Genomic DNA, 72,089 nt, shown 5'->3' with positions numbered 1-72,089 from the left:
CAAAACTTTATTGTCGTACAAATGCCAGGGCTAATATTCATACAGTTTTATGTGTATACACGCGCATCTAAATACATGTATACCAGTAGTCAGAACATACAATCGATGTGTATATGGATAAGCATATAAAGGTATTTTATAATAATACAAAAGTATAACATGGTAGTATATAGGCGTTTCATGCCATGTTCAAATTATGCACATTATTTGTCATAACTACTTTAAATGGGCAGTAGTCTTCGTGCCGTGGTATCCCAGTTGCGTATGTCGATGTAGTCTGTCATACAGACCCTGAAGTACAAGTATCCAAGAAAGCCCACGCAAGTCTAGAAAATGTGGCAAGTCTAGATTTCCATAGCTTCTGAAAATGAAGAAAGGCTCAGGGCTCCATTTCATTATATTATTTTTTGTTCACTATGGACGTTTTTTCAGTAAAATATGTTCATTTCAGAGACTAGCTGTTAGTCTAATGTCCATGCTAATACTATTGATCATTGGATTGTCTGGTGCAGACTCGATTATTTTCAGACCGCCGCCATAGCTGGAGTGCGGCGTAACACAAAACGCACTCACTCATGTAAATTTGAAACAGTTTTTAATGCCCGAACATACCATAAACATTATTTACATGTAAATACCTACATAAATATTCATAAATACATGAATTATTCTTAACGTAGATATGATGTCATTTATTTCTTGAATTTATTACTAATTTCACTGACCGTTAAACCAGAGTGTACTTTTAGTATGTTGAAATACAACAATATATAAATGATATTGTTGAAATGTTTACTAATCTACTCTCACGTGTACAAATACCCGTAGCTTAAAGATAATTTTAGATGTTAAAGCCACGTGAAACAAAACTCACTATACACACGATTTCTAATATTTCTAATATGGCTTTAAGCCACGTGAAACAAAACTCACTTAACACACGATATCTAATATTGTTAAAGGTCACATGCAACGTAAAACACAACTTTGCAGATTCTGGTACCTTTAGGTATGCATTTACCGAAACAAATCATAAAAAATGCCAATTCAACCAATAAAGTTGAAAAAAACGCGATGAAAAAAAGTCCGCGAAATCGGAGTTTAAACGTTTCACTAAATCCCCCCCCCCCCCACCCCCCCCCCCCCCCCCCCGGCGCTGGTTCGCGGAGCTTGAAACAGTATGCATGCCCAGCGTCTGAGGTCGTGAGCAGTAGTCTAATCTTGGTTGTGTACACTAACAAGTAAATAATCTACTCGTTACGTAAAACAGCTTGTTGATTGTGGTAAGCAGTCTCTGTCACAGAGAAAGCTCAGTGTCTGGTTTATTCACACCTATATGTCTGCCTGTCTGCCTGTCTGCTAAAGACAACATGCAATACACAGCTTCAATCATTGACCACGTGCAATATTTGAACTTAACACCTATCAGACTATACGACATATAGAAAATAAGTTGATTTATGACTCGTGCACCCGAGTCCCGTGTCTGCCACATTATGTAATTAGGCACGTGTGATACACATGACATGTTTTTATGTCTGTGGGTTGCAAACAAACTACATTCGTTTTTTTCGGATGACTGGATGTGTCGGAAACTGGTGCAAACTCTTGTCAGTTTCAAGTCCTGCTTTGTACTTGGACGAATGACAGATTCCAGCCATGCAGTAGTTTACCATTTCTACTGACATGATTTTTTATTGGATCGAGCGCAAATTCAGAGAACATGTATTTTCAAAACCCAACATCTCTATATACATTCTTCATGGATAACGACTTCTTTTAGTGTATATGATTTTGTTTGATAACACTATATGAATCCATACTGAAACGACGCATCAAGTACACAAAAAGAAGTTGTTATCCATAAAGAATCTTACTTTCTTGTGACTCGCTCTACTTCTAAAATGCCCCTCAAACAGATCACCTTTCTGTACACACAATGAACCCTCCGCATATCAGCAAATGAAACAGCCAATCGGAAGCCGTCGTTACTCTTGAGTGCATATCCACCCGCTACGACTGGGTTCGGTCTCCCGAGGGCTTCGTTTCGGGGGAAGTAAGCCCAAGTACAAAATACTGCACTTTTGAATCGCGATTGTACGCTTATAATTTTGTTTATTTGTTTTTTTAAAGCATCAATGTATATTATATGTCATGAATAAGTGATAAATGTGGTTTAATTATGTTTGATTTTTTGGTTGCATGTGACCTTTAAAGTCATGCGAAACGGACGTCACTATCACAAGATATCGAATGAAGCGTTCGTACAATCATCATTAACTGTAGCAAAAGAATTTATCATAACAGCGTTAACAGTCCAAAGTTAAAAGTCCATTTTGGATTTGCAGCTGTGTACAACATGTGTTCACCAAGACTTAGAATTCACAGAAATGAATCCTTGCTCCTCTGCAGGTGCTTGATAAGGGCTTCAAGCGGCATTAGTGAAGACTTTACAGCTGTTGAAGGTGAAAGGAACAAGGTGGCATCTTCCTACGCTTCTTTTGCGTTTGTTTGTTCGTTGTTAATAACGTTGAAGGTTGAACATAGCAAAATTGCAATATTCCATTAGCGTAATCTTTCGAAACTGTGATACGAAAGTGTCAACCAAGCCAGCGAGTCCGACCACCCGATCTCTTACGACAAGCATGGGTCATTGAAGATCAGTTCTAACCGGGATATTCGAATTCATGGGTGAATGTGTATGAAGTAACGATTCTAGTGTTTTTATGGTTATTTACCAATTTAATCAATATCTATTTTTTTAATTCGTTACAACCGTTTTCCATGCGCTCATTTTTAGTGTTCACTTTACCTCAATAATCAATATTATATGGACATTCACGGTAGGGCTTGATATTGTCCTGATTTTCATACTGCGATATATTGCAATAATTTCAGAGACATGGCAATACATATTGAGATATACTGACTGCAAGGTTTCTGGCCAAGTGAGTATATCATAAATTCATAATAGCTGTCTGTGTGCAACAACTTTTTCTGTATGACCATTACGCCATACTTTCAGGCTCCTCGCCACCATTGTGTATATCTTAGGCTAGTGCTTAAGGGATAAATAAAGTGATATAGAGCTTTAACCTTGAATGTTTAATTGAAGTCCTGCAACAAAGTCTTGCGAACATAATGATAAGGATAATAGTGTAATGTGATTTTCATGGTCAGTGTATGCTTCAACAGAATAATGCACTTCTAAGCAGTGTGTAATGATAGTAACTGTATATCAGCGATTGTGTGAGATTCAACTCTAGTATAAACATGTAGTAACATCAACTATTGCTAAAGGAAACATATCATGATAACTGCATGAACTTAAAATATCATGTGACCTCCAATACATAAGATCCTCCACTAAGACATGTTTGTCCGAACTGAAAACCTTTCGATTTGATGACACTTAATTCCTATGGTCACAGATGAAACCATTCAAACCCAGATAACAAGAAAACTATGGAAAAAAAACCACAACAAATTATACATTCAGATGATGCGACGTTTCGATACAGGTTCTTGTTCAAACAAGTAAGGATACATGAATCTGTATCAGGGCGCCATATAACCTGAATAAAGAAGTTTCTCTTTATTGTATTGGAGTCACCATCTTCTAAAATGGCACTCAAAGAGGGCATTCGAACCCACAAAACTTCAAGCATTTAGTAGAAAATTTGGTACTTTTCGAGTCTCTTATAAAGATACGTCCACTTGAAAATCATACATGAAACCAGCATAGATAAAAGTGTATTTGGCACCCTTAGGTAACATATGTTGTTTGTATGGAAGTCGTGAATGGGAGTTGGGCTGACAATTCAAAGGGAGCTAACTGTGGATAACCTAGTATGGCGCAGAATCGGAACCCCGTTGCGATAGTATCGCAATGATTCGCAGTTTCTAATTGTCCAGGGAACGTTATTCCACATTTTATCTGTTGATGGAATAAAAGACGATGTTGACTACTTTAGTCTCGTACATGATTGGCTAGAATTATTGGAATTTCTAACGCATAGTTTGTCCGGTTGCCGTCTACCTGTGGGAATGTATTCTGAAGAAAAAACTTGTGTTGTTTTATTCAGTAGAACCTTTAATTTCTGAAATGGTCCAATCTGCCTGCATAGGGATTGGGCCCAAGTTATGAAACGTATTACCACCGTCTCCGTTCAGAGACAAGAATGACACGTCAGATAAGAAGGTTACACCCAAATGTTTTTGAAAACGAACATTTTTTTTTATTTTGCAGGAATGAAAATTCAAATTAATGTATTTTTGGCCATCTTCAAAGTAACGAATATAGTTCCATATCTCGTGTGTTATTTGGACTAGATCATTATACTGTGTAGACAACAGGTAGTAGCTAATCCCTTCACTGAATCGTAAACGTTGCTGTTTGAAGGCGTCTGCGAACTGCCTGTCTGCGTAATGGGAGGACACAGTTATATGCCAGCCGTGCAGAATGCGCAGGATGTGCTCTCCGGATCCGCAACTCCGACTTGCCTTTAACCAAAACCAACCCAGTAATAATACTCATTATAATTCTCGTTTGTAATCACCCCGGTCGGGGACCGTCCATAAGATATCTTAGTGAGCAAGTGACATTCGATATTTTTGCTATTATCTCTGAAACGGACCATTGCACGCCATGAGCTGCCCCGTACAATGGGAGCCCACAAGAGATTTGGCGTAAGTTATGGACCAGTCCAAACTATTCCGTTCTCTCGAACAGTGAGAGACGACCAACGTGCACGACCAGCCAACACAATACCGATGGTACACTAATGCTAAGTTTCTGAATGTATATAAACTTGATAGACACAAACAAACACATATGATTTGAAAAGGAGCCCAAGGGAAACCAGAGATTCAGACCCTGAGGAAATCTAGACTTTCTTAATTTAAGGTTTTAGCGTTGCAGAGAGGTCTTGGAAATAGGGAAAATAATGTGGTCAGGGTCTGTGAGACAGACTATACTGACAGAACTTAATAATCGATAGAGGCTAGAGCACATGTCACTTGTTTATAGGGCTAACCGAGTACAAATTATACAATCATTGCAGTAACTAAGATCTCAGTACTGATGACGACACATGCTTCATGAAAAGTTTATATATGGTGTATGTGAGGGGTATTAATATAAGAAATAAAGCTTCTTCACCAGTCCCACTTCATTCTTTATGAATAAACATAATGTGTTCAAACCAAACTGTTGAATTATCCGAGAGTACAAGCGCGGACAAGACCGGCGAAAGAATCCCGCGATCAGCTGCGTCAGTCCAGCGGGGACGAGTAACGTGTCTCATCTCATATTCGGTCAAGCTTGAAGGACCATGCCTAAAATATCCCCTTATTGTCGATGGCTGTTTTTTTCTTAGCTCATTAGTTTCTTTTACCCGCTGATAGCATAACTGTATTCGTATTAGCTTCAGTACCGGGCTCTTCGGGATCTTTTCGGACACTCGGGGCACTGGAATTGATTTTTATGCTTCCAGCCAGGGAGCCTATATGCAGAGGGACAGGAAACTCCTCGAAAAGCCCCTGAACTTTTGTCGCGGATCGTTACGTAACCAGTGACGCCAGTATAGCTTCAGTTTAGTATGCAAGACTGAGCCCGGTTTATTTTCAGCAGCTGATTAAATTCACTGAGTGTTGTCACAACTGAAAACCCACATGTAGAAGATAAGTTAACTATTTTGTCAGTTTAAGCAGGAATAATCTGCAACAGGAACAGGTCACTCCCTTGCTTTCTTTACCGTTTGTACTAATAAACGTGTGTCTCGTCATGCTCCAACGCACACGGTGACTTTGCTCGTTCCCAACGCAACTTCAGCCGTGTTTAACCGTACTGCAACTGTGTTTAACAGTACTGCAGCTGTGTTTAACCGTACTGCAACTGTGTTTAACCGTACTGCAGCTGTGTTTAACAGTACCGCAACTGTGTTTAACAGTACTGCAGCCGTGTTTAACCGTATTGCAACTGTGTTTAACAGTACTGCAGCTGTGTTTAACAGTACTGCACAACGTTTATTGTATCAGCTGGAATTTTACAATTAGTGAATGAATTAGAGTAAGAATTAAGAGCAAGAATTATAAGTGAATGAATGAAAGAAATGAAAAAAGTACATATGTGAATGAATGAAAGAACGCAAAAGTGATAGTTTATGTTTTTAGAAAATTGTTGGGGCGTGTGATTGTTGTGATGCTTTAGGGTTATAGTTCTGTAACGTCTTTCCTTCATGTTGATCTTAATACTTTTCGTTGATCTTATTATTTGACAAAACTGAAAAGGTGTTTACCATGCTTTGTGATAAGTTTAAACTTTCTGTTTTTGAACGGCGTGTGACAGTGTCAGTTAACATTTTGTAAATGTTAAAAAATATTTTTTTCTCCTAAGAGGATACATAAATTCCAAAACGTTCAAAGTAAATTTAAACTTACAACATTTTTAACGGCAGTATATATGTCATGTTAATTTGTGGCTAGATTGCTCCAAATAGCTAAATCTCAATGGATGGCGTTAAACCTAGCTAGGGTGCATTCTGGACAGTAAATCCCTATAGGCGCTAATATGGTGACCTACCTTCAGTTGTTGGCTATCTACCCTGTATTTATATTGTATTGTCATTTATAGTTAAATACTTTAGATTTAATTACTAGTATTATATTTATATCTGTCATGATCCAGGTGCTTTATCGTCCTTTGCAAGACGTAAATATATTCTCTAAATTCATATTCATTGTATTCATTATATATGTACAACAAATATTCTTACTCACGATTTGGCTCATATCCTGCCGATGTGACTTTGAATGTTAACACTTTCATGTTCTCCTAGACATCCACCGAGGCCGGCGAATTGAAAAAAAACCCACCTAAAACCATAATCCTAGCTTTTAAAAATGTAAGCAAGTATCTACGGACAAAACAAACTGAGTGATTGATTGTGTCGCTTTACTTGTTCCTTGAATCTGGACGGTAATGGTTGCGTTTTAGAAATGCAGTCTATTCATCTCGTCATGTATAACGTCTAAGGGCGGCTAGGTTAACATGGCTGGGTTAACATGACATGTATCGTAAACACAGTCGCTGAAGCATGGCGTCACACCTTCAGTTGCTTGCCATCTACAGCCGCAGTTTTATATTGGGTTGTTTTGAAATTATTTAGCATTCTACGTTGAACTCAAACCAGGTTTTAGTGACACGTGATGATCTGTTTGTTATTTCGGTCTCCGCTGACAGGTTAATAAAAACGTATATAACATCTATACCTTTTTTTGTTCGTCACGATATGCCTGAAATATTGCCAATGTGACGTAAAGGTTTTACTCACTCACTTGCACATTTTGTTTCCTGAAGTTTTTTCCTGGAGAGCATTTATTGCAAATTTTATGTTTTGGAGAGCACCAAGAAAGGCCCCCGTTGGTCCACCAGGGATGCCCCAAGTTAAAAGGAAGTGTGATGAAGACAACGATTTCTCTCCTGTGATAGCACCCCGTCCTCTGGTGGATTGTGATTTTTGTGGACAAGCGTTTAGCAATCACCACAAGCTACAGAACCGTTTTTGTGATAAACACCGTCCTGAGATGGACGACGATGAGTCAGTCGGTGATGACAATAAGATGGCTGATCTGGAAGAGCAAGGTATAAAACAAATGCATTAAGGTATCCGTGAGCTGAATAAAGACGTATTAAAGGAGAAACGGTAGCTCTGCATGAAACCAGGTTTACACCACGACATGATCCAAGCCAAATTGAGGAAATTCATCTGGAGCACGGTTAAAGAGACGTATGCACGATTTATTACTTGCCTGTACCATATGCAGTAGGGTCCAAAGGCAGGTGATTTACTCAAGCAAATACAATGCAAACACAAGGGTTGGATGGAGCACCTCATTGATGATGATGATGATGATGATGATGATGATGATGATGACAGTGAAGGACAGGACGACAATCTTGTACGGGAGACTATTGGGCGTGCCCGTATCCCGTAGTTCTACTCATTTGAAACGGAGCCAATAAAAAAATCAGGAAATCTCCTTGGTTTCTTATCGTACTAGTATTGAAACCACCTTTAGCTTCAATAAATTCTGTGTGCGCCTAGTGGGTGTTGTATGATCCCCAGGGAGTTGGCTGACCTCCTATGAGCGATGGAACATTTGAGCATGCATGCGGGATGGACTATAGTTGTAATAATAGACACCAATGCATTGTCATTCATACACTTTAACACTATACAATGACACCCCGTTCCCGATGGAAGTTTAGGAAGTTGATATAGTGCACGTGCAATGTCCATGACAAACCCGTCGTGAGACAACTGTATGACAGATCCAGGGGCTGGTTAGAATGAAAGTCAAGGAGCCTTTCATAGCTGCTCGCAACTATATTTTATGTACGTTCAGGACTTTTGCAGGTACTGTATTCCTGTTCCTTCTTAATAATGTAATTATTTCTTCACAATTTCTCGCAATGTTTCAGCTTCGGAAGGAACTTAAGGCTATATCTTCGTATATGCATGTTTAGTTATGGACAAATGTATTTAGATTTTTTATAACAGTACTTAAGTAGGCAAAAAAGAGCATTTTTCATTGTCCCTCAGCCAGGGTGTTGTTCGTTGTTGATCTCTGTTGCTGCAAGTTCATTAACTTTGTTAATTGTTTTTAGGGTTGATTGCACGTGTATTTACTATTTAGTTCACAAATATAATGATTGAAGCATGTCTGACATCATAATTCTGAAATAAAACATGTTTTGTAGTTGTCTCTCAGTAGTTGGTCTTTCCCGTAACTCAAACCTCACATTTGAAATATTGTATGATCCCTAGCGTTGGGATACCCTAACTTCCTGTCATGCTCATTGGCACTTCCTCTGTTCCATTGATGACACATGTTCCAGAATTTGCACAGAGTGAGAGCTGAAGGATCTCTCCTTAACACAACTTAAGCAGCAATTTGTGCAAAATTGCAAAACTTTTGTTGTCACCATTGCGTTTGAATATTGGAACATTTGAAATTGAAAAGTGTAAACTTTGTCAGGGAGCATCAATTTTGTCATAATGTAATTTGTGTTGATATTTTTCTTTCCTGTAACATACTTTACTGTAACGGTAAAACTGTTGCAGAAAAGAACGTTTTTGTTAAAGCAAAGACAACGCAGAACTTTAAAGAGGATATATGTATGAAATATGCTTATATATTAACATATGCTCAGGTTACGAACCTACGTTTAGTCATACTTTTGGTTCAATATGATGGTGGTTCTATAAAATGATAACAGATAGAAAAGTGACATATTTTCCTCAAACTGTTACAGTAAAGAATGATAATAATAATAATAATAATAAATGCTCGAAACAAAGTCAAAGCCACCAATGCTGTGCCAGTCCTCTCCTATTCCTTTGGAGTAGTTGATTGGACAAAACAAGACATCCAGAGTCTTGACCGCCTGACCATAAGGATCATGTCTGATAACAGAGCACACCACCCTCGCTCCTCTCTTAATCGTTTATATATGCCAATCAGTTCAGGAGGACGGGGTTTGATTAATGTGGAAGCTCTTCATGACAGAATTTTATTGTGTACTTTTGCACATATTTATTTGTCAGATGATCCTCTGGTGATGTACGTCAAGATTCATGATGAAAGCAAGGAATTCCACAGCTACTTTAAGCGTGCCAAGGTTGTTGGACACAATTTGAAATTTGACGTTGATTTTGTTGATGGCGATGTACTGCTGGACGGTACAGTGATGGGAGTAAACCAGGTGAAGTCTTTCACCAAGTCTGCCCAGAGTCGGTCCTTTGTGGAGAAGCTGTCTGAGAAGCCATTGCATCGTGTTTACATGCAGTGTGTGGAACAGAACAGCAATCCAACCGACTCCTTTGCCTGGATGAAGTCGGCTGGTCTCAAATGTGAAACTGAGGGCTTCCTTTTTGCTGCTCAGGACCAGTCACTTCCCACTCGCAATCGCCAGAATGTTATTCTTAAAGAAAATATCAATATGAAATGTCGTCTTTGCAATGAATTTACAGAGACTGTCCAACACCTTGTCAGTGGATGCCCTTCCTTGGCACAAACTGCATATCTCAAAAGACATGATGGCATGGCTCGCTGCTTTTATTATCGTCTCCGCCATGCCTGTGGCTTTGACTCCGAGGTCCATCCATGGTATGACCCTGAACATGTCCAGGGCGTCCTGGAAAATGATGCTTTTAAACTTCTCTGGAATAGGCCAATATACAGCCTGAGACGAATTCCAGCCAACAAACCTGATCTTGTCCTTTTTGATAAAGCCAATGAAATTATTTATATCATTGAATTTTCTGTCCCTTTTGACAGCAATGTGATTGGCAAGATTCAGGATAAGCATGATAAATATGCGGACCTCGCCTTTGAAATGTCTCGCTTGCATCCCAAGTACACTGTCGTCAGACTCCCCATTGTTCTCGGTGCCCTTGGTTTGGTACCTCCTGATCTCTTGGCGCAGATCAGGAGAGTGCCCGGGTTCTCCACCGGGAGCACAGCCCTTCTGACAATCTGGGTAATGCAGAAGGCTGCAGTGTTGGGGAGACTCCATATTCTCCGGAAAGTTCTTGGTGGGTTCGACTAGGGAGTGTTTCCTGGGAGAAGTCCCATTCGCTGTCTGGGCTGCGTGTAGAGGGGGCGAGGGCCCTGAGCTGATGATGAGCTTGACCAGCCTGACTGTGCCAGGATCACCCGAACCCTCTCTGCTGCATTTTCATTCTAATCTGTAAAAAATGATAATAGTTATGGGAAAGAATACATTTGTCACTGCTGTGAATATATTAAAAGTTGTGCCAATATCTTACCCCGTGTACGTGTAGTTATTGCATGAGCCATATTCTACTGTATGTGTAGTCAACTATCATGACGTATTTGATAGGTGTACCCACTGGGAAAACAACGATCCACGTCACCGTTATAGGAAACAATGCATTCTGATACGGTAAAGAACGTTTTTCGTTACAGCAGACAATGCTTTCTGATACAGTAAAGAATGTTTTTCGTTACAGCAGACAATGCATTCTGATACGGTAAAGAACGTTTTTCGTTACAGCAGACAATGCGTTCTGATACGGTAAAGAACGTTTTTCGTTACAGCAGACAATGCGTTCTGATACGGTAAAGAACGTTTTTCGTTACAGCAGACAATGCGTTCTGATACGGTAAAGAACGTTTTTCGTTACAGCAGACAATGCATTCTGATACAGTAAAGAACGTTTTTCGTTACAGCAGACAATGCGTTCTGATACGGTAAAGAACGTTTTTCGTTACCGCAGTGAATGCATTCTGATACGGTAAAGAACGTTTTTTGTTACAGCAAAGAATGCATTTTGATACAGTAGAGAACGTTATTTGTTACAGAAATGAATGCATTCTGATACTATACAGTAGAGAACGTTTTTCGTTACAGCAAAGAATGAATTCTGACACAGTAAAGAACGTTTTTCGTTACTGCAATGGAAAATCGGAACTTTAAAGTAAAGAGGGTCTATGTATAAATATGCTTATATCGTAATATATGAACCTGTGTTAAGCCACACTTTTGGTTCAGTATGTTGGTGGTTCTGAAAGAAAAGTGACATGTTTTTGTTACTTTTATGATCAGGACAATGTCATCGCACTGACACCTGAACCACAGCAAATCAAAGATTCATCCCATACTCAGATCCATCCTGTGGCCTGGAGTGAAGAAATCCTGGAATTGTGAAAACCATAACTGTTTAGTTGAAGTTTAACTCTTTGAAAGTTCAGTGTTGTTACTCGTTCATCATTTTTTGACGGGTTGACACGTTCAGTCTGTTTTGGCACGTTAATGCTCACTGAGAATCAGTTTAAACATTTAATAGTCTCATGGTTACACGGCAATATTACACAAGATACTTACTGTAATATGTTTGCATTCATGGAAGTTTAAAGGTATCCTGGGATTGGGCATTCGTCCTATTCGTTACTGTAATAAGCTCAATCTTTCCTGTAACACACTGACAGCACAAAGTATAATTGGTACATCAAATACAATTGGCCGATGAATCCTGGTTATTAGATACTTATTTCAAACTCGATGTTACTCATAACAGGATAGGACCCATGAAGGTCCGGGGTAGAACAGGCCTTCAGCAACCCATGCTTGCCACATAAGGCGACTATGCTTGTCGTAAGAGGCGACTAACGGGATCGGGTGGTCAGGCTCGCTGACTTGGTTGACACATGTCATCGGTTACCATTTGGGCAGATCGATGCTCATGTTATTGATCACTGGATTGTCTGGTCCAGACTCGATTATTTACAGACCGCCGCCATATAGCTGGAATATTGCTGAGTGCGGCGTAAACCTAAACTCACTCACTCATAACAGGATATCCAATTTGTTTTTTCTACAGTGTTTCTTGTTAATGTTTCAAGAGTTAGAGAAACGGTTTTGCTGTTTCCTGTGACAAACCCTCCAGCAACATCAGTATTTTCATATTATTTTAAGGTTTTATCGAAACACACCTATTTACAAACGATATTTCAAGAAGTATGAATGTTTTCATAATCATTGGTGTACTAAAACATTTTAGGTGAGGTTTTGCTGAAAAATACAAAATGTAAACTTGGTTCTAGGTGTCATTTTAAGGATTTCAAGTGTACAGACAAGGCTATTTGAGCTGAAAATCCAATGCAACTTCAAACATTGATGCGAATAAATTTGACAACTGAGCTGATCTTCATGTCTGTCATACAATATTGCACGAAATGTAAGTAAATAATATACTACATCATCTAATTGTTGTGATGGGAAAGAAATGTAAATTCGGTTATTCTAGAAAACATGGTATTATTTATAAAAATAACTACAGCTAAGGGTCAGTTCTGTTTTGGTTAGAAAGAGTAATATTTATATGTTGTCACTTGAAGAAAAAAAGAAGGACGGTTTCATTGCAAATCTTTTAGGTGACATACAGTACACCAATAATGTTTCTGAACTACAATGTATACATATGGAACTTAAGTAAGCACCCTTTACATATTTTACGTTACTAACTTGCCTAATGATATATCTTAAATTGTATCATTTGATCTGTATTCCCTTTCAGTGTGTAAAGGTGTTGTTAAATCAATCGTCAAAACACATCCTTATATGCAGTTGTAGCACACTACCCACGATTGTCTGAAAACTAAATTAACTAAAAGCAAAAACAAAACTCTCATCACTGTCTGTTGTCGCATAATATAGATAGTCATTATGGGCCCTGGGTACCTTATACTGTTTATCTACGATCCAGGCTAGAGTATGTAAACAAAGTAAAATTATGACCAACCTAATGAAAATGTATTGGGTTCGAGATGTAAACAGACTGGCGTTCTTAGATCCCTTACCTAGATTTGAATATTTATACAGAGTTACTAATCATCCAGGGTATTAGCCTTCAGTGCAACATTGTAGTGGTACGGCCTTGGATGAAGGCTAGGTGAGCAACTGTACATAGACAGAGGAGACACTGGAGCAGTTCATGGGTAGCCAAGTGGTTAGAGTGTTGACTCGTCAATCGGAAGATCTGGGTTCGATTCCCATTAGGTATAATGTGTGAAGCTCATATCTGGTATCGTGATATTATTGGAATGAACGTACCTCACTCACTGGCCATCTAAAACTTTTTTCCGAGGTCAGATCGAGTAACCGTAAAGCAGCAGCCATGGGTTCCTGCGAGCGAGAATGGACGAGATGTTAACAATAATAAAAATAATAACTGGATATTTGTATAACGCCGGTATCTAGTAAAGTAAGTGCCCAGAAGCTCTCATTGGGGCCAGCACAAAACTGCAAACACCCAATAGAATGCTTCTAGTGAAAAAGGTTTTCAGCTTTGAAAAATAGGCAGTTCTGTGGTGGATCTGTTCTCCCGTAGAAGGCTGCTCCAGGGAGTAGGGGCTGCTCTGCAGAAGCTGCTGTTACTATAGCCTGTTTTGCTGGACGTTAGAAGACGGAGGAGATACTGTCTCTCGGATCTCAAGGCCATGGGTAGCTAATATTCGTTAATGAGTTCTTGTAGATATGGTGGTGTCAGTCCTTGCGTGGCCTTGAACTAGTATCAGAATCTTGTACTTGATTATCTCTTCAACCGGTTGAACTGTACAGTTGGCAGATGATGCAGCAAGGATCGGCAAACGGAGGAACACTGATTCTGAAGAACTATATGGATATGGCATTAATCATTTTACGACTTGGTGTGCAGAAAGCCACTTACAATTAAATGTCACAAAGACAAAAGAACAGATTATTGACTTTTGTAGTAAACCCACAGATTGTTTTTCCAAAGATAATCGACGGTGCCTGTGTTGGGGCCGTGTTGGAGTACAAGCATCTGGGAACCTTCACTGACACTAAGCTCAGCTGGAACTCAAACACTGTAGCTCTATACAACAGCTCAGATCTTTGAATGTTGACCTATCATTGATGTCATCGTTTTGTGCAGCATATATTTAGAATATTTTAACATTTTCCTTCCATTGTTGGTGGAGATCTCTCTTATCTCAAAGCAGAAATAGACAATATTGTAAACACTGAAAGTGAAATCGCTGGGGTCCAGTTTGAATGCTTATCATCAATACATAAGCGGCAAATCGTGGATCGAGCTGTCAAAATTACTAGTATATCAGACCAAATTCACTACTTACATTCGGAATACAACGAGGTGCGACTAAAGCAATAATCACATACAGGCAAATAGGAGTGAGCTTTGACTTCGAGACGACCGTATGTTCGACACATACAACACTGTGTTTCTACATGCATATTCCTTCAAAGTTACATATATCTAAAATAACAATTAACACGATTGCCGAACAGACCAGTTAACGTCGATTGTGTAATGTCAAGGACAATGCTATTAGAATAGCGACTTCAGTTTGAATGTAAACCGTGAGTGCAGGGCCACGGTATTATCCAGAAGAAGCCATTACCTATGTTTAAAGAAACACAGTAAAGCGGTTGTGTAAATGTACCATGTTACAGTTGACCTGTAAGCTTACACCTGTCACTGTAGTATTTACCAGTCAGAGAGGCAACAAAACAAACATCGTATTTTCCTGAGGCCTTTATTATGTCACTACACTCGACATTGCCATTTAGAAAGTGGTCAAGTGTAACATGTTACATTGGGGATTACACATTCTTACATATGACCACTTTGTAATGGCATTGTGTAATCATAGCCTTCGGTCGTGGGAGCCGTGCCAATTAACACTTATCAGAGGGGAACACAAAGTCCGAATTCCAGACTATACCAGTTGTCTCACTTTCATTTTTGGCAGATATTATAGGGATTTTATGAAGGTTTAATAGCCAACGCGGGAGCGTGGACGTAATTTCTGATACGGATATATTTGAGCCTGACAATAAAGCAGATATCAGTATCACACCCAAGACAGTTAGGTGATTTCAAAGTTTGCTCAGCGTTTACAATCTGCCTGTTGTAAATATGCTTACCTAATCAACGTATAAACAAACATAAGATGTTGCATAACCGAGTTGTTTGAAGAAATGGGTGTGGAAGGTAAGAATGGCGTTTGGAAGGCCGTTCGTTTCGTAACGGACATGATCAAATCGGTCCGTGATCACTGGGAGGGTTTGATGTAACGCTGCTATTGCGCTGATTCAATGTTCACGAATATACAGCTGAGCATGCTTAAAGCAATGACAAAGCGTAGGTGAGGACTGTTTTACACCGCTGATACGTTTGAGCGACATTGCAGTGAACAAGACAGAGTAGGGATTGGGTGGACAAGCATTTTGCATAACACGAGTAATTATGTCGGGAATATTTCCTTTAACATTGACCAGAACACTGTCCATATTCGCAAGACATATCTGCTAAAAAGGGGGAATTTTGCTATTTCGAATCAGAGACCATATAATAGACCTATTATATGGTCTCTGTTCGAATATTAAGTCGAACCCCGTAATGGATGGTAATTAGATGAAAAACGTAAATCGATGACAAAAAGTTTCTATTTTGCCAATTGCATATTCTTTTTTTAAAATTTCAAATGCCCTAAAAACATATGACATCACGTCGAACTTATGCTGACTGCAGAAAGTAAACTTCCGGACGGGATCACATGACTTAGATCATGTGGGAGGCTATTTTTAACTTGCCTCGCGACAGAAAGCAATGGTCGATTTATAAGAGTTATATAAAGTACAATTACAGTGTAGTTTACCTTAATCCTACTTAAGGTGTGTTTTCGTTATTGATCAGATGTTCTCACACGCGCCAAATCCTAATGAGTGACACGGGTCACTGGTGTTTCGATGGCTAATTAATCAATTTACAACAAATGCCTTCCGACAGATTAAGAATGAAATCATATACACATACACATCCTCGTCGTACACATCTCTCCGTCCGGATAACTGGATCATTTTTCAATGGAAATCTGTGGGAATGGTTTTAAAATTCGCCGTCCGGGTCACTAAGCGCGGAGTCCGGTTAAGCGAGTACAATTAAAGAACGTAAGATTCGTTTCACATAAAAATCGTCCGGAAGGCGGGGTTTCCGGATATGTGGGGTCTGAGTAAACGGGGTTCGACTGTATAGTGAGAGAGCCGTGTTAGCAATGTTCCAGCACTGTCACGACGGAGAAAACCCCAAATGGGCTTCACACATTGTACCCATAAGGGTAATCAAACCCGGGTCTTCGGCGTGACGAGCGAACGCTATAACCACTAGGCTAACCCACCGCCACATCATATAATAAGCATCTTTTAATGAGCCAGTTAGTGATGATAGCGGTTGTTCAGAAATACATGAACGTATCCGGGTCATTCCTTAGGAAACAAGCTAAAGAGAGATCAATGTTCACCTGGAAAAATATGGTTCAAATAAAAATAGGTGAGCGTATCCTGTCCGATATAGGTACCGCCGGTTATGTGGGGTGTCATATGTTATCCACTCACTCCATGTAGAAACAGAATAAAAACGACTATGTCTATGACAAATATCGGGATAAAAGGAGATTATCTGATTATTTACTGTCCGCATGACATTTACTGCATATTTTAGAGTGAATGTGCAAGGTTGGTTTTACGCCTCGTTTAGCAATATTCCAGCAAGGTCGAGGCGAGGGACACCAGAAATGGAGTCCAGACAGTTTAGCCATGTGGGGAATCGAACTCGGGCCCGAGCGAACGCCTCAACCCCACCATGCCACATTTGTTATTTGCAGCAGTAACTCTTCTATCACTTGTATTTACACATAATGCTTTATTAAGCAAAAAAACTATTGTTTGTCAACAACCGCACATTATTTGTGCATTTCATGGAATATGACGTTTTAGTTTCTATTATTTACAGCAAACTTCTTTTGTTTCGAACATGGTTATAAGAAACGGTTGTCTATAGCGAACTGTTCTTTTAAAGGCCACTTGTATTTTTTGGTTGAAAAGCGAGGTAATGGCGAACTGATATTAGTGGACGCTTAGAGTTCGTTTTAACGGTAGTTTACTTTGTGCAAGGTTTGATGGAATTCTCAGAAACGTCCGTGGTATGACACAACGAACTGGTTTTGTAATGGGCACTTGCAGTATAATTTAACTGAAATGAGTGTAATTAACAACGGCTGTAACGAACTGAAATTAGTGGTCTCTTTGAGATCGTTATATCCCTGTAAACTGAATTAACCAAGTTTTGATGGGATAGTCAGACACGTCGTTGTCGTGATGCCTCATTCAACACATCACCATTTTTCGTTTGTTCATTGATAGACACCATCAAGCATGTATACTTTATTATGTACGTCAGTATATTTTGTGATTTCTATTTCAGCTTCGGTTTCTGTTTCCCAATTTTACCACATCTGTCCCAATGAGCTAATCAGGAAATAAACCCAGCCACTTATGTGATTAGAATTAATTGGATCGCATGGAGTGTTGAAGAGTATTAATCGCCCAGGGCGCGATCGTAAACCATTCACGGTAAGTTGTGTAACTCACGTGAGTGGCATTAATTGAACAGATGGGGTGAAAAGCATGTGTGAAACACTCTATAAGATCAGTATTTGATATCGATCAATGCGCCCTATAAATGTAATACAATGAAACAAATACATGTAGTTATCGACACGAAGGCATAGTTGCGGGCTTATAGTCATCATTGTGTGATAGGGATTTGATTTGATACAGGCAGAATGGTTAAAATGGCCTATTAGGATATACATTTTTTTATTATAAAAAGGATGAATCAGACATTTCGAAAAAAATGTTCACAATGTATAATGGGATGGACACAATTTCCATTAAATCCAAGTAATTAAAGTCAGTAACCACATTAAGAATCGGAATATATTAAATGGCCGATTTATCAAATGGTTTTGACACAAGTAACGGACTTGGTTACATGCGTTAGCAGTGTTTACACTGTGAAGCAATACTGGTGTCATTCCAAGGTCAGATTCGGAGCACCCGCCACTCATTTGTCAATTCCACTCACATCATGAATACCCACGTACCAGCTGCTATGTAGCGGGTGGTAGCTCTCCATTCTTCAAACACAAGGCAGCCGAATCCCTGAGGTGCAGAGGCACATTGTTTTCAAGGAACTGTTATGAGGATATTACCCTACTTAAATTACATTCAGTAAGTGGTCATTTAGCAATCTATACGTAATTCAAAGAGTACGAACTGGCAAGGTCACACAACTGAAAATGCTGAAGATTACCCCATTCCTGAAAGAAAATGGAGCGAGCAGACAATGGAATGACGTCACAAATGTAATTTATCGTGAACAAAGGTACTGCATTGTTAGGACTGCTGATAAAGCGACTATTGAGTAAGTTGTGTTTCGCGTTTGCCTGGCAGCCGGAGGTCACTCGTTCATGTCTCCGTCGTTGTTAATTCGTTGTTATTTGCCGTTTTACGAGTTATCACGATAAAGATGCCTTTATTAGATATATATGTGCAAACCAGTGAAGGTTTGGATTAGAATTGTAGCTTAGCAACACATGATGGTTGTTAGGAGGCGACTAACGGGATCGCGTGATCAAGCTCGCCGCCTTGGTCGATGAAAATGTCATCGTATTCCAGCTGTGTAGATCGATAGATCGATAGATCGATGCTGACGAAATCAGTCACGGGGTATGGGGAGCTGATACTGCTGGAGTAAAGTATGGCGTGAAGCAAATGCTCATTATTTCTTTTCATGTCCTCTTTACATCGATTTAAACCCATTTAAATTGGAAAAGAGCCCAGGTTAGTTTTGGCCCGAACCCGGGGAAATGTAGACTTGCTTCATTTCGGGGTTTAGTCTTGCAAGGAGGGCTGAGTTTTAGGGAAAATGGTTTTGTTCAGGGACTGAGAGACTAGAAGCTCTGTGGCCTTGCTTGAAGGCCGAATGCTAAGCCTATGGACGTACAGTAGCTGTATCCTTTAAACTTCAAGACACAAGCCTAGGTAAGTGGACAGTTTGTAAGTTATACTTTTCTCTACATTTTCATTTAAATTCTGAAATATTACCCATGGGACTTGTGCAAGGAAAGTACTTCTAGTATAGTGGTGCATGTAGGTAAATCTAGTATACCAGAACATACATGTGCTTCAGGCATACTGAGACAGGTATATCAGGTGTACAGGTACACTGGTACTGCAGACACTTTCCTAGCCTTGATTCAAGGCTCTATTGAAGGGTAAGTAATTCCACCCTCTTAAGATGCAAGTCGGAATAAGTGGAGGGTATTAAGGACGCCAATATGCTATTTATATGTTTTCTCAAAAATCATCATTTAAACTAATATAATTTATTACCGGTGCAAATGTAACACAAGCCTTGCTCCAAGGGTGTACTAATTGCTAAGCTCATGGATGTATTGTAATTCCATCTATTAAAGATAATCAGGATAAGTGGTATATATAAGTTTTTTTAGAACTAATCATTAAACTCTTAATGACTACGTTAGACACTTTGGGAACAAGTTTAAACACCAGCATTTGTTTAATAACCTGCCATGCAGACCCATAATCAAATATATCCAATACAGCCCATGTAAGTCTCAACTAAGGCTGGATTACCAGTTTCTGAAAATGAAGAAGGCCCCTGAGCTGTTATTTACTATAATTTATGAACATAGTTTAGGAATCGTATTTTACTATATGATGTGTTCATTTCAGATGACCGGTGAAGGTCCCGGGGTAGAATAGGCCTTCAGCAACCCATGCTTGCCATAAAGATAGCCGCCATATAGCTGAGTGCGGCGTAAAACTAAACTCATTCACTCACTCATTTCAGAGACAAGCGGTTGGAGGAGGAATGGGTCTAGATACATATAAGTGCATCAGATACGTACAAATATCAATGGTATATGGTACATAAAAATACTACTTGTAAATCGGTATAATGCAGCTCCAAAATGTAAAATATGAGGCAAAAGGTAGACACCTGAATATTTAACAAAGCGAGAAAAAATCCCCCCAAACAAAAAGGATACAAACAGAAAACGTGTTACAATAATGTTGTAAGTTATTTTTCACAAAATGTTTTGTAACATCTCTTATAACACCCACTAAATCCCAGTAGCGTATGTCGATGCTCATGTTGTTGATCACTGGATGACCTTGTCAAGACTTAATCGCAGACCGCTGCCACATGACCATAAATCATCAACAACCATAAATAACCAAAACACCCTAATAGTTGATAGTCACGTATAAACTTAAACGCGGTGAGGTAATTTATACTCTAAGGTACAAAATTGGTATATGATGTATGGCACGAGTGACAGTGAGCATAGTTTTATGCCGCTGTTAGCAGTATTCCAGCATTATCACTGCGGGGGACATCAGAAATGGGCTTCACAGGTTGTGCCCATGTTGGGAATGTGACCCTGGTCTTCGGCGTGACGAGTGACAGCTTCAACCACTCGGCTACCAAACCGCCCTTGAAACTAAAGCAACCAGCACACAGATGCTAAGATCTTAACAGAAAACAGCAATACAAATACTGGTTTACAACGAATAACACTACCGCCTAACATGCAGAGTATGTTTTGCATGATACCCAAAACATCTCCTTCCTGGAGATAATGTTTCTGTTTTCAAATGTTTTCAATTCTCACTTTCCTATGTAAAGAGATGTCTTATGCCGGTGCTGTTTTACTTAATGAACTAAAATGTGTAACCACAAGCCACATGTCATCACTGGCTTTCAGTGCACGTTATTGTGATCATATATATTCATTAGGTTATTCAAACAGAGGTTCTGTAAAATATTTTTAATTTGTAGTGTTGCAGGACCAATGTAATATTACTCCATTCCGAAAAAATAATAGGCCTGGGATGTTTGATGGATTCTTTAAAAAAGTTTGAATTTGAAGATAAATTGTAGCAGTATGACTGAATACATTTTTCTGGGTGAACGATTATCAAAAGCATGGGGAATAACCTTAAAATATTTAGGTAAAAAGTCAGGATGTTATTTGGGTACAAAGTTACACGCTCACAGTCAATGATAAACGCTCACAGACAATGTTAAACGCTTACAGTCAATGTCAAACGCTCACAGACAATGTTAAACGCTCACAGTCAACGTTAAACGCTCACAGACAATGTTAAAAGCTTACAGTCAATGTTAAACGCTCACAGACAATGTTAAACGCTCACAGACAATGTTAAAAGCTTACAGTCAATGTTAAACGCTCACAGACAATGTTAAACGCTCACAGACAATGTTAAACGCTCACAGTCAATGTTAAACGCTCACAGACAATGTTAAACGCTCACAGTCAATGTCAAACGCTCACAGACAATGTTAAACGCTCACAGACAATGTTAAACGCTCACAGACAATGTTAAACGCTCACAGTCAATGTTAAACGCTCACGGTCAATGTTAAACGCTCACAGACAATGTTAAACGCTCACAGTCAATGTCAAACGCTCACAGACAATGTTAAAAGCTTACAGTCAATGTTAAACGCTCACAGACAATGTTAAACGCCCACAGACAATGTTAAACGCTCACGGTCAATGTCAAACTGTCACAGAGACGAGTTTGCTTCAGTACATGAATACCCCAAATCTATTACTAGTAATCTCCCTGGCTTAAAAATATGACGTCACCTACAAAACCTTTCCTTTCAGATCCGTATAATAAGGAAACAAGGTCGAAATGGCGTCTTAAGGTTACTATCATTGTGTCAATGTTATGATATATGTCGATATTATCAACATTATAAAACGCTAGGGTCATGGCAGGGTTTGTAGGGAAGAGTTGCATAAGACTCTAAGGCAACACGTTATAGTTTCAATGATGATTTCTAGCAGTATAAATCACAGACTGCCTGGCCTTTAAACACAGCTTCTTGTCACATCTTGTGCTTGCCGACACGGACAGATGGACAGGGCCCCGTTTCACAAAGCTTTCGCACGTCTAAGATTTCGTACCTTTTCTCATAGCAATCGTACCCCTATACTGTAACATAGGAAGTAACGAGAAAAGCAACGAGGCCTTAGACTTACGAGAGGTTTGTGAAACGAGTTCCAGGTTAGTGGGGATTCCTTGACCATTGGTGAATCTGATGGTCAAGCTAGCCGGTGTGACAATTTGATATTTATCCCGAAATCTTTAACTGGGTTAGGTAGTTTTCGGCTGATGATGACAGACGCTTAGGGTAACATGGTAACATACGGTAATGACATTAGGTAATGAGGAAATAACTAGTAGTTTAGATGATAAATTTTAAATAAAACGTATAAATAAAATTAACACATTGTCTCTAACAGACTGGCGTTCTACCCGCTTATCAAGACTGGTCTCTCTAAAGTATAGAATTACGATACATACCTGCATTTTATCTCAATTACCTGTTCGTATCTAAGGTAGTAATTAATTATAAATATATAAATAATAGACTGGTGTCCTGTCCGCTTATCTTGACCTCATCAGGCTCTTGCCGGGCACCTATAGCCATAACCGTTACACTCCAGTCACTCCGGGGGAAGATAACATTCATTCATTCATTCATTCATTCATTCTACACTGAGGAATAGCCAGTGGGAGAATAGCTGGAAAGCCATGGATCTTGTGGAACAGGATTAAAGAATAGGATTATAATGCACTGTACATGCAGGGGGCCTTGAAGCAAGGCTAGTGCCTACTGCTGAAGATACGCTTTAGTTGTTTATTGTACCGGGTCAAAAACGTGAATGTTGCTATCAGTGTTCATGTGAGTATTGTCCATATCAGTGCTATATTTAGCGCGGATGCAGCTGGGCAGCACACACACAATCTAACAGGCTGGTTTAAGAGGACCGCCACACCTGTATGACTTGTGAAAGCCTCTGATCCTATTGGACGTCCGTGTGACGTCGCAGCCCAGTGGCGACACGAAACGGGTAGCTGCAGTGTTTGATCCTACATTTCAGAACTACAGCGTGTGGCCATTGCACAGCGACGTCCGGGACGACCCGACATTGGAATACATGGTGTCTGTTTGAATCAATGCACGGAGTATTATTGTGTTGTAGGACTTACAAGCCAAGCTTTCGCTGTCACGTACGCCTTTCGTTGGGATGAATGTCATTTGAGCGTCTGTCGTGGAACTGGTATTGATACCCGTGGAAACATACAGGTAATGCGTTGTCAGTTCTTATTGTTTTACATCCTAACACTGTAATAACCCGCTCGCGACACATACTGGTAGTCTTCTAGAAAGGAAAACAGAGCTTTAGTTTAATTGTATTTCAAAATGTGACAGGCTGTGAAATTCATCTCACCGGCATTTGTAGGATGTAGAAATGATTACGTTTCCGAAAGGGTAAGGAGCGGATAGGGAAGGGGTAGGGCGGGCACCACGTTCTTCTGGGTCTTTTCGAAAACACCCTCAATTGGGAGTACAAAATTCATAATAAAAAACTCACACCAGAGAGTAATAAATGTCACTTGAGTAATAAATAACACTTGAGTAATAAATAAGATTTTGTTTTATTCCAAACACAGGTATGAATTCAGTCGAGATGGTTGGCATGTCTCTTTGAGAGATTGCGCCTGAATTTAATTTATTTATAAACACGAAAGTCGTTTTTGTCTCTCTTTGTTGGAAGGCAGTGGTGAAGGAGGCTGGCTGGGCAGGAGTAAGGGTTGGCTTCAGGGCTGAGTCATGGGCGGATCCAGGTATCTCGACTCTCCCGGCCCCGCCAACGCTAACCTAAAAATCGTTAAGTGTGTTCAGAAGGGGTGATGGGTGGGGCGGGTGTGGTGTGGTGTGGTGTGGTGTGGTGTGGTGGGGGTGGTCGTTAGATCTAAGCTTGCCTTTCCAGTAGCGTAGCCGCCTTTGGCTTTTCATTTCATTTAAGACTGTACATGACATAGGTTCACTCCTAAGACTTTCTTTTCTTTGTACAGTTAATTGTCATTTGTTCGAATTATGTTCATATATAAAGTGATAAGAATCAAACATTCTGGCATTTGATATGTATTCACTACATCTAACACTGCATTGAACAATTATTATTGGCCTCAGCCGATATAACTAGCACTGGTCTACAGATTAGCACTAGCACTAGTCTACAGATTAGCACTAGCACTAGTCTACAGATTAGCACTAGCACTAGTCTACAGATTAGCACTAGCACTAGTCTGCAGATATTTCTCCATAGGTTACTGCATAGTGACAGTTTACATACGACAATACATGGAATGTCTGTTCTATATGTTTTGATAAAAAGAAGAATAATGATGGTAGCTGAAAGCATTTGTCATTGCTTGATTATGTTACCACGTCCAGTGGTGAGGAGACTTCATTTCTATCCTGGGTACGCTCCTGTTCTCTACAGGATATAATTACTACACATTCATGGACGTAAGGGTGAAGAGCTAGTGACCTCGAGTCCGGGGAGTGTTGGATTACCTAGACTGGCGGCAAGTCTCCACTACCTTTATTACCAGCCCGTAGCTGGAAGTAACTGGGTACAGTGTGTGAAACCCATTTCTGGTGTTCCCAGCCATGATATTGCTAAATGTTCTAAAAACGGCACAAAACTAAACTGGAGGTAAAACCACCCACCCTCAACTCACAGACTATCCATAGACATATCACAGTCACTTCTTGTTTGAAAAGAAATAATCTTGAAGTGTGTTTCACTTCATTAAATACACGTATATGCATACCTCAAGTGTTTATCGCAGATTTGCACACGTCTGTAAGGTCATAAAGGTGTGGCGTATCCTCTTAATTAATAAATATTAAAAGCTTTTTGTTGATTAATTCATACCAAAACACAACAGACACATCCCTCAAAGATACTGGTGTTGTCAGAGACTTCCTATTAGCACCGTGGTATTGGTGTTATTGACAACGGCCATTGGGTGAGACACCCTTGTTCTTTCCTTTTGAATGTAGTGATCCAGCTGTGCCTTTTCCCAAATGCACCCTTGTCACGCTACGTCTGTTGCCTGTATGTTTTATGTAGTATATTATGACCTGTAACATATATCTTCATTAATAATCTGCATGACTGCACGTCCTACATAGAAATTATTAACCTGTGCAACGCCAACAATGCACACAGGCGCGCACATACACGCGCATACACGAGCATGCACACACAAGCACACATTTACCTTCTGAGGTTTGTACCTCTCACGGTCAGGTCCCATTAGTCATACTCCCACTAGTCATACAGCTAATGAGGGATTAATTAAAACAACAGGCATATACGCTTGTACAAAACGGACTAGCCCGCTGATTGGAGAGCTTGAAGTTAGTTTATTTTCTAACACTGAGAATGCTACAGTCGATGCCAACCCTGTATCAGGAAGGGGAGGGTGTTTGGGGAGTGAGGGGGGTAGCACAAAGACCCATGTTCGATTACACTTACTGGTACAATGCGTGAAGCCCATTGCAGGTGTCCGTCTCCTGGTACTGTTGGGATATTGTTCAAATCTTCGTAAAACTAACACACCAGTCTTTGTCCGCATCCTGGTCCGTCATATCGACCGTAAAACCAATATACTGGCCACGCAAGTCTAGAGTACTTGTCACGGTTAGATTGGCGATATTCCATGAAATTAAGAAATTCTCTGGCTTTTTTAAAATTTATTTTATGAATATAATTTAGGAACTGTTATGTATGTCAAATGTGTTCATTTCAGATATTTGACCTTAGTCTACCCTATCTCATATTGCTATTATTCATTTAACAAAATGTCAAGAATCGGGGTTTTTGTTGCTAAAGAAAAGCATGTCGATCCATGACATTTCAACGCAAAACTCAAACTGATCATGTTGCAGATTTTATGAGAAACAGTCAAGTTACAGATACAAACTGGAACAAAATAGAACCTCCATATTTTGTAGAAGTGAAAATTATTAAAAGCGGGCGGCAAAAATAATCGATAAGGGCGAATACCAAAATGGCCAGTCTAACCTGACGCACCTTCTCATTTCAACAACGCTGGGTGCCTGTAGTACCTTTTTCGTGAAAGCGCAATGCTGCACGTGTGTTTCACTGTTTCACTGTGCACTGTTTCAAATAAACATAGAACACACAACAGACTTGCACAAGTATCTATGGTAATAATTAATAGTGTAATTGGTAATTGATAAATATATAAATATTCCTTTAAAACTAGCGTCTTTAGCTTCATTGTCCGCTTACCTAGACCTGTCTCTTTTAAGGATATAGTTGCTATGTATGGGCCTAGCCTTAAGTACAGCCCTCTAGCAAGGCTAGCAGTTCGCTGGCTCCTCGCACGTCTCTACCAGAAGCCGTGTGATCAATATTGGCTTGAATGCGATTTACTCCTGCGTGGGTGACAACGTGCTGTCTAGGAGATAGCTATTGTAATTACAGAAAAGGGTTTGAGCTGCGGAATAATTTTATAACAAACGTACCATGACAAGATTTCAGTTTGTCCTACCAGCAATGTATCAGAAAGAGTCTTAAGGGTATATGGTCAGGCTATACAAATCATTTTGGGTGTTGCCTATATCTGGTTCAAAAACCTTTTGTGACGGGAAAGGCGGCAGGCACAGACTAGCGAGATCATGATCATTTTGGAAAATACCTTTGAACATCAGCTTGGGAGCCACTGTTTTTACTTTATTAGATAGTCAAATGGAAAAAGGAAGAAAATAGTAATAAATTCAGCTCTGTTCTAGAGTATTGGGATGCAGAAAATGCCAGACTCCCAAAATGGGTCACACAAACACGTTTAGTTATTTCTGTAGACACGCTGTTCATAAAGAACCTCTGTGTAATAGGCTACTTGTATACTTACCCTTGAAGACGGGGTGAGGAGCGACTCCTTATATTGTGTGAGATGACACAGATGATACTAAATGATTTACCCAGGCTTCTAAAGGCTCTTTCCAATAGGGACGCTACCCAGACAAGTTTTCTGTGTGTCAGTAAGGGGCCCCGACTTTTAATATGTTAATTCAGTGGATAAAGATACTAAAGTATTAGGTGTATTTGAATTTTGAACCTACATCCGCCACCACTTGCTCGCATACGCACACACATCCGGTATTAGTAAACCGTAGAGACCCTGAAACAAATACACCCAATGTGGCATATGCAAGCCTACAATGTGAGAGGCAAGTCTAGACTTCCACAGTTTCAGGAAAATGAAAAACAAAATCGGAACCCCTTTTTATTGTACTAGTATATGTATGTGTACATTTCAGAGGCTAGTTCTTCTCAATAATCACAAGTCCCGGATAGATTTCTCCCTTCTAAACTACTTTGTCAGTTCGTTTATAAAAAAATGCTTATTGACTTAATTATGCCTGTTACTGTCAACACATTGCCTTGCAGCAACTGGAGCGTCTTTGCAGATGTAGTTTCAGATTACAGAGGTATTGTTTTGCATGTTTTGGTGTGTTGGTGGGACAATACGTATAAGTACATCTAGAAGCACAGCGTTCGTTAGTCTTGTCTCGCAGTCCCCAAGCCACATTATTTTCCCGACAATCTAGCACTCTCTACAATGCTACAGCCATAAATGAAGCAAGTCTAGATTACCCCGGGTTCAGTCTCCGGTCACCCTGGGGCTCTTTTTCAATTTAGATGGGGTTATTTGTTACAATAAAAAATTTATATATTCAGGAACGAAGCGTTAGTGTAGGTGTGCGTTGTTTTGGGCGCGGTAGGGGCTGAAAAGAAGACGACTGGGGTGGATGTGTACACGTTGGAAGAATCAAGAAGCATACGCAGAGGGGAGCGTAAGTCTGTAAGGTAATAATTAATAGTTTAAATCATACTTTGTTAGACAATGTAATAACAGTCTGTCCGTCTATCTCGACTTGCCTCTGTAAGAGATAGAATTACTTTACATGCACGGGCATAGCACCCAGTACAGACAAGACTACGTGGAGCGATAAAAGCTGAATTTTAGTTGTTTTGCGTAGAGGATTTTAATGCTTGGTTGCAGTTTATTTTATTTTATTATTTATTATCGTTTATTTTTGTATTGTGTAAACATACCGTTTCAACTTTCACTGAGGATTAACGGGTTGATTGGTGGATCCAGAGGGGGCTTACAGGCTGCTTACCCCTGCTCAAAACGCTGTGTCCACCCATGCCGGTTTATATTTAAACAAAAATGTCACGTGTAAATATCCTCTTCAGAATAACTCACAGTCTAAGAAATCAGAAATATCAAAGGAAAACATACACATATATCCTGAAACTGAAAAGTAAAGTAACGATAGTTGGTGTAAGATTCGAACCAACATACATAACTGGATATCGTGATATCTACTAGGATATTCGGGCCACACAATGGTAATATTCATACGATATATTTAATATAAGCCAAATAGCACGATTAACATCCTCTGTGCTTTGAAGAGAGCGCGTGTTAGTCTAGGTTTATCCACAAGTGTGTGTCGCCATCTGACGCAGTATGGCGTCCATGGCGTCATGGAAAATCATGCTTTAAACATATTCAGAATAGATCCATATCGGACCCCGCAGTTCTGCGTGCCCTTGGTCTGAGACTTTGGGTGATGGAAGAGACTGCAGTGCTAGGGAGTCTCCATATTCTCTTGAAAGTTCTTAGTGGGTTCACCTATGCAAGGTTTCCAGGGAGAAGCCTCATTTGCTGTCTAGGTAGCGTGTAGAAGGGACAAGGGTTACCGAGTTGATGACACGCCTCATCATTTTGATTTTGTCAGGACCATCCAACTTATCAACCTCTGATGCATTTGTCTTAATCTGTAAAACATAATAATGTATCCATTTAATAAAACGCCATCCCCGGCTGAACACGCTCGTGGTGCATGCATAATGGGACGAGACAGGAAGAGTCAAATTTAGGACGCTTGACTGATATTGTTGAACAGATACGTTTTGAGTGAAGACGTCAACTTTTCGTGTGAACGGGATTGCTTCAGAAGATCTAGTAGTGCGTACGAGTTTATGGCGGCCGCTACACGGACAGATCTGTATCCACAACATTTCAATTTCCTGGTAGGTATAATTGCCCTCAGTTAGCCCGTTAGCTGTAAACTATTTCAGACTCTTTCATACTCTGGACAGGCACTGTGGACCAATTCAGACACGATGTTTTCCTCCATGAAGAGCGGACAGATCATTCAAGAGGTTGACAAGATACATATGCCTGTTATGTGGACCAATTCAGACAGGATGGCAATTTGACGCCATGAAGAATGGCTGAAGTTGACAAGGGGGGCTAATTCATATGCAGATTCATACGCTCCAGTTCAGATTTGATGATGTGTTTGATTAGACTCCATTAAGACCGGATGAGTTTGACAAGAGGGTCGATACATATGCCTGTTATTGTAAACATGTATATGATTTTTTGAAACATTGTACCCGTTCCATCTGCTCGACGAGCGAACACTTTCACCACAGTACTACCTCGTCGACCCAGTAGTAAAGCAAGAGGTCTGATATTGATAATTAATTACATTCACAGACCCGTTTCATGTAATTAAGAATTTGCTATTAATACTGCATTTAAATGTAAGCAATGTTTCTTCTCATTGGCATCCAGGGCATTGTATATCCCGATAAATATACTGACATGAATCCAATATGCAACAGCTGCATGGCATAAGCGTTTCGCGTAACGACTTGCAATAAATGTAACCAGTGCTTACGATTATTTTTGAATTTGTCACAGAATATGATCAATATGTACTGTCACGATATTTAAGTGTGGATGTATCATATTTGACGTGAATTCCTATTATCAGATCTCAAGCTATTGTAATACTATTTTCACAGCGTTACAATATATTTACGCAAGTACACTTACACATTTGTTTGTAACATATGTATTAGGGGTTACACTTTCCTAGTAAAGTACAGATTCTTGTACTTTTGATGGCTGGTTTAAGTCCCATCCGGGATTAGGGTTAGGAACCTAAGCGCCAGCACACAAAGTCATCCGCCTAACCAGTTCAGCCACCGGAACTTTTCCACTACTTTTTTTTTGTTTGGTGTTTTTCGCCTCACTAAGCAGTATTTCAGCTTCATGGAGGCAACCTGTACGCAATCCAGTGACTGATAGCACGAGCATCAATTACGTAAATGGGATACGATGTCGTGTCACTCACTCACTCTTACAAACATGGGCGGGTAAGACCAATTATAACCCGAATCTTCTAGGATTCCTTGGAACTTAATGTCTTTAGGGAACCGAATATCCTTTACTGTTTATATCCTCATTTATTATTTGTATTTCGAATTGATTGTTTTCCTCATACTTCCGGATGGTTTTAAGGTACGAGGTGACTGACGAAGCCTCTTGTATGTTACCTGTGGTAAATATGCTCATGGAAAGGAATCATCGAACACATGAAAGTACAAATTTGCCTATATGTATTTCCAAAATTTCACCCACAATGCAATAAATACCTTGTGAAAAATAAACGAAAACAAAAAATAAGAAACACTGGATCTTTCATGCGTTCCTTTGTTGGTTTCCATGTTTATCACTTTAAATTACACATCTTGGCTTGGAGATGCAAAGTATCTTCCGTGGAAGTGGATAGTTTGATGACGAACGACTTAATCTGTATTGTACCATGGAATTCAGGACACAGCCTGTATTCAGTTGACCAAGAATAGTATACCTCATGTGTGTTATTATTCAGTATCGGTTGCCATAGTCACGTGCAATGTACCCGGATATCCTGTCACGTGGGGAAGGCCTCGTTATCTTTTCTGAACAGTGCAGTGTTTAGTTGGTCAGCCATCGATTTCTTGGAAATCGTCGTTATCCTTACTGTCTTTGTGTTGGGATGATTATCATTCTATCACTATTTATATCTCCGCTACAGCAAGGGGAGTTAAATGAGGAATGGTAAATGGAAAGGCATGGGTAATTCCAGAATGAACACACACTGTAATTCAAGTCAACTGAATCAGTCGACTAATATTCAGTCTCTGAATATAGTATTTCACAGGAACAAATTAATCAATTTGGAATCGAACAGAAATTCCACTGAGATGGACAATTCAGAACCTGAGGAAGTCGAGGCTTCCTTCACTTAGAGTTTAGCTTTGCAAAAAGGATGGGCGCTAGGGAAACTAATGCCCTACAGGGAATGTGAGACAGACTAAGTCACGACAGACAGCATGGTGTGTGCGTGTTCGCGAGAGGGCGCGCGTGTGGGTGCGTGTGGGTACGTACTGTTAATTTTAACAATACTATATGAGTACTGGAACCTACCCGTACTTTGAGAGCACTGAATGGAATTTAATGCCGTATCAGTAATCTTGTGTTTCGTTTCATATGTGTACCACAACATTGCCTATTTTGTGTTAACAGGTCATTAAACAATAAAACAAATAAACAACTTATGGGTGTCTGGTTATTGCTGGGAGAGGTGACGTGTTGACGACAGGTCACGATAAGGTTTTGGAGCGGAAATGTGTGGAGTAGTTGAAGTAATGTACGGGTTTATCTATCATATCATATCAATGTGATATGACTTGTTTACCTAGGGTAGATAGCACTTGCCGAGTTTCCCCTTCATCAAATACTTCCCATGTGAACTAACATGTTGCCATATATAAAGTGCTATATATCAAAGTGTTACCTTTCATACGGTATTTAGAATTTTGCAAATTTCATTCACATCTCATTTGAGTAATCAAACCGTATGGCGCGTTCAAATCGCATTTGCCCAAAACTGGTTACCTGGCAACACCACATACTTGTAGAATACACTAATGACAAATGTCTTACTGAGTATCGTGGCTTCATATACTATTAACATCCTCTGAAACCGTACACCTGCTATATTTACGGGGGCGTATTCGGCGAATCATGCGAAACCTGCGTGAATTTATTTGAATGGAATATTCAGGATTTCTTTGCAAAGGTAGTGAATTTTCTTCAGTTTGAGTGTACCATATCAAAATGAGACATGCAAAATGGAATATATTTATAATTGTCAACACTCGTATATATTAACTTTCACAGTAAATTGGTCATTGGTTATTGTCATGATATTCTTTAATGGCCAAAGAATATGTTTTATTTCACTGAATATTATTCAACATGATTCTTTACTTACTTATTTTGGTATTCGTTCTCCAATATTCTTATTTCTTACACAATAGTCGTGATGTGTATCAATGTCACAATTTTACTTCAGTTAAGCACGTATTTTTTATTCATTACCCAGTATTCGTTTTCGGAATAGTTTGGATATATACTCATTGTGCGAAACAACCACACGCCCGCTAGCCCGTGGCTAGTACAAATCCAGCCGGGCCAGTAAATCTCTACATTCACTGACCCGACTGGCCAGTGGATATTAATAGCATCACTTTGTAAATGTATCACTATCTCCGACTTGTTGAGTTATGTTACACCTTTTAATGATGCATGATTGTGGCTTGGTAACCACGTTCATCGTGTTAACAACTTAATGATGAAAGCCGTGTCATGTCGACAATATCTTACTTTCATCTATATCATCATGTACTCTTTCTACAGTCCGAGTTGGACTATTGAATTGATTTGTTGGCTAGTAGCATTCATAGTTCGCCCGATTGGTTTGCAAAATTAGGAAACTATTTCGCACTCTGTATATATAATGTATTATATTCACCTCAGAGCCGATGTGTTGGTGTCATGTCATCAAAACAAGCATGACCACATTTGATACGGTGACACTTGTTTCATCACATGACACGTAGACTGGGAAACATTTATGACTATAAATGACTCTTTAATGAGTTGATGATCACATTTGATACGGTGACACTTGTTTCATCACATGACACGTAGACTGGGAAACATTTATGACTATAAATGACTCTTTAATGAGCTGATGATCACATTTGATACGGTGACACTTGTTTCATCACATCACCACGTAGACTGGGAAACATTTATGACTAGAAATGACTCTTTAATGAGCTGATGATCACATTTGATACGGTGACACTTGTTTCATCACATGACACGTAGACTGGGAAACATTTATGACTAGAAATGACTCTTTAATGAGCTGATGATCACATTTGATACGGTGACACTTGTTTCATCACATGACACGTAGACTGGGAAACATTTATGACTATAAATGACTCTTTAATGAGTTGATGATCACATTTGATACGGTGACACTTGTTTCATCACATGACACGTAGACTGGGAAACATTTATGACTATAAATGACTCTTTAATGAGCTGATGATCACATTTGATACGGTGACACTTGTTTCATCACATCACCACGTAGACTGGGAAACATTTATGACTAGAAATGACTCTTTAATGAGCTGATGATCACATTTGATACGGTGACACTTGTTTCATCACATGACACGTAGACTGGGAAACATTTATGACTAGAAATGACTCTTTAATGAGCTGATGATCACATTTGATACGGTGACACTTGTTTCATCACATCACCACGTAGACTGGGAAACATTTATGACTATAAATGACTCTTTAATGAGCTGATGATCACATTTGATACGGTGACACTTGTTTCATCACATGCCACGTAGACTGGGAAACATTTATGACTATAAATGACTCTTTAATGAGCTGATGATCACATTTGATACGGTGACACTTGTTTCATCACATGACACGTAGACTGGGAAACATTTATGACTATAAATGACTCTTTAATGAGCTGATGATCACATTTGATACGGTGACACTTGTTTCATCACATCACCACGTAGACTGGGAAACATTTATGACTATAAATGACTCTTTAATGAGTTGATGATCACATTTGATACGGTGACACTTGTTTCATCACATGACACGTAGACTGGGAAACATTTATGACTAGAAATGACTCTTTAATGAGTTGATGATCACATTTGATACGGTGACACTTGTTTCATCACATGCCACGTAGACTGGGAAACATTTATGACTAGAAATGACTCTTTAATGAGTTGATGATCACATTTGATACGGTGACACTTGTTTCATCACATGACACGTAGACTGGGAAACATTTATGACTATAAATGACTCTTTAATGAGCTGATGATCACATTTGATACGGTGACACTTGTTTCATCACATCACCACGTAGACTGGGAAACATTTATGACTAGAAATGACTCTTTAATGAGCTGATGATCACATTTGATACGGTGACACTTGTTTCATCACATGACACGTAGACTGGGAAACATTTATGACTAGAAATGACTCTTTAATGAGCTGATGATCACATTTGATACGGTGACACTTGTTTCATCACATCACCACGTAGACTGGGAAACATTTATGACTAGAAATGACTCTTTAATGAGCTGATGATCACATTTGATACGGTGACACTTGTTTCATCACATGCCACGTAGACTGGGAAACATTTATGACTAGAAATGACTCTTTAATGAGCTGATGATCACATTTGATACGGTGACACTTGTTTCATCACATCACCACGTAGACTGGGAAACATTTATGACTAGAAATGACTCTTTAATGAGCTGATGATCACATTTGATACGGTGACACTTGTTTCATCACATGACACGTAGACTGGGAAACATTTATGACTAGAAATGACTCTTTAATGAGCTGATGATCACATTTGATACGGTGACACTTGTTTCATCACATCACCACGTAGACTGGGAAACATTTATGACTAGAAATGACTCTTTAATGAGCTGATGATCACATTTGATACGGTGACACTTGTTTCATCACATGCCACGTAGACTGGGAAACATTTATGACTATAAATGACTCTTTAATGAGCTGATGATCACATTTGATACGGTGACACTTGTTTCATCACATCACCACGTAGACTGGGAAACATTTATGACTAGAAATGACTCTTTAATGAGCTGATGATCACATTTGATACGGTGACACTTGTTTCATCACATGACACGTAGACTGGGAAACATTTATGACTAGAAATGACTCTTTAATGAGCTGATGATCACATTTGATACGGTGACACTTGTTTCATCACATCACCACGTAGACTGGGAAACATTTATGACTATAAATGACTCTTTAATGAGCTGATGATCACATTTGATACGGTGACACTTGTTTCATCACATGACACGTAGACTGGGAAACATTTATGACTAGAAATGACTCTTTAATGAGCTGATGATCACATTTGATACGGTGACACTTGTTTCATCACATGCCACGTAGACTGGGAAAGATTTATGACTAGAAATGACTCTTTAATGAGCTGATGATCACATTTGATACGGTGACACTTGTTTCATCACATGACACGTAGACTGGGAAACATTTATGACTAGAAATGACTCTTTAATGAGCTGATGATCACATTTGATACGGTGACACTTGTTTCATCACATGCCACGTAGACTGGGAAACATTTATGACTAGAAATGACTCTTTAATGAGCTGATGATCACATTTGATACGGTGACACTAGTTTCATCACATGCCACGTAGACTGGGAAACATTTATGACTATAAATGACTCTTTAATGAGCTGATGATCACATTTGATACGGTGACACTAGTTTCATCACATGACACGTAGACTGGGAAACATTTATGACTATAAATGACTCTTTAATGAGCTGATGATCACATTTGATACGGTGACACTTGTTTCATCACATGCCACGTAGACTGGGAAACATTTATGACTATAAATGATTCTTTAATGAGCTGATGATCACATTTGATACGGTGACACTTGTTTCATCACATGCCACGTAGACTGGGAAACATTTATGACTATAAATGACTCTTTAATGAGCTGATGATCACATTTGATACGGTGACACTTGTTTCATCACATGACACGTAGACTGGGAAACATTTATGACTAGAAATGACTCTTTAATGAGCTGATGATCACATTTGATACGGTGACACTTGTTTCATCACATCACCACGTAGACTGGGAAACATTTATGACTAGAAATGACTCTTTAATGAGCTGATGATCACATTTGATACGGTGACACTTGTTTCATCACATGCCACGTAGACTGGGAAACATTTATGACTAGAAATGACTCTTTAATGAGCTGATGATCACATTTGATACGGTGACACTTGTTTCATCACATCACCACGTAGACTGGGAAACATTTATGACTAGAAATGACTCTTTAATGAGCTGATGATCACATTCGTAAGCATGTTCAATCATACTTTCCCGTATCTTGTTCACTAATAGCTCCATGCCATCACCGAAATGTGTCACTTGGTTCAGAAATGTAGTTGCAGTCAGTGAGTTGGGTTTTACATCGCCCAACTGAAAACCGGCATTGTTATGGACGCCGTAAATAAGCTTCACAGCTTTCAGGAATAGGCACATGTGTGTTTTCCGTAACACACGATATTTACCATTGTGTGATTGGTGATGATCAACATCCTGTGTCAGGATTAAACATATATACCTTATTCGTAATACATTATATATCACCCCAAATCCTTCTTTCATGACCATTTTAAACTAAACGTCACTTAATGACATGTTGTAATCATAATATTGACATCTGTTCCCCATGTGAATGACACATCACAGAACTGAACGGCTTGCATTTCTCCTCGATGTATCATTTCAACGTTATTGTGAACATAGTCTCATCCCTGGTTGACACGAAGCCCTTCTTCATTTTCCAGGTGGTATTATATTCAGCCAAAGCACCCATAACGACGCCAACCATTCAATATGATGCTAGTGGTGGCGATTACTATTGCCATGGTGATTCTAAGTCTCGTGACGAACGCTGCTGCACTTGGACAGCTAAGAGTGCGGACATTTGCGATAAAAAACCAGTGCATTCTACCCGGCATCTGTCGGGTGAAAGGACAAACACCAGAAGTCTTTGAATACACTCAGAAGGAAACCTTCCTAAAGGAGCTCAACGCGACAACAACTAACAATACAGTGGTCACAAATATAGTCCATGTTACGTGGTTCAATGGCCCTAAGGAGCTGATGTTTCATCATTTTGTGTCGTTACTGTCCATCCGTAAAGTTCTGAAACCCAAACGCCTGCTGTTCTGGTACACTGTTAAACCAGAGGGCATTTACTGGAACCAGACCGTGGAACGTCTTCCAGAGCTGACACCTGTCCACAGGACCCTCCCTACTACCATCCTGGGGTCTCCAGTCAATGACTCTAAGCAGCAGGCTGACGTCGCCAGACTCGAAGTAGTCATGGAATACGGTGGCATCTTCATCGACATCAACCTCATTGTTGTCAAGCCGTTCACACCATTGTTCAAGTGAGTTGTGTTTGTTATTTCAACTTATTCCTTCAGGATATGATTCCCCTGTTCACGAACACCTGGCGCTCCCGATCGTTTGCATTTTCCGATGGAAGTGTGAATAGTATGTACAAATAGAGGACTGGGCAAATGATTATGTTATTTAAAACGTACATCACCACAATAAAGTGTGAAGTGGAAACGTCTTTATCCTTATTATTGCTTGTTCTACTGGTTACATCTTTACCATTTTCGGGAGCACCAGGTGTTATTGGTCAGTTTCATTCGTTCTTTCGCATGCTAGTAATCACGTTTGCCTTTCGCGCATAGTGCACAGTGGATCGTGCTTGTGCTGACATCGACGCTGGTTAATTTCTGGTGTTAACATCTAACATTCCATTTTGTACGTTATATAGGCAATTCCGTCAATGACTGACTGCTGTAAAACTTCCAGGTACAACGTAACTATGGGATACGAAGCACCTGGCAAGCTTGGCACTGGCATCATAGTCGCCAAACCCTGGGCAGAATTTCTCAAACTCTGGTACAGAGGAATTGCAACATCGAAAGATGCCAGTAAACGGGACACGAAGGTACCTCTCAACCAATCCGAGACTCTTCTGCACACAGAAGTCACCTCAATGACTCTACCAAATACTGATGAGTCTATGTATGGCTCGAAACCTTTTGACTGGGAGAAGTCCAACTTTGTCGTTCCAACTTGGATTGAAACATCAAAGAGGCAAAGCCTTGGGCAAAAACTCAACGCCTGGGAAATTCGGATGTGGAAATGCGTTGCTGGTGAGGTCTTCAGGTACATCTACTTTGGAGACAAGAAGCTGATACAGCCTGTGTATTGATGCTGCTGATTCCAGGTTCTTCTGATGAGGACCTAACCATGTGAACTATTTCGGGCAACCATTGCACCCAACATGTGTTTATATACTGCCATCAGATGACTTTCCAATCGGTCCGTCCAACAGCAGAGCTGCCTATAGCTTCAAAGTAACCTTGTCGGTCCATTTCCGTGATTAGGAGTCCCCTCAACAGTGCCTTACCAAATTAACATATTCTGTGAAGATTACTTGAACGTGCAAAGCACGACGTTCTCTCTTTCGATAGTGTATTTTCTATATTACATGTTGTGTTCTCTTTGTGAGTGGTTTTATGTCAGGCACCTAATAACACGACATCCTCTTCCAGGCAACATGGAAGGTGTTGGGCCGTTATCTTCAAGCGTTATGTTGTTTCCAAGGGATTGGATCCTCGATTGGATTATAGCTAAATTTTAAAAATATGTCTGTCTGATAAAAAATGTAACCCCATTTCATGTGGAAAGGAACTCCTGTGAGGTCGACACCTGAACCTGACAAACTTAGGCTTTAAACAGGGTAGAGAGGGTTGGGCTGAAGGAAAATGATGAAAGATTGACTGATCATAGAATCCATGTTGTAGGGTTGTTTGGACGAGCATTTTAACATGATCTCATGTTATTTGTAGACTGATGGTTCTGACGATAAAGATCTCTTAACCACTGAATGTGTAATATCTGATAGCAGGTATGTGCCTGAATCATTGTCGCGAAATCATCTTTAAGTTCCGGGTTTTCTTCAGCAACCCATGCTTGTCTCAAGAGGCAACTAAAAGGATGCGGTGCTATGTTGAGATGTTTGTCAAGGTATCAAAATGGCGTAAGATGATGGTCATGATGTCAGATACTCTGTGGGCGCCATAAATGTGGATAATACCGCGACGTTCAAATACTCATACACAAACAAGCCTTCACATTCTGTCCAGTGTTTACTGACATCTAAACTAACTCTTAGTTTCTGAATAAACTTGAGTTAAACAGTAACAAATAAACTCATCTAAACTGACACGGAGCTCCAGTGAGATGGCAGATTCAGAACCTGAGGTAATCTAGACTTGCTTCATTTACGGCTTTAGCACTGGAGCGAGGTCAAGGCTGCAAGGGAAATAATGTGGTTCAGGAACTGTGAGACAGATTTATTGACATCTCTTGGCATTTTGTTAATGTTTGCCACTTCGTTTCTTGTCAAAGGTCCGGTTGACAAAGTATAACTATTTCATGGAATAAAAGATGATACAATACCGTAACCCCAGGTTTATGTATAATCCATTATACCGTTGTTGCCGATTAAGAGAATATCATACTGCAAAATTGCTGATGCAGCATTATGCAATATTTGTTCACTCATTCATTCTGTGTGTACCTGGAAGTAGGAATAGCGTCTGTCAAATGGTAGGATGTTCTGTGAGGCACTGTGAGGCACTATAGAACTACTTGATTTGAGGTGAAATTGTCTGTTCCTGGTCGGTTCAAACTTTTTCGAAGTTTTTAGAAAACCTAAGGTCCCTCTCCATCATTTGCCGTTAAGGCATTCCCCCAGGTTGCACACACACAGAAAACACAACTATTATCACACATAGTTCTTTAGTAACGTTACATCTGAAATCTATATAAGTAGGTATTTAACACCCCTATAACATCGCAAATCGTTATTTTGACGATCAACGTGTGATCCAATTCTGATAATTTATGTTCATTATTGCATATCTTAATAGTAATATTAAGTACGTATTTTCAAAGGCATAAAAACATTGTTTATTTTACATATATACTCATACACAACTAGTGTATTATATGTGATGCTCCATTTATACCCGCCGACCAGATGGTTTTTATTCATGACAGCAATTGTGCATGCAATTTTCTCATTGTATTAACGTTTAAGAATAATAGTATTATTTTCATGGATCTATAACACTTAGTGTGACTATCGTGTCTTTAAATATCCATTAATCACACACAATCCTCTGCTTGCATATATACTGAACAGCATAAGAAACGCAACTCTGATTTTGTCAAATTTTGAAATAGGAGGCACAAACATGAACGCATACTTTATGAGGTCGCATTTTTCGAATCTTGTGTTCTTCCGTTTTTCAGTATATGTTACGGAAAGGCCATTATATGCACAATTCATGTGACAATACAATATATATAAGCAAACCACATCAAAACAACAACTAAAACACCCAAGGAAATAAACAAAACAGTCATTATGTGTACATGCATATTTTGTCCTTAAAACTCCTGTAAATTTTCATTAACAATCTTCAGCAGTCTTCTCCCAAGTAAAGGAAGCTAAACAAAAGCCTATTTCCGACCCGTGAAGGTCCCGGGGTAGAATAGGCCTTCAGCAACCCATGCTTGCCATAAAAGGCAACTATGCTTGTCTTAAGAGGCGACTAACAGGATCGGGTTGTCAGGCTCACTGATTTGGTTGACACATGTCATCAGTTCCCAACTGCACAGATCGATGCTCATGTTGTTGGTCACTGGATTGTCTGGTCCAGACTCGATTATTTACAGACCGTCGCCATATAGCTGGAATATTGCTAAGTGCGACGTAAAACTAAACTCACTCACTCACCTATTTCCGCACTGAATTCACCTAGGTCTTCATTGGCAAACACGACTTTTAGCTATAGCGTTTTGGCCAGTACCCGCAGATGTTTGTCACTGCGAATATAAAAGAAGAAAAGCAAATAGAGGTAACGTAGTATTTACGAGGCCATTATGTCATATGACGTCTTCTAACTAAACGGACCAGGATACTAAAGTAGAAACAAAATCAATCCACAAGAGGTTATCATCAATCCACTTGTGTTTGAACCCTTTGTACCCTTATCAGTATCCAAGTATTCAAGTGTCTTCACTGCATGGGACATAAGAAATGTACTTTGCACAGCGCAACCACGTTGATGACTCGAACCACATTAAATAATAAAACGTCATGGCAAGATCACAGACTATCAGGAACTGTATCCACATAGTGTTCGTAGGACTACGTCAGTCGTAAGCAAATAATATAGTATAGTGTTAAGATATGTCGTAAAGTTACTAATGCTTAGTGGAAAGGGTCCTTGGATTTCCAAACAACAGTAACGCGTAGCTTGCAACGGGGACCTGTAATATAGATGACATATATGAAGCCAGTGTTTTGAAGTCAGTGGTGCTTGTGGAAAAACAATTACTACAATTTATGTTACATTTGAGATTAAACTTTCTCCGTGGAAGATGCGGTGTCTGAGAGGGTTAGATGATTGAATGCGAATGGGATTCAACCCAACAAAACCTATGTTAATCAGTGTAATCTATGATGAAAGCATATGTCAAATATGACAATTTCTAAATGACCTTGTATGTCAGAAAATAGTGCGGTTATCCTTTACATATGAATAGCTTCAATCTTTTGCTCTTGAAGACGAAGTCGATGTTAATGGAACTACTAACTGAACCATTGTCACGAAGTACATAATCGTTCTCATAATATTTGCATCTGTTTATTCTTTATTGAAAAAAAGAAATAATTTACTCAATATTTAGTACTTGTTGACTCATTCAAAAGCAACATTTTTAACCCTTCGATGTGAAGATTATGTTGCTTATACGGAAAAGAGTAACGCTTAAGAAAGAAATCGATTGACCTTTCCAGGTTTACCCGTTCTGCTCTGCTTGCTACGGAATTTGGGATGAGATTCAATACAATGTCCCGGCCGATTTCGGCCGCTCGACGCTTGTTTTACAAATGACAAAATAAGGCATGGATGAGTGCTCATGGTCCTAAAAGTAGTGACATCCTTTCTCAGAGTATAGTTACTGGTGTATGTGTACAGGCCATGATGTGACTACTAGTAAATGCCTAATGCTGACATATACTATATACTATATATATATATTCAGAACACACACACACACACACACACACACACACACACACGTGTGTGTGTGTGTGTGTGTGTGTGTATTCTGAATATATATATATATATATATATATATATATATATATATATATATATATATATATATATATATATATATATATATATATACACCTGGAAATTAATCAAGCAACACCCCAATTTTTTCTATTGGAGCAACTTTGAAGTGTTCTGACAATCAAAATATGCCGGGTTGATATAGTTTGACACTTTTTTATTCAACAGACGATCTCTGACAAACAACTTAAAGGGAAAAAGTATCAAGACTTTGCTTTATTGCAACGAAATCCAAATTCTTAAAACTGTCTTAAATTCATGAAAAAATGGACACAATTTACTATTCATCCACAGACGTTGTTGTCAGGTGTATTAACACAAATGTCACATGGAAAGAAAGAACAGTCATCTGAGAGTCTGCACACCGACTTTCATCAATATCTAGTGTGTCCTCCCTGCGCACGCACCACCGATTCCAGACGCCTCCTCATTCCTTGGATGAGTCTCCGGATCTGATTCTGGGGGATCCTGTTCCACTCCTCATGCAGGGCAGCCGTCAATTCGTTGAGATTATGGACTGGTGGGTCTCTCTGCCTCACACGACGGCCAATAAAGTCCCACAAATGTTCAATGGGGTTGAGGTCAGGGCTCATGGCAGGCCATGGAATTCTGTCAATTGCATTTTGCCGCAAAAAATCATTTACAGCATGCGCCCTGTGAGGTCTAGCATTGTCGTCCATAAATATGGGTCTCGTTGCCAGAGGATGGTTCTCAAAATGAGGTACCACAGCCCTGTCAAGAACCTCCTGTTGGTATATATATATACATATGGAAATTAATTAAGCAACACCAAATTCAAACACACATAAAAACTTAACAAAGTTTAACGAAGTAATTTTGATGATTGATTATTCAATTTTGATGTATTGACATACAGCATGAGCTTTTCATGGGTTGATATGACGCGCGTGAAGCTTGCACAGCGCACGTGCATTGCTTTAACCTCAACTTTCGAAAAATGCACTTTTTCCCTGGGGTGTTTACAAGCGCAGGTTGTCGATTGCATTCGGTTTTTCATTCATTTCAATGTCATGGCACGTAGGAAATTATCAGAGGCCACTCGTTGGCAAATAATCGGCATGAGGAATGCTGGTATGTCTCTAAGACAAATCGGGACTCAAATCGGACGACATCATTCCATAATTTCAAAACTTTTGAAAAAATACCGGGCCACTAATGAAGTTAAAGACCTGCCTAGACCAGGAAGACCCAGGAAGACCACAGTCCGGGAGGACAGAGCTTTACTGAGACTTGTACGGCGCAGGTCCTTCGACTCGAGCTCTCGGTTGAGACAGGAGTGGCTTCCAGGGAGACCCATCTCGAACAGGACTGTTCGGAATCGTCTGAAAGCTGCAGGATACCGGGCAAGGAGGCCAATCAAGCGACCCAGACTGTCTCCAGCCCATAAGGCAGCCCGACTGGCCTGGTGTAATGACCGTTTGCACTGGAACATTGCCTCTTGGAGGAAGGTCCATTTCTCAGATGAGAGCCGGTTCTTGCTGCACATGGTGGACGGTCGTACTCGGGTCTGGAGGCAGAGGAACACAGCAATGGCTCCACGGAACATCCAGGAGACTGTGGCCTTTGGGGGAGGTTCCGTTATGGTATGGGGGTGCATTTCCATGAACTGCAAGTTGGATATCATTACCATCCGTGGCAACCTTAACGGTGTTCGTTACCAACAGGAGGTTCTTGACAGGGCTGTGGTACCTCATTTTGAGAACCATCCTCTGGCAACGAGACCCATATTTATGGACGACAATGCTAGACCTCACAGGGCGCATGCTGTAAATGATTTTTTGCGGCAAAATGCAATTGACAGAATTCCATGGCCTGCCATGAGCCCTGACCTCAACCCCATTGAACATTTGTGGGACTTTATTGGCCGTCGTGTGAGGCAGAGAGACCCACCAGTCCATAATCTCAACGAATTGACGGCTGCCCTGCATGAGGAGTGGAACAGGATCCCCCAGAATCAGATCCGGAGACTCATCCAAGGAATGAGGAGGCGTATGGAATCGGTGGTGCGTGCGCAGGGAGGACACACTAGATATTGATGAAAGTCGGTGTGCAGACTCTCAGATGACTGTTCTTTCTTTCCATGTGACATTTGTGTTAATACACCTGACAACAACGTCTGTGGATGAATAGTAAATTGTGTCCATTTTTTCATGAATTTAAGACAGTTTTAAGAATTTGGATTTCGTTGCAATAAAGCAAAGTCTTGATACTTTTTCCCTTTAAGTTGTTTGTCAGAGATCGTCTGTTGAATAAAAAAGTGTCAAACTATATCAACCCGGCATATTTTGATTGTCAGAACACTTCAAAGTTGCTCCAATAGAAAAAATTGGGGTGTTGCTTGATTAATTTCCAGGTGTATATATATATATATATATATATATATATATATATATATATATATATATATATATATATATATATATATATATATATATATATATATATATATATATATATTATGTATATTATGTATATTATATATATATATACACTTAAGGTAAATGTATCGTCTTCTGATTGGTCAATAGCAAGACACAGCAAACGAAACTATGTATGCGAATTTGCTACAATGTAGAGTGTGTGATACGTACATCCCGTCAAATCTTTCACTTGACAGTCTACACAGGTTGTTCAAATGACCTTGACCTCGGATTGAACCAAACGACTGATCCTGGGAAAGATTAGAGTTGGTGTATGCAGTTATGAGTATAAACAGAGCGATAAAATGATTCCGTAATTTCTCATTTGTTTGTGCAGAGATAAGAAAAATAAATTGAGTCTGTATTCTACATTAACACAACCTTATATTCGAACATTTTGAGCATAATCTGAGTCATCCCGATTTTCCTGACATCATGACCGTTTAGGATAAATCATGGCGACACGTTTTGCATAAATATATTTTATAATAATATAACTTTACAGGGGTCTTGCAATCCCGTATACCCTTTTAAAACACCAGGTAACTAACAGTAAATGTTAGCCCCAGGAACACAAGATGGACGAGCATTCATTCTATATGACATGTATACACAAATGGCACCTATACCTGCACATCATAAGAAATGACAGGGCAGTTACATTTTTCGGGCCAAAGAAACAATTACATGACCTTTCTACTGCAAGAGTGGAAGGGGACTGGTTGAGGGGGAGAAGGAGCGACTCGGCAGCCTTGTGATTAAAGCGCATTCGCTCATCACGCCGAATACCCTGGTTCGTTTCTTCGCATGGTGTACAATGTATGTGGCCCATTTCTGGTGTCCCCTGGTGTGATATTGTTGGAATGTTGCTAATAGCGGCGTAAGACCAAACTCACTCACTCACTCACTCATGTAGTTTGGTTTACGATTCTTGAGAGTGTCTGAGCAGAACCCCAAAATATTGCAAGCATACCATTTTCATGCAAATGTTATATTTGAATAGAACTTTCAACGTCCAGTTTGTCAATATGGATAAAGAAAAATTCGTTTCGCCCATGTATGTGAAACTCACAGTGTGAAAGGACCCGTGAATATCTGGGTTAGAAATCATCTTCAGTAACCCATGCTTGTCATAAGAGAGCGGGTGGCCAGACTTGATGACTTGGTTGACACATGTCATCGTATCATACAACTGAAACATTTGCTGCGTGCGGTGTAAAAACGTAACTCACTCACTCGCAGTGTGAAAGTGCTCATCTGTCATTATCAAAAGTATGTCTGCTACATTTGGACCACTCTCGAGACGGAATTGGTCTTGAACATATTGATCTGCTGTATATTAGCTGAGGATAAGTAATTACATGTACTAGTTTTCATGGTTTATGCAGTTTAAGTTTTGAATGAGTTGACCTGTATTTGACCAGATCTTCTATAAGAGAGTAAGTCTCGCGGGACGCTACTTCCGGTATTAAGCTGCTTCCCGGCTCCCTTAGCGCACCCCAACATGCGATGTGCGAGACGATGCTCGGCTTACTTCCGGTACCAGATTTCCGGTAACAGGTGGATATTCAAGAACCAGTCCTGGGTCCAAATTGCGCGACCGGGGGCTATCATCATGTACTAGGCGCGGTCAGCAATTTTTTAATTCAAGGTATTAAGAATTAAGCTTAAAAAGTAAGGGAGGTACGGACGGGGGATCATTGAAACTGACATGACATACCGCCGCGCAATGGTGGGGGTAACTTGCTTTGTTTATATATTCTACTGGCGTTGTTCACATTGTATATTAAAGTCATCATTGCCCCTAGTCAAAACGTATGAACGGTTCCTTAAGCTGGTGCTACCTTCTATGTATGAACCCTCTATGTGTTTCACAATACAATGACATGAGTGTGTACACAAACGTCCAATGAGTAGTAGCCTGTATTTTTCTATGCAGCATTCTTAGATTGGCTATGGTTGAATAAGTTGATGAAATGGATGAATAGTCCATATCCGAATGACATCTTTTGACCGGATGCCGTTAAGCAATTCACACGCGTGGAAGCTTGATGAGAGAATCATTCAATGTCACAAGGTAACTCACACAATGGGGATATCCATGTAACCCCTAGACTCGCTCAGGCGTTCAATGAATCTAACAGTGGGGAGGGAGTAGTTCAGCGGGTTCTAGGTTAAGTACACAGTAAACAGTTCTCATACGGTCACCATGTAACACTCGGACTTGAGGCAAGTTCAACACAAGTCATGATATGAACAGCCATGGGTTCCAGGGTCGGATGCACCTGTTTGAGAAAGGTGAGTGCACACTTTTGAGAGGGAGATAGGAGGGGTGCACACTTTTCATCCGTTTTCACGAGAGTTCCAATGGTCATTTGGAATACACGTTCAGGACAAAAGGGGGATGTTCCTTACATTGGTTCCCTATTATATACTGAGATTTATGTGCCGCTCGCTGTTTTGGTCGTTGATATATAACGACTTCTCCACACGCTATAAACTGATTAAGTCGGGTCACGTCTTCTGGGTGTGGTGGGACAAGTATGACCTGAACAAACGTGTCTTCGTGTGTTGACCAGATTTGTTCACAGTGACGCTATTCATACCAGTTGAAGATTTTGTGTCTGTTTCATGTTACCTGCTGGACCAATACCGCCTGGCTGTAATTAAAGACGGCATATTAAGATAATGAAACCCCCATTAACTTCTTTAGTAACGATATATTAACATAATAATAAATAATCATTCAGTAGTCTCATATCCACAAACCAAGCTCTCCAAACTCTTGAAAGCTCTAATTAAAGCAAGTCTAGATTTCCTCCAACCATTCCATCTCACACGGGCTATTTTTCTCCTTTTCTGTTTAAGTGGGATTATTCGTTAAAATCAAAATTTTATATATTGAGAGACTAAGCGTTAGTTTATACATTCAACAACAATTACTCGTACAAGAACGCACCTTCTGGGCTTCTGGCAGACAAAATGACAACTTTAGCTACCGACCTAAATACAGAAAACCTCAACACTCACAGCCAGTTCCACACTTATTTCATAATATCTGTTCTAACTATAACATCACTTGTGTCGTAACTGTTTAATGGTTAGGTTTGGTGAAGAGTAATTTTAATACTTAGAATCTGTTGTCGGGGAATTAGCTTAGGATTGCAACACCTGAAAATAGCCAGGAGAAGCGTCTGGTTTTATTCGACATATGTCATCAATGTAATACCCTAAAGGCCGTTATTTAAACCACTGATGCTCTCAGAGCATCTTCTTTACAAAACAAAACTTACAATGTTGCTAATCTACACTGCCCATTATCTGCAGCTTTGAAACACTTGAGAATGTAGATTTATTTCCACAGCGAGCTTGTTATCATAACACATTCGTCTGACCGACATGTAGTCTCAGCGATTAGTGTATCAAGTAACCTTGACTATCATGACGAGCGCATATCGACATTTAGGGCGGAATGTACACGGAATTTTAACGAATTTTAAGACAACTTAGAAATGAAGGTCAATGTGCACCAACACTGAGGCAGACTTTTAGTATTCTTGTTGTTGAGCAAAATCCACAAAAATTGTTATTTAGTTGTCTTTTTTATAAAGTCACAATTATTTATAAAATTGAGAAACATGTAACGTATTTTAGAACTGTAACATTACATTCTGTATATAAGTCACATTAAGTCCCGTTTTAAATATGAGTCTGTGATAGTATGTGTCTTGGTGTGTACTACCGTGGACATGCATTCTCATTTCTATCAACTTTTGGGTAATACGTATACTTATATGGTTTCCGTGATTCCCCATATGAAATCTTTGACTTTGGGTCAACACACACTTAGGAAAAAGAGCAAATTCTAAAACAAACAAACGCCCCCATCCTCCGAAAAAACCCAGAACCCCCACCTCCCCCACCCCCACCCAACACACAAAATAAATACATACATAAATAAATAAATAACATATAAAACAAATAAAAGGAAAATAAAAGGAATAAAACAAAACGTGAAAGCAACATTAAAAAAAACACAGAGGCTTTAATAGCCACCTCTATATCACCATGCTTCAAGGCTGTATTGAAAGCTGAGTTCTTGGATGCACGGTAATTCTATCTTTCGATCCAAGTCTAGATAAGAGGACAGGGCCTTTCTGTTACTGATTATTTCTACTTCGTACATTTAGAAATTATCATTTAAACGATCATTGTTTACCACATAGACTTGTGCAAGTCTACCTCCGCTACCACTATGTTAGTCATGCTGTCAGGTCGATGTACTGATAGCCAAACACAGCACTATCAGAGACAGTGGGTACACGTCAAATTCCAGAAGCGTTTGGTTACATTCAGACGTAATCATGAAGGAATGTGTTCATTTCGAGCTCTCACACACAACAACAAGCCTAAACATGACGGAAGATTTTATGTGCCCCTACTTGTACTGGTACAATGTCTACTGCATGGGGTCAGTGAGGTAGCCCACCCGGATTCGATGATCCATATGGGTACAGTGTGTGAAGCCCATTTCTGGTGTCTCCCACTTATATTGCTGGAATATTGCTTAATGTACGATGTCAAAGACTAGAAACGTAGAACCAATAATTGTTGTTCTCCACGCAAACCTTTTGTCGTCTCGATGGGGAGGTCGGTCGTTCATGGCTGGAATTTCAACGGTGGTTAAAGTATGGCATAAGATGTTTCACAGTGTCAGACATAATGGAGACTCCTTATTGTTGAAAAAAAACAGTTAAAGTCTTTGTTGTCCACTTCCCACATGGAAATATGGAAATGGTTTCTCTAATGGTGTGTCCATCCCACTGAAATGGATCACTGGGCTTGGATGCAATGCCCGAAACACATATCTGGTGTGATCAGCATTGTTGGAATACTGCTAAAAGTGCCACTCACTCACTCACTCACTCACTCACTCACTCACTCACTCACTTAAATGAAACTTAGCAAAATATGAGCATGCCAGAACTGCGTGAAATATATACATATATTTTTTACAAACTGTAAATTAGATGTAAGCATTTGCACGGTTTTGCACAACACTGTATTCAAGGAAACAGAGCATGGCATTTTGAGGAAGCCTTACTGAAGTAGTCTCTATTACAAATACTGACAGGCACAGTTTGTTAACTTTGTAAAAATTAAGGTAGCGTTTTCTCTGTGAACTGGAATTGTTGGTACCTGTTGATTCTAAGCTTGAAATGATTTGTTTAGACAGGATAGCCACAATTTTTATAGATTATTTTTTGCCTAGAATGTGTTAATGGTGTCGTTCCTCAGTACCCTCGTCTATTTTTAGAGTCAACGTTTGTACTGGGTGAAAGTCAATACCTCCACACAATGCCCCACATTTAACTGCAAATATGCAACCATGTGATGTGTGGGTTAATGTTTGGGCCTCGTGCAGAATAGAATTACTTATGCTAATCCCTCCCTCACCCCAGCCCCCACCCCAACCCCCACCCCACCCCACCCCACGTACGTCACCCTACTCCTAGCTCCACCAGTGGAAAGAGTAGTCCAGATTCAAAGCGTCGGCGAAACGCCTAAACAAAGCATTCCGTGTGTGGTATACCCTCGGTGTTTTTCTGACCCTCTCATGCTCTCATGTTCAGTGTGGAGAAGCTCACACGGCCTTGACATTGTCACCATTGTCACCGGATACCGGACAAATGTGGCTCGTAGCTATATTTATATATATATACATAAGTCACAAGACAACACATAATTCACATATCATTCACACACACACATACACACACACACACACTTTTTTTCAGAAAAAAGCAAACACACACACACACACACACACAAAACAAATTATTTCCACAAAGGCATGAGATCATTACTATACGTGGGAAAATGTCCACACAAGTTGTATTAAGAGGGTTCCTAGTAGTTCTTAGTCTTCCCATGGATACCCATATGCACAGCTTGGATTATCTGAATTATGTCAAAGCGATGAGCGTTCAAGTCACTAAACCATGAATTGTTTGACAAAATCTAGATTCATAGTTTTTATCAAAGAGAACATGTCTTTCTGTGGTCTGTAGTCGTTTATTGAATGAATTTACTGATTCTGAGTTAATAATTATTATTTCGGGTGGTAAAGTGTTCCATAAGAGCATGGTGTTTGGTAAAAATGACCGAGCATACGACTCGGCAACGAATGTGCGAATACTACTCTCAGATTCTAAGAACTGTGGAAGTATGTAATAAGTATACATACATTCTAATGTATGTCTAATTAATCTATATTTAAAGCTTCTTAAACAGTTTACCACAGGACTTAGAACTTTTACTATCTCTTCAATTTGTTTTTTCCAATAACAATCTTTTTGAAGATAAATACCTAAATGTTTATGTTAATATACGTCATTTACTTGAGTTCATTTCATTTCGATAGGTGAACATACAGAGGGATTTACTTTGCGAGAGAATAAAATCGTTTCAGTTTTTGTTGGATTAAAATTCACTTGCCACATATCGGCACAGTCAGAAATACGATGTAAGTCATTATTCAAAATCCTTGTTGCTTTTGCTGGATCCTCTACAATTACATATACTGAAGTGTCATCAGCAAAGAGTCGAATGTTGCTATTGATGCTATCTACAATATCATTTATATACACTAAGAACAGTAACGGCCCTAAGACTGATCCCTGGGGGACCCCTGCCGATATTAAGTCCGATGATCGGCCATCTATGACTACTCTTTGTACTCTATCACTAAGATAACTGTGAAACCATTCATTTAAACTGCCACGTATTCCATAGGCTTCTAATTTAAACAGTATACCCTTGTGCCATACTTTGTCAAAAGCTTTACTAACGTCACAGAAAACGGCGAATACTTCTTTTCCATGATCTAAAGCATTTGGTATAAAGTCATATAGATATGTAAGTTGATAAGCAGCGCAATCTCCCGGTATAAATCCGGACTGCAAATTTGTTAAGACGTTATTGTCCCTAAGAAAATTGAAAACATATTTGAATACGCGTTTTTCAGATACCTTCCCAATACAGGTAGTAAATGCAACGGACCTGTAATTTTGACATTCATTTACACTACCCTTCTTATGCTAAGGAAATTCTGAAGCTTCTTTCCATATAGAAGGAAAAATACATTCATGCAATGACTTGCAATTACCGAAATATATAGGTGAGGGGCAAAGAAATTGATTCTCAATCAATTTGATAAACTTATTACTTATTTTGTCAGGGTCACTTGCCTTGTTTATGTCAACTGATAAAGGAATATCTTTAACTTCATTTCGATTCAAATCAATTTCACTCAATGAATTTTCATTTCTGTAGTTTATATCTGGTAGTTGTTTGTCTGGGACGTCAATTTTGGCTTGATCAATAAAGAAATCACTAAGTATGTTTGCTTTCTCATTTGCGTCTACATAAATGACACCATTGTGATGCAGAGGGGGAAAGTTGTCTCTGTTGTTATTACTTCTCTTTTTCAGGTAATTGTCAACTAATTTCCACCATAGCTTTAAATTATTATCGTTATTTAATTTGTCATCAAGTTTAGAATAATAATCTGATTTATCTTTCCTTACCGCTGATGTCACCATATTTTAAAGTTTCATAAATTTTGCCTAGTCGTTATCTTGATTTCTACGTTTGGCTATTTTGTGTTGGCGATTCTTTGTCTTATTAGTCTGCGAGTCGAATAATTCATCCGTGAAGAATCGTGCGATCAAGTTACAACCTTATTTGGAATAAAGGTGTCACAAGGACAAACAGTATTTTCCATTACTAATTCAGCTGCAATGTTGATTTCATTTGAAAGGAGCTTTAACCAGTCTGTATTTTGAAAACTTATATTCAAAGCATCAATGTCTACTAAGTCGTAGTTGTATATTTTTCTTTCAAAATTATATTCACTCTCCATTGCATCACGGATAGTAACGAAAACTGGACAATGGTCAGTGCAGACAGGATTAAGTACACCCGAGTTGAAAACAGAATCAGAATTTGTTATAAAGATTAAATCAGTCAGTGTAGGTGATGTTGGAGTTATCCAAGTAGATTCTATGATAAACTGTTTCATACCATACACGTGTTCGATATCACTTACTTTCTCACTAATTTTGTTCAATGTATCGATATTGAAATCACCAACAACAATGCTATCCATATTCATGTCGATAGTATTTCCAATTGACTGACAGACTAGATTCCTATATTCATCACTTTTGTCTGATCTGTAAAAAGTCCCCAACAGAAAATGTTTCTTTTTCAGTTTAATCTGAATCCATATTGCCTCAAGATTGGGTGGACTTATATAGTCTGAACATGTTGCATATAGCTGTTTCTTTACATAGACTGCTACTCCACCACCCCTTGTTGCCCTGTCATTTCTGAAAGGTGACTGAAATCCAGGAATTTCCAAATCAAAACTCTTTATTGAATCATTTAACCAACTTTCTGAAATACAAATAGCGTCATAATCGTTTAATTCACTTTCAACTGACTCAAGTTTTTCTCTAAGACTACGACTTTATATGCCCAGGATTTGGGTGAATATCCCCGCAGCATAAAAGTAAAAATGATTTTGTAAATTGAAAAGGACGGATTATCCAAGCTGAGAGATGGAAATATCATTTTCAGATGGTAGAAGTTTCCAAAAGCATAAGAGTGCAGTTTCAAATAATTTAGAAATCACCGACCGGCTGTTTGTAAGTTATTAGATCAACTGGCATCGTGCATTGTTAGAGAAGTAAGTTTATTGGTACAGAGGGCCTTTAAAAAGCAGAATACATCAAATAATCTAGTGAAAAACTGCATACCATTTGTGGAAATAAAAGGGACTGTGTTATAAGAGGGGCATACACATCCTTTTGAAATATGACTGAACATTGGAGATGGAGCGGGGGAAAAGAGGGAAAGGAAGAGGGAGAGAGAACGAACATAACATGAAAACATGTAACATAGAGCATACAGGTGGGTAGAGGAGGCCGTAGGTCGTGTAAATATAAAATAAAGGTATGAAAAATAAATGAGAGAAGCGAAAACTAAATGGCAGTGACATATAGAATCAGACTGATGTAAACAGAGTTGAAGTCATCACTTGAAATGATATCTATCAAGAATAAGAAACACTCATTACATTCAGTCGCACGTGCCGCTTGCCTTTTCGTTTATAAATTCCTAACGTCAGTGTTATGTATAATACGTGGCTGTAAAAAGGAGTCCATAAAGTATGAAAACAGACAATATAATGACAAAATATTAATTCAAAGATCCTGGAGTGGTGTCAAAAAGAGCTGATAAGTGTTTGTGGACGAGAAAACTATTCATAAGTTTGATTTATGTTGGTTTATCAAGAAAACCAAAAATAGGATATTCAGGATTCATTACTAATAGGGTACACTCTGAACAATCAAGCAAATTTCATCATCAATCTACTATCTACAAACTGTCATCACATAGCTGGAAAACTCCTGATGGTGATGCTAAGCAAGAAACATATGTTCCATGTTAATCGCTGGAATGTCTTGTCAAGACTTGACTAACGGTACACTGCCGCCATATAGCTTGAAATTGCTGATTGTGTCGTTAAGCAACAAAGACACATATCTTATATATTGTCACTGGTTGTTTAAAAGGCCACCAAGACCATCGATTATCTGCATGAATCGCATTAAGCGAAAGCCTACAGATTTGGGATTCCTTTCACGAAGTGCTCAGGTGACAGCAAGTCACTCAGGTAACCTCGTGCAATGCTAAATAATGGGAGTTAAGGTCAACCTTAGTAAAGGTTGCTTCGTGAAAGAAGCTTTGACCTACGTATTCAAACAGTCATCTGTTGAGATCACCAACACTTCAGAATATAATAGCAGTTATCTAACTTGACCAAAATGACACGTGACAGTTGTTGTCTTTACTGCGTGTAATATTCTGTAATTGCTTGTTTGGACATCATAACTTCACCACAAGTATGGCTGTTTGTTTTGATTAGTGATTGGGATGTTTCCTGAATCGACTTAGAACGAGTTAGGTGTCAGGTAGACCTGCACATGTCATAACTGCATAAACATATAGCCTCAGTATCGGATATAAAACTGTTCTATATCGTACTGTCATATAATGTACTATGGGCCTGTGGCCTTTGAGTTTTGAATAAAGATAAACTGAAGCGTCTAAGGTAAAAACAAATACTACTTTAAATAATAATAGTTTAGGGTTAGTTAAAAAAAATATGCCAAAAGAGCATGAATAATATACTGGCGTTTAGACAGGTCCCTAACATAAACGGTAATGGTTTGAATGATAATGTCTAAAACTATGAATCAAAGACTGGCGTCTAGACAGGTCTCTAACATAAAAGGTAATGATTTAATTGATAATGTCTAAAAGTATGAGACAGGTCCCTAACATAAGAGGTAATGATTTAATTGATAATGTCTAAAAGTATGAGACAGGTCCCTAACATGAAAGGTAATGGTTTAATTGATAATGTCTAAAAGTATGAGACAAGTCCCTAACATGAAAGGTAATGGTTTAATTGATAATGTCTAAAAGTATGAGACAGGTCCCTAACATGAAAGGTAATGGTTTAATTGATAATGTCTAAAAGTATGAGACAGGTCCCTAACATGAAAGGTAATGGTTTAATTGATAATGTCTAAAAGTATGAGACAGGTCCCTAACATGAAAGGTAATGGTTTAATTGATAATGTCTAAAAGTATGAGACAGGTCCCTAACATGAAAGGTAATGATTTAATTGATAATGTCTAAAAGTATGAGACAGGTCCCTAACATGAAAGGTAATGATTTAATTGATAATGTCTAAATGTATGAGACAGGTCCCTAACATGAAAGGTAATGGTTTAATTGATAATGTCTAAAAGTATGAGACAAGTCCCTAACATGAAAGGTAATGGTTTAATTGATAATGTCTAAAAGTATGAGACAGGTCCCTAACATGAAAGGTAATGGTTTAATTGATAATGTCTAAAAGTATGAGACAGGTCCCTAACATGAAAGGTAATGATTTAATTGATAATGTCTAAAAGTATGAGACAGGTCCCTAACATGAAAGGTAATGGTTTAATTGATAATGTCTAAAAGTATGAGACAGGTCCCTAACATGAAAGGTAATGGTTTAATTGATAATGTCTAAAAGTATGAGACAGGTCCCTAACATGAAAGGTAATGATTTAATTGATAATGTCTAAAAGTATGAGACAGGTCCCTAACATGAAAGGTAATGATTTAATTGATAATGTCTAAATGTATGAGACAGGTCCCTAACATGAAAGGTAATGGTTTAATTGATAATGTCTAAAAGTATGAGACAAGTCCCTAACATGAAAGGTAATGGTTTAATTGATAATGTCTAAAAGTATGAGACAGGTCCCTAACATGAAAGGTAATGGTTTAATTGATAATGTCTAAAAGTATGAGACAGGTCCCTAACATGAAAGGTAATGATTTAATTGATAATGTCTAAAAGTATGAGACAGGTCCCTAACATGAAAGGTAATGGTTTAATTGATAATGTCTAAAAGTATGAGACAGGTCCCTAACATGAAAGGTAATGGTTTAATTGATAATGTCTAAAAGTATGAGACAGGTCCCTAACATGAAAGGTAATGATTTAATTGATAATGTCTAAAAGTATGAGACAGGTCCCTAACATGAAAGGTAATGGTTTAATTGATAATTTATAACAGACTGGCTTCCTGTGAATTGCAGAAGTGCCTGAGGAAAAAGTTAATGGTTTAAATGTTTGTAAAAACAAAGAATAACTGGCGTACTGTTCGCTTATCTGGGCTTGGCTATTTGAAGGATAGAATTACCATACATCCATGGGCTCAGCAATATTCCAGCAATAAGGCGTCGGTCTGTAAATAATCTGAACCAGACAATCTAGTGATCAACAGTATGACAATCAGTTGGGATACGACGACACATGTCATCAAAGTCAGCTTGTCTGACCACTCGATTACATTAGCTGCCTCTTACGACAAGCATGGGTTGTTAAAGATCAGTTCTAAACCGGGTCTTCGCGAGGAACTTACAGCTTACACTCAGCTGATTGAAGGACCAGTTAAGAACCGATTTTGCTGAATATATAAATCACTTGCATGTAATCAGATACAGCTACAACTGACGCTTTGTGCATATTCATGACTAAAAGTTTTAAAAAATATACTCAAACCCCCGATATGTTAAACGAGGCTGTGTATTGACAAAAGGATCTTATGCAATTGTTTGGACACATGTTCGTCGTATTGTAATGCATACATAGTGGGGGCTTATTGTTTGACAGTGATTGTACACACAGATCCTACCTAAAACATAGTGAGGCACATTCACATCAGGTTTATATGATGTAAAGGGACCGATGTCAGTAAAGATAGGCAGCAAAGCGAATGAGGCCCTGCTTTCCTGAAAGGTAAATATTCAAAGAATACATAACCTTTATTGCCTATCAGATTGTTTGGGACATTATTATATCATGTTTACGCTATCCGTCTTCACCCAGACTGTGGATGACTTTGAGTAAGCGTGGCAGAGAGAATAGCAGAACATTCCACAACAACAACATCAAAGGTTTACTAGTATTTGGTCAATGCAAAGACTTGCAGAACACTGCCTCACTGTTCAGCACTGACTTGAGCATTATTGTTAACACTCTGCTCCATCAATGCAACACATTTTGCTCGACCGTTTCATGGGTACATGCTTCTGATGCTTTGTAAGACTTAATGCTCAACGTCATTTTATTCCATTCCATTGTTTATCGTGTGGACATGTGTTTCATTGTTCTATTACTTCATTTCATGATTTGTAATTTCAATGATCGTATTGATTGAGCTATTAGCCTGATCACAGTGATGATATTAATATTTTAACGTATTGAATACATGGCCTAATTAAAATGTAAATCACCAGCGCAAGAGTTTATTTTCATTAGTGCAAGCATGTCTCATTAGTGGAAGAGTTCACTTTTCTAAAGGTATAACAGCATTTACGTGATGTGCAGTAAACCTTAAATGTGTTTTGAAGTGGGTTTAGGCGAGATGTGGAGTAGTCGGTATGAGGTCAGAACGTTCTGAACACCGTCTGTGAAATAGGTCGGACCGTTCTGATTTCAGTTTTATTGATCACAGCTTATAGCATGTAAAGTAAACGAATGATTTACAAAGGGAATGACAGTGGTGAATGTAAGCCTGTACAATTTTTGACTTTAACATATAGATAGTTATGAAACGTCCAATATTACCCCCTACGATACCGGTTCTCAGTGAAAATATCGTAACATGTACAGTTTGAAAAGCGTCAATAGCGGTATCTCGATAAAACATATCAAATCAAACATATCTTATTTAACCAGACTTAAAATCTTAAAAACTCGTCATCAAAAGCAGAGGTGTTACACAGTTGACAGACAGACCCTTGGAACTGCTATCGCCACCATATGGTAATCTATCGATTCGATTAAGGTACACTAAATAACTTGAGTTACGTCCGATGGTAAGGACCTGTTCAAGATGTGCATTGGCTCGTTACAGAGTTAATGACAAAAGGATCGAATGTCACCTGCTCACTGTGATATATCGTGTATGGTTCTTGGCGGGGAGTGGGGGTGTAATGGTCTGTAGTAGTATCGTGGATATGTGTAGTGGTGATGGATGTGTTAGCTTTTAACAAACACATGTTGATGTTAAAGGTGTGAGTATATGCGTAATAGCTTAGCATATCGTCAACGTCAACACAGATCAGACACAGACTATAACCATCCTGCCCAAATCTCCATGAATTTCAATTCAAGACCACCCCGTGCCTACCTTACGCAATCTCAATTCATGTCAGGCTTGTCTCGGTTATTGGCCCGCGTTGCTAGGGTAATCCGCTCAAAACTAGGTCATGTTTGAATGGGTTTCCACATGCCATTTGTATCCAGTCTTTGAAAGGCGTTTAGATGTTATGCGCCTGAGGGAAGTCTGTATTTCTCATGACGCCCTTTTTCACCAAGTCGTTGTATATTGTACATACAGTACCTGAATCCTAGCGTTTATTCTCTTGATGAAGAAATTAGCATACACTCTTAGACGTTGTATCCCATTAGTCATATGCCAATTTCTCATATGGCCACAAATCATACGGAACGTACCGCACCGACTAAACAATAAGAGTTATGCTCCCTACGATACAATAGACTCGTCCGCTTTTCTGGTGCGAGATACAAGGTGACAGTCAAACATTATTCAATACGTCTCCTTTGTATACCGATTGGTTTGAACATGTTCTTAGAAAAGCGGGATCTTTTATGCAGATGTAAAGAAATACTCAGGTTTCGCTCTTTGGGTACAGATCGTGTGACGGCAGTGACATTTTTCTAGTTCAATGTTGCTTGTGTCTAAATTTTCACTTCAAAGGTATCAAATATATTGGAATCGTATTTGACATAAACATTTACTATCAAACGAAAACAATGAATACCCATGCAAGTAGGCTATATGTTTTATGGCTATGGCAAGGTAGTGTAAACGTTGTGTTCTTTGAGTGAGGGGCGGCTGAGAAAGTCTAGTGGTTAAAGTGAGTGAGTTTTGTTTTACGCCGCTTTTAGCAATATTCCGGCAATATCACAGCGGGGGACACCAGAAAATGGGCTTCACACTTTGTACCCATGTGGGGAATCGAACCTCACTACCCCACCGCCCCTAGTGGTTAAAGCGTTCGCTCGTCACGCCGAACATCCGGTTGTCTATTCACCACTTAGGTACAGTGTGTGAAACCGATTTCTGGTGTCCACATATATTGCTGGAATATTGCTGGAATGTTGCTAGAAGCGGCATAAACCAAAACTCACTCGTTTTTACTACGCCTGGAAGCGGTGTTAACATAAACTGTAAAGCTAGTTCGCAACCCCAATTAATTTTCATGAATAAAAATTTGTTTCGACCATTTCACATCACAAGATATGAAGCACAGCTGTTGTGTGAGGGATATTGCTCACGCTGGATTGCCAACAAAGGCCTCGTTTCCAAGCATGACATCTGTTGCAGCGAAATGACTATCATCATTTACTGTTAGTAGCTCTGTTTCCAGGTCATAGTGAAATTGTTAATACTGAATTTGACTTTGTACTACCTGTTTATGAGCGATGCCTCTTTGTGCTTTTCAGTTTTATTCATATGTAAACCTAGTGATTTCTTAAATTGGTACCAGATTGTATTTTATGTAATTTGTATTTTTATTGATTAAGTTATAATGATTGAGTGAATGAGTTTAGTTTTATGCCGCAGTCAGCAATATTCCAGCCATATGGTGGCGGTCTTTAAATAATCGAGTCTGGACACTCCAGCGATCAACAACATGAGCATCCATCTGCGCAACTGGGAACCGATGACATGTATCAACCAAGTCAGCAGCCTGACCACGCTATCCCGTTAGTCGCCTCTTACGACAGGCACAGTCGCCTTTTATGCTAAGCTAGGGTTGCTGAAGGCCTATTTTACCCCGTGACCTTCACGGGTCGATTAATTTATAGTTATGGGTCACATTTCGTAAGATCGGTAACAGTGATTTATTGGCACGCCCATAAGGTAGTGTTTAGATTTGCCTCCCTTTGGATAGTGTTTTGGCTGTTGGTAAACACGATGCCGATCGCGAAGCTTCGATACTTCGCTGGAATGCTCATGAATCAGTGGCTGTGTATATAGGTATAAGGCTAGTTGTTGTGTTGGCGGGACACACACAGAGACTTATTGAAGTTGTTTCATCATTCGGCCTATCTACATCTGTCTGCCTCACAACGTTGACCTACATTCAAGATCGCTCGCTGTGAAAAATTTAGTAGAACTGTTTCTCGCTGAAAACCAAGACTTTGATGAGTGGATGTTTATTTGTGACCTATTACTTTAGATTTGTCTCAGTTGTGTTGGACATGAAACCTCTATTGTGAATTATTCTATCTTGCTCTTTGGGTATACATATTATGGAATATTTTAAGCCTGTGTGAGTTATATTATGCTGGTTCGTATGGGGTTTCTTTTACTTTTCGTCGCGGCAAATTATTAACTCTAACAAAATACAATTGTTAACTGTACATCATATTTTTGAGGTTTTGGGAGCTGCGACGCCATCGATTGTTCATAAATCATGCACAATTCCTTTAGTAAACATAAAACGAGAGTTGGGGTTTTGTGTGGTTCATATTTTGTGTTAAAAGTGAAATGACCCATGCAATGGTGGGTCCCATCGTCTACATGTATGGTAACTTATAAGGGCCATCGCTTCCTCGCGACCGAATTCTCATGTCATCTGCAATATCACGAGACGACATCACGCTACGGCAAAGCGATAGCACAAGACGAGAAAGTGATATCACGAGATGGGAAAGCGATATTATCACACGAAGCCGATAGCACAAGACGGGAAAGTGATGGTTCTTTTCAGCCACCATATACATGAGCTTCCATTTAATGGAGCTACCTGTGAAATTATAAATGGTAACCCATGCTTAACACATCATACACACAGAGGATTCATCAACATCGACTTTAATGAACTGAAAAAAAATCCATTTTGTTTAAGAGAAAACATGGTTTGTTTCGAGTGTACTTCCTCTTTAAAGCATAATCAGTAACAAATACCTGAAGACATTTCAAAACATATGTGACTATTCAAGATCTGTGAAGATCCGGGTTGTCGTCAGCAATTCGTGCTTGTCGTAAGAGTCATCTATCGGAATCTGGTGGTCGGTCTCGCTGACTTGGTTGATGCATATGTCATCGAAATTCAATCACTGTGTTGTCTGGTTCGGTCTCGTGTAGTTACACACCACGGTCATATCGCTGGGGTAATTGCCGACTTTGGTGTTTTCAACAAAAACCCAGTCTGGATCTTAGGTGTTGTGTTGACAGTCTGCAATAACTCCCCTGTTTACCCAGATCTCACCTTACGACTTACAGACCCCTTTCTTTCTTGCACGTAAGCTAAACACGACGTTCGCTCGTGAGACTGATACAGGGAACTATGTATGTACTACCATGTTCTTTGAACTGGCGTGATCACATGGTGAAATCCAATGATATATGCCGTTGAACTGGCGTGATCACATGGTGAAATCCAACGATATATGCCGTTGAAATGGCGTGATCACATTGTGAAATCCAATGATATATGCCTTTGAACTGGCGTGATCACATCGTGAAATCCAATGATATCTGCCTTTAAACTGGCGTGATCACATCGTGAAATCCAGTTATATATGCCTTTGAACTGGCGTGATCACATGGTGAAATCCAATGATATCTGCCTAAAATATTGCTTTGCGTGGCGTTAAGCACATCGACACACCAATCCATATAATGCTACATGAGAGTGCGAGAAATTGTTGGAAATGTTCAGGAAGATTCAAATCAGTTTTAGTATAGTAAAACTATGTTGGGCCACACACACATACACACACGCACAAGCACACGCACACACACACATATAGAAATAAAGGAAAAAAGCCCTACACTCTAAATAATTTTGAAAAGCCCAAAACGCCTCGCTTGTCGATTGCAACACAGATAACACCTAATTTACCAACTAATCAGTCGAATTTGTTTATTTGCAGTGGAGGCACAAGCTCTTGGTCCAGATCAGCAAAATGGCAACAGAGGCTCCGCATAGGTGAGTAATAGTAAAGATTTGTCTGCGACGGAATACTTTGCTGTCCAAGCTCCAGGACATGCCACTGACATCGTAGTATACTTCCTGTGTGGAGACTAGTTATTGCTTGAAACATAAAGGCAGGAATTTTAGTGGGGAAACGTATACAAATTAAGCCGGCTAAAGAATGCACGCACACATGCACACACTTAAACGCACGCGCACACACACGCATATTTCAACAGTCACACAACGTTCAGTACACTCTTGACACCGGCTATTGGTAGGGTCGGGTGGCTGGTTGACACATGTCATCGTATTTGCAACTGCAATTACGTGTACGTAGGTCGATGCTCATGCTGTTGATTAATGGATTTGAAAATTGCTATGTGAGGCCTTAAAGAACAAACGCAGACTATGTGTTGCCGGTTAGCAAAGTAGTTTATGAGCCAGCTCTCCTCTGGTTTTAATTGTTGTTTAATACCACATTTCAGCCTAAAAAAGTAAGTAATCGAGACATGATGAAAGTACTCGGGAGCAGTGCTACCCTGTAATCCCCAACAGGGTTCAGACAAGAACAGACTGCTCGGGAACAACATTAACCACTACTCCTTACAGGGTTCCGATATTCAAAAATTGCCTGGATCAATTGTATGACTTTCATAACTCCTTTGCCCTCTACGTCCAACAAGGGGATAGTCAAAACTGAGTATTCTTTCCACTTGGGTTGAACATTTGCCAGGCCGAGAAATCAATTGTTCACACGCTGCCGCACTCGGCAATATTCCAGCTACATAGTGGCGGTTTGTAAATGATCTAGGTTGAGCCAGACAAGCCAGTGATCAAAAGCAGTGATCATCGCAACTGAGATACGATGACAAAGTAAAGGAATTTGACCACTAGATCCCGTTAGTCACCTCTTACTACAAACTTGGCTAGTTAGGGCGAATTCTAACCCGGACCTTCACGGATCCGCTTTGACATAGACGAGATCGGCAAAAAACACACACTCACAATATTAACTCACACCCTGTCTTTCTCTCGTTTACAGGGTACTCTTGCAGTGTGCGCACAATTGTGTTTGCAAACAAAAATTCCTATTTGTGCTGATGATGTTTACAGTGGTTGTCGTCGTCATCAATCTCACAACAACGAAGTATACTCCTCTAATGGTGTACCAACGGGTATTTAGTTCCAACGCGATGGACAACAGAACTGATGGAACCCCTGTGGAACACGAAACCCCACATTATGATCAGCCAACTGATCCTAACTGTATATATCCTGGTATATGTCGCGTTCCAACTAAAAACAAAACTGTGTATTTTAATTATACTCGGACTCAGACATTTTACGAAAAACTCAACGAAACTGTAGATTTTAACAGACAGACAACTCATGCGGAACGAGTGGTGCCTAATATTGTTCATGTAACATGGTATGGTGGTCCAAAGAAAAACACATTCCTTTTTCACCATTTAATATCCTTGTTATCCATACGTCAAGTGCTCAAGCCGACCCGCATCCTGTTTTGGTGTGACCTCATTCCGAAAGGAATATATTACGAGCAGACAATGGAACGAGTTCCTGAGATTGTCCACGTGGTACGAGATCCTCCTACCGAAATCATGGGACGACCCATCAAGGTTCCAGAGCACCAGTCTGATATTGTCAGACTGGAAGCCATACTGGAGTATGGAGGAATATACGTTGATCTTGATGTGATTGCCGTTAAGTCATTCGAACCTCTGTATCAGTAAGTATCTGAAAGTTTTAAGCCGACGAAATGAATGAGGATAATCTTCGTTGTGTCTCTTACCATTTGACTGTATCAATGCCATAAAATAGCTCAGTAAGATAATACTCATTTTCGTTTCATGCAGCTGTGGGTAGTATATTGGTGAAAGCGATCGCTCGTCCCGTCAGTGTCCCGGGTGTGATTTTCAACATTTACAGTGTGTAAATACCATTTCTTGTGTTCCCTGTCGTGATATTGCTATGCTACTCCCCATCCAGGTTTGTTCTTAATCAAGTAACCATTCAACGTCCTGGGTTTGGGCCTGGCGGTTTGTTAGAGACAGTTTCGTCCATTGCTTACAAAATGCATTAATTTTTAGTTTTATTTGAGTAATTGTATCCCTTGGTAATTAAATATCTCAAATGATTCAGATTCTGACTAAAAAGACGTCTTTCAAATTGTTACATATTAAAATTTTCTCTCTTTCAATCTGAAGCTAATCTTTTGTTGACAGCTTCGATGTGACAATGGGTTACGAGACTCCCGACGGTCTCTGCAACGGTATTATGGTGGCGAAGCCGTGGGCGGACTTCATGAGGATTTGGTATAAGGAGTACAAGACATTTGACGACAAGGTCTGGGGTTACCATTCCGTCAATCTCCCAGCCATCCTGGCCCACAAATACCCCAAACTAATTCACACAGAGGCCACTTCCATGAACCACCCAAACCCGGGAGAGAGCTTTGCGCTTCAGTATGGGGCAAAACCTTTTGACTGGCAGAATAAAAACTACGCAGTGCATACCTGGATCCGAACGCAATTGATTGCCCACAAACTGAACGCATGGTCAATACGGACGTGGGATTGTGCAGCAGGCGAAATGTTCCGCTATTTCTACTTTGGAGACAAGGCTCTTATACCACCCATTGATTAGTGCAACTTTTCAGAAAAGAGTAGAGTCAAGCATTCTGTTTTAGTGAGTGAGTTTAGTTTTACGCCGCACTCAGCAATATTCCAGCTATTTGGTGGTGATCTGTGAATAGTCGTATCTGGACTAGACAGTTCAGTGATCAGTATCACGAACATCAATCTACGCAATTGGGATACTTGTCAACCACCTTACAGACGAGCGTGACCACCCGATCCTGTTAGTCGCCTCTTTCAAGCATGGATTACTGAAGATCAGATCTAATCCGGATCTTCGCGTGTGTGTTTAGATTTTGATAGATGAATGTATCAGAGAAGGTTCGGGTGATGGGTTCACTTTTCGTTATTTCTTTTTCTAATGACGAATAATGTCGTGGCCGCGGGCTCGTTATTTACTGTCTGTCTATCAGATCTATCAAATATAAGATATTATCTCGACTTGCACAACGATGTCGGCTACCCATCGGTCAAAACCGCTATAAGTTTCTATGTCCAGCTGGACCACTTGCGTCCCTAGTAACACCATGTCATCAAGAGTTATTTCCATTGTTTGCATTGTTTGCAACGTTTCCGATGGTATCGTTACTCTCCAAAAACCCAAGCCATCACCAAGCAAGACTTGCAATCTATCTACAGTTTACAAATATCACCCAGTCCGAGCCACTGGGGTCACAGTATTGTCAAGGTGTCACTTTGGTGCAGCTCAAATTATGGTCGACACTGACCACAAGAATGTATTTATATTGTCTCTCTGTGTTTATCAGAGTGGTGATTCTGACAAAGAACGTATGGAAATAGCCCTTCAGACTATATATAGAATATGTTTGTATGCCAATAACTGTTTAGATATTCAGCACTTTACTATCACACATTTGATAGGACTGATAGACATAAACATCATAACGAACACGGTGCTGGAGTTGGGAACACGGTGCTGGAATTGGGAACACGGTGCTGGTCAGATCTGCGTCATTCTTAAGTCCTGAATAACTAAACAACCCCAGGACAGTGGTACACTTGAACTGTTTCTCATTACATGTAGTTCGGCGTGTATGGCCACACCACTGTAGGTATTTCACATACAGCCTTTACATAACGAACCTGCAACTAGCACGTTACTCGTTCTTTGAAAGAGCGAATAACGAAAAAAGAACCCGCTGCTAACTCACTCAGACATGTTTCGCTCATGATCAGCTCAGGCACACTTCACCCATGACAGCTAACAGGACTTATACAAAGAATCATTGCCTAATCAAACCCATAAAGAACCTTTAAAGTGAAGAATAAGTTGACTTCCCTTCGCTGCAGCTAGTTGCTTGACCCAGGAAGTTTTCGGTCGGTGCAATCAGTTGATTTGCCCAAGAGATGAGGAGGTTCCAAACAAAGGGCCCCGCGAACAATGTGCTCTGGGCGTATTCTGTCTCGCATTCTAAGTAGACGTGGGGACATTTTATTATGTTATATACTCTGCAAAAAACGCAAAAGTGGTTTTCCGATGTGTAACTAAATTACGCATTTTATGAATAATCAAACGATCACAGTATCTTGTCCATATACAGCAGAAGTTATTGTAACCGATCGAGGTTCATATAGGCACACATAAAACAATCGAATGTCAAGGTAATGTACTAAATGTCTTGGCCATCTCTTCCTGCAGTGTGCGTGCAAACTGTGTTGGAGGTTCTATCACTGTTTTTTTCTGATGTGATTACAGTCATTATGTGGAGATGTGGAGCTTAGATCTGGAGGCCTGGGGGACCATGGCAGTACTTGGTTCCTCCGAGAGGCCGTCGTCAGTTTTGCTGTGAGAGATCGGGCATTTTCATGTTTTAAAATGGCGTTTGCGTCGTGTACAAAGGCACAAAAGGGTGGCAGAAGAGTTGCATCTGTGTAACGTTGTATCTCTTTGTTGCCCTGGACGTATCTACAGGTATGAAATCGTTACACGTGTCTGCCGCCAAAATCTTTACACTTGACCAAACTGTTCACTTCCTGATTGGGGTATCAGAGCATAACTTTCCCCACGACGTCTGTAAACGTGGGATCTTCCGTCTGTGGGACAGAGCGCAACATGTGACTTGGCTCTGCAACAAACATGTTTCCATCGCTCTATGTGTCCTGACACAACTGATAACTGTAGTTGATCAGTTAGCATGACGCATCGGACTAATCGTCTCGGTCAACACACGCGGCCTGCTGACACAGTTCCCCGATGTCTACGCTGAAATCCTACGCAGTCCAGGAACAAGGTATTTTGGGGCTGTTGTACTCGCACATTGAACCCCAGTGCTTGCTGAGATGAGAAATCCATATTCTGCAATACTTTTGCATCAGTATTATCAGCATATCAGATATTTTTTCAGACGTTTGCGTTTCAGAATTTTTGCAGAGTATATTATATTAATACGTGTATATTGTTTTGCTTGTCTGTTTACACACTGGCAAACTGTAGCGCAAATGGGGTTGCGCAGCAAGGTTGGCAACTTACTACCTTCGCTTCGGATCGAAAAAACTTTTTCATGTCAAAATAAAATATCGCCACGGTCAAAGGTACGCTCCCATTTCCTCACTTGGTTGTGCTCACAGATTTCCTACCCCATCTTTAATAATTACTCACGCAAAATATGTTTTATTCAACATTTTAAGCGCAACTCGTGGTATATCAGACTGTTCTTCGCCTCCATTCCCCCTTCCAGCTTCCGGTTCAACGAAGTAAAGGAACAGGAGGGTATTATTCCATATGGAATGCTTACAGTTACCAACCCTGCTTCATACGCCCATTACGCCAGAAGTGTTTTCATGTAGAATAAATGTTACGAAAATTTTAACAATAGCGACGACATATAAGACATATAAACTCCCAACAGGTTCATGATAAAGTTAAGCAATATGATATTTCTTTTCAATTTCTGTGGGCAATTTCAAACAGAAGCTGGCAGGGGTAATAGAGGCGAGGTAATAGATCGCTCTTAATACCACGAGTGTTGCTCAAAATGTTGAATAAAACATATTTCACGCGAGTACTTATTAAACATGGGAAGGGAAATCTGAGAACACAACATAGTGAGGAAATGGAAGTTTACCTTTGACCGTGGCTATATTTATTCTGACATGAAAAATTTCGATCCGAGGCGAAGGAAATATTTTTTCGATACGAAGTGTTGCCAACCAAGACTTGTCATACTCCCGATGCTGGGCAGCCCCATTTGTTTGCCTGTGGCTTACATTAACTTGTGTGATATGGGGTGATTGTGTCTGCACGAGTGATTGTGCATGTGTGTATGTACATTTACATGTTTTTGTATGTGTGAGTATGTGTATGTATATGTACACATTCAGGGGATTTTTATTGTACTTATTGTTTCATCTTATGAATCGGCATCTTGTTGGGTACAGATAGAGTGGGTACAGATAGAGTGGGTACAGTGCTTTGTGCTTGTTTTAGTTTGTCTGTTTTCTCCCTGATTTATCTTCAAAGGGACATCAGAGTGCCTTCGTTATTGTTATCTATGTACATGTACGTCCTGACGGAGAGCATTTATGTATAGAAAAGGCAAGAGTGGTATATATATAAGTTGTTCATTGGTTACGAGGTTTGTTTATGTTGATATGTGGGTTGAAATAAGTGATGTTATACATTGACTTTATATTGTAGACCCCCTCCCCCTTCCTATGAGAGTATAAGCTCTGGTGGCTTTAAATCACTTGAGCCTGGACTGTAGCCTAGTGATTAAAGCGTTCGCTGATGTCGACGAAAATTCGGGTTCGAATCCCCACTTGGGGTCAATGTATGTAGCCCATTTCTGGTGTCCGCCTCGTCATATTGCTGGAATATTGCTGAAAACCGACGTAAGACCCAACTCATGCACCTATAACCTCATGACTGTATGAATAGACTTATGAGTTTATGATTGCAAGTATGTGTCTGATTTTAGCATACCTAAATATGTCTCGCATGTCATTCTCATTTGGCATGAAATGGTTAATTTACATAAGTGGTTTCATGTTTTGTGTCTCGAATGTACAGTCAGTGACTCCCTCTCTGTCTTTCACTCTCCTATCTCTCTTGCACTCACTCTTTCGCCTTCTTTTGCCAACGCAGTGGCTCTCTCCCCCTCTCTTTAGCTATATCTCTCCCACTCTCTCTCAGGTAAGTAATGAAATCACTCGTAATGAGGGAATGCTCTACATTAAATATAAACAATTCATCTAATTACGGAGACGTCACCAGCAATGCGTACGTAACCAGAGACAGTATGTCAATTACACCTGTAAATTACGTTACCATGACAACAGCATTAATGACAATAGCTGTTGTATGAAGAAATGTGTATTTTGTGCACATGCAGCTCGGTTCAGATAACTGTTTTGCATGCGGTCCTCTGTGAGTTGTTCCAACAATCTGGGACACATTGATCATAACAATGTCTACATTTTGGAGATGATGGCGAAGGATGGTATTAAATTATGCTCAACCCGTTCATGTTTGTGAAATGTGTTATGCTCGGCTGAACCGGTCCAGATTGTAGTTTTCCTGTCGGGTTTGTGACCACGAATGAGGGAAGAGCGACATGGGGATGGGATCAGTGTCGTGACCTGGGGAGATCTCACTGGGCACTCTGCTTTTTTTGAGTGCAGTCAGCCATGGTTAACAATCAGACAATACAGGGGTCAGTTATAGTCTGTTCTGATTTTGCATCCACAGATATTGCATCTGCAAAATTACACACATCAACATATTCAAACAGTATTTCTGCCCGTTCAGATTGTAGTTTTCCTGTCCGCTGCAATTTGTCCTCGAGGCGCTGATACTTCCTCCTCGTGGGTAACGATTTTCCTCCTGAAATGATCTGTAGTGGATAGTAGATTACTTGTTTATACTCCTTCTTCAAAATTCCCACAAACCTGAAAATGTTGGGGTTTTGGTGCCTAAGTTAAAGTGAGTTTGGAGTGCCAGCATTCATGCCGGATACCAAGATTTATACATTGCACTCATAAGACTCGTAACAATTTATTATAATTCATATATAATAAAACGGTGTTATTCCGTATCATTACTTACCGTTAAGTTATTTTTTATTGAAAACTGTTCTAGCCTTGAATTTCAAAGAAAGCGGAATCCCTGAAACTTGATGTCCTGTTCATCATCTGGGTGGTGTTTGTTACCCCTGTAGGTGATGATAAGGAGGATGGAAGCATGATGGACAGAAGATGAAATGGGACGAATGGAGAAGATGGGGTATTTAGGATGGGTGGAAAGAAGCAGATAATTGATGAAATGTAGAGGGATGATGGTTGTGTCGGGATGAATACAGGAGGGACTAAGAATGAGAGAAAGCAGTAAGGTGTGATATTTTAAAAACAAATACACAGGGGGATGTACAGAGACAGGGATACTCTGTTTGACATTCACCGAACCTCATTAGTTTCTCTGCTGCTCACCCCTACTGGAATGCCAAAACACTTATTGAAGCAAGTCTGGACTCATGTACAATTCTAACTATAAAAATGATAGATACTCGGTTATAATGTGTAGTAGGTAGTAGGGTAGTAGGTAGTAGGTAGTAGGGTAGTAGGGTAGTAGGGTAGTAGGGTAGTAGCAAATGTGTTGACAGAACCGTGAATGTTCTTTAAGACGTCTGCGAACTCCCTGTTTGTGATTCTAGAAGGTTCGGGGTAAGACACGTTTCTGTTCTGTCTCCATCGCTATTTTCTGTATTCATTAACGGCCTGTCCGGTGAACTTACAATCTTGGATGTGGTGCAAATATTGCGGTGGATATGATAAGTATACCCCTATATGCAGATGACGGTTTACAACACATGTTAGATACGGTAGCTAGTTGGTAGGGGTGTCACGATGCAGGTGCCTCACAATACGATACGTATCTCAATACTGAGGTCACGATACGATGTGTATCAAGAGGATTTGCGTTATTCTTGCTTCCTACATGATTCCTTGAGATTTTAAGGCATCACTTTGGCCACGAATTAAGCACCCGGGTCGCCAATTAAGTTCATGGTCAAAACTGATCTTCTCCTGAAAGGGATCTGGAGGTGAGACTCACTGACTTGGTTGACACATGACACCTTATCCCAATTGCGTAGATCAATGTTCATGATGTTGATCACTAGATTGTTTGGTCCAGATTCGATTATTTGCAGACCGTTGCCAGTATATCTGGCATATTGCTGACTGCGGCGTTAGACAGCCAACCAAACAACCACCAGTGGCTGTCAGCAACGCTAACCAATATAAAATAATAACTACCTGAGTGATTAAAATGCTCTTTGACGTTACATACTTCAATTACGTTGGACTTACGTGACACTGTCAGGGGGACAATAATTTTACGCTAGTTTAACAAAAGAGTGGCACCATCATCAGTAATCTCAGCTGGTCATAACAACACACTAATTTTAAAATAATTAAACAATTCATAATTAATTATGTAATGCCATTTAAAAAGAATAAAACAAGAATTAAACGAGTATTGATATTCATAAAATGACCATTTAAAGAAGAAGAATGATGATAGGAATTCCTTCCGTCCCTTATATATTACAAATAGTTACAATTGTAGCAAAAAATAATAACGAATAGATCTAAATGTAATTATGGATAGCTACCAATGACACGATCTCACGACCTGTGCCACCAAACTAAAGAAGCAGACATCCATACATTCTTGCCTTAATATGTAAATTATCGAATCTGGACCAGCTCAGTAAATGTGATTGTGAGCATCATTGCGTAACTAG

General features: G+C 39.6%; 1 protein-coding gene across 2 annotated transcripts; it reads left to right on the top strand.

Moving 5' to 3' along the window:
* Nucleotides 1-23,243: 23,243 nt before the first annotated feature.
* LOC137255880 (uncharacterized) lies at nucleotides 23,244-69,809 on the top strand. Of its 2 annotated transcripts, XM_067793461.1 has the most exons (4): nucleotides 23,246-23,630; nucleotides 62,628-62,683; nucleotides 63,714-64,418; nucleotides 64,915-69,809. In XM_067793461.1, the coding sequence occupies exons 2-4, from the start codon at nucleotides 62,661-62,663 to the stop codon at nucleotides 65,333-65,335; spliced, it is 1,149 nt and encodes a 382-aa protein (XP_067649562.1). In that variant the 5' UTR covers nucleotides 23,246-23,630; nucleotides 62,628-62,660; the 3' UTR covers nucleotides 65,336-69,809. The 2 variants fall into 2 exon arrangements, with proteins under 2 accessions (XP_067649563.1, XP_067649562.1); XM_067793462.1 differs by lacking the exons at nucleotides 62,628-62,683; nucleotides 63,714-64,418; nucleotides 64,915-69,809 and adding exons at nucleotides 37,115-37,723; nucleotides 38,160-40,563 and having other exon boundaries at nucleotides 23,244-23,630.
* The last annotated feature ends 2,280 nt before the right edge of the window (nucleotides 69,810-72,089 follow it).

The sequence above is a fragment of the Haliotis asinina genome, chromosome 11 (genome assembly GCF_037392515.1).
Source record: "Haliotis asinina isolate JCU_RB_2024 chromosome 11, JCU_Hal_asi_v2, whole genome shotgun sequence".
Classification (NCBI taxonomy): domain Eukaryota; kingdom Metazoa; phylum Mollusca; class Gastropoda; order Lepetellida; family Haliotidae; genus Haliotis; species Haliotis asinina.
This window is presented reverse-complemented; position numbering and strand designations above follow the sequence as displayed.

Bases quoted from the DNA above. Each gene is read 5' to 3' on its own strand.
- LOC137255880 (XM_067793461.1), top strand. From the start codon at position 62,661: ATGGCAACAGAGGCTCCGCATAG. The intron at 62,684-63,713 runs GTGAGTAATAGT...TCTCGTTTACAG, and splicing joins GCAACAGAGGCTCCGCATAG to GGTACTCTTGCAGTGTGCGC. The intron at 64,419-64,914 runs GTAAGTATCTGA...TTTTGTTGACAG, and splicing joins TCATTCGAACCTCTGTATCA to CTTCGATGTGACAATGGGTT.